We start from the raw sequence: 72,089 nt of genomic DNA, 5'->3' as shown, positions 1-72,089 counted from the left end.
TCCCAACTTCCTGCTTGCCATGAACAATGTTAAAGCGTGCGTGTTTTTAAACAGGTTCTAGCACACAGGATTCAATAAATGTCATATATCATTTGTTTAAACTGGCAGCTATACTTGGAGTTTATATTTTAATCATTGATTGTCGAGTACTTTAGTTAGCTACTGTCTATGTAGCTGCAGTTAGGTTCTAAAGCGATTTAAATGACTGCAAACTGATATTTGAAAAGGTTGTTTTGACTCTGATTACCAGGTGAAGCGCACTACTCTTTACTGGGCCAGCCTTTGCAGTACAAACCCTCCATCAGACCTCCGTTTATCCACACTGCACACATGATGGCCAAACATCAGGTAGTACTGGTTTTCCACTTTTGACTTCTTTTTCCTTGTCCTGCCGCCCACAAGCACACCTACCTTACTGGCATCTTCTGTCTCCTCAGGTTCCTCTGGGGGTTTGGCGTGGCAGTCATGGGAGGAAGGCCGGCAGAAAATCAGTCTCTTCAGATCTCAGTGTAGGTGAAGCAGGTAATAGGAAGACCAGAGGGAGGCTTAAGCTTAGTGAACCTCGAGTTAGCGGCAGGTTCTGACCGAGATTTGACCTCTTCAACACAGAAGAAGCTCCAAATCCTAGTCCAGAATATTATGTAGTGTTTTGGGGTTTTTTTCTTTTCAAATTCAGGCCAGCAGTTTGTAAAAACATGCACGCTGGCTGGAATGTCAGCCTTTAGGTGTTTATCAGAAACTCGTGCTGAGATTCATCACCAGATAAATCCAGCTGCTGTGTAGTCTCTTTGCCAGATTAAGTGGAGTAACATCACCTTTTTTATTCTGTCAAAATCTGCTTGCTGTGCTCCGTATCTGTGGAGAAAGCGTCTGTTTGTGAATGTAAGCAGAAATAATTTCCAGACGGGGCAGAAATCACACCTGGCAGTGGAACCTGCAGTCCTGGCAGTATTAACACTGACACAAATGTGCTGATTATTTCAAATATCACGCTGTATTTTTTTGCAGGTGCTGAGATTTTTTTTTCCCCTTCATTATTCAGGCGCTTTAGTCAACAATCCCACTAGGGGCAATCAACAAGGACTGGGGCTCATACGCAGCTTCTTTTACAGAGGAATTAAGACTGAGAGATGGACCTTTTCTTTTTAAAGAAAATGTAAAAAAAAAAAATCCAGTAAATTATAACCAGACGCATAGATCTGTTTGTCCTTCCAACTCAAAGATTTAAAGCTGACAGCAGCATTTTATTTGAAGCCTCCCGATGGTGCAGGTCTGATGTTGTTGTCGTTTTTTTGTTTGTTTCCCCCCCTCTGCTCACCCATGACAGTTGTTTTATTTATTGGCTCCACTGCTCACAGCGCTGTCTGTCTGTGTGCGTCTGCAGTGAGCAGTCAGATTCTGGACGTGACACATCCTCCGGAGGGGATCAGCTGTACAGACTCCCACCACCTCCTGGCAGAGATGTACAAAGGGGGCGAATCGATCCGCCAGCTGTCGGACCAGCAGCCACGGTTGTGCAACTCGACCCGAGGCGCTCCCGGCAGAGACCTGGCCTCGTCGCGCCCTATCTTTGCCATGCTCCCCTCCAGACACACCACCCCGAGCGCCGTGTTCCGCCCCACAGGCCCCCGAGCCGCCTTTAAACTCAGAACCGGCAGTGGACACAAAGGGGAGCTGTGCGACTCAGACAGGACTGGCTCATAGCTGCTAAGATCTCAGAGCGGCACACATGGAACGCACATCCAACCACCTGCCTCTGCTGCCTCAGTCTGGACTGTCTCCCAGACGCTGTCCAAATCGAAACATCAAATGTCTGAAGAATGAATGTTCATTTTTATTTTGTTTTAGTTTCTTTTAGCTTTTTTCCCTTTTTTTCGGCCAACAGGTCTGTGCAGGGTGGAAACCGAGCACCAGTTTGTAACATTTGTCCGTAGCTGCAGAGCTCCGCTCAGCGCCCCACTTCTATTCTTAAACTCGAGTTTGCTGTTCTGAAGTCAAAGTGTTTGGAGACTTTTGGGGTTTGTTTGCCAGCTATCACATTAGTGTGTCTACTGCGGCTGTTTTAATACCAAATTTTTTTTTTTTCTTGCCACTTTTTGAAAATTAGATGATATAATTATGTTTAAATTGAACTGAATGTGTCACATTGGGTGTTTAAAGGTTCTAGAACGGCACGTAGCAGCATTTGTAGAAGAAACACTGAATCACAGATAAACTACCTGAATTATTTAAAGTCACCATTAAACACCGTGAATGTTGCATTTGCACTGAAGTGATGATCAGAGGTGGAGATTTGACTGGTATCGGACAGAGCCTGGGTTTTTCTTTTATTAACCCTTAATACCTGTTTGTTTGCACTCGACCAGGCCACTTTGTTTTATATATTAAAATGTTTATATGCACAAGAATAATACAATCGAGTTTGTCACTACTTGGCTTAATTTGTTTGGATTTCTGTTTGTGTGACTCATGAGAGGTGTTCTGTGTATGGCGTGGCTTTTCTTCTTCTTTTCTTTCATTTTTTAAAAATTAGATTCTAATAAATGTTTGCACCACAAGTGTTGACTTTTTCCACTAGTTAGCTGCAGTCAGCAATTTCAAGGTCTAATTGAAATGTTTCCTTGGGAGCAAGATGTCGCTTCGGTATGGGAGAGAAGAGCAACAGATGAGGCAACTCTGTGGAAGATGTTGCCATGAGGTTTGTATCTGTGCCTTTTGGGCACTGCGGAGATGTTTGCTCTGCTCTGCAGCCTCATTTCCAGCTGCATGAATGAGCCATTTTGAACGAACGCTCCTCTCAGCCTGGGATGTAGTGAAACAGAGACACCTAGTGGGCAAAGTTCGTTACCGCATTATGAACACTGGAATTAACGAGTGAAAGTGAAACTAACAGAAAACTGGTTTAGTGGTTACATATTAATGACAGGCGTGTTTAGTGTGGCCGAAAAACGCGGGAGTATCTAACCGTTATGTCGACGCTTCAGTGCTAATGTAGCATAACAAAAGGGTAATGGAGACCGACTCCTGGGAGAACAGCAGGACGGTGGTTGTCTCCGGTGTTCCCAATGTGTTGCCCCCCGGCAGGATAACTGATAAGCTGACCATTCACTTCCAAAGCACCCGGAAGAGTGATGGAGGAGACGTCGAAAAGGTCAAATATCCCACCAACATGGACGGAGTTGCGTTTGTCACTTTTGAAAACGAAGAAGGTAAATTAGCAGGTGGTGGCTAAAGGCAGGCTATAGGCTAACATGTCGCTACTGATAGTGTGTAAAGCTGTGCGTCCTTCAATAAATACATTAATTTAATGACAACAAGCAGTTTTTGAGGGTGTCCCCTTCCAACCAACAAAAGCTAATCTGCGTATGAGCAGTTCTTCCAGCGCTCAGTGAGTTAAATGAAGTTGCCCAAAAAGCTGCTCTAAAAAGTTGTCCACTCTAAGCTAATTTAAGCTAAATGTTACTGCAATACTTCAAATTTTGATTTCAGTCCGTTTCCAAGTAAACCCAGGGCCAGTATCGCCGACACTTTCAGCCTATACAGGCTGTATGATGATTTATGAGATGACTCATCAGTTTGTAAACAATGAACACTTTTTAATGACCGCTTACTGTGATTTTTACTTTTCACAATAAGTCACCGCATGTAAATGTGCCTGTCTCTGAAGCACTTTAGATTCGGCCCAACTCTTCAAAAAATAGAAAAAGAAAAGAAAAGCAGTCTGTTTTCTTCAATTTATGATTTTTGTGTTCACAGTTCTAAAATAAAAAACAATGTAGCAAACAACATCTTAAAACTTCATAGTGTTGTGACAACACTCGTGTATACAGATATTTTACTACAATAAAGGCCTAAAAACAACGTACAGTTGAATCTGTATGTACTGTCTTCTATCAAAAATATGAAGTTTATTTCAGTTCAGACACATCATTGCTGCATAACATACAGCCTGTTGTTTAACTCTAAAGCCGGGTGTATTGTTTATTGTACAATGGGATTATTAGAAATTAAAATAGTGCTCCCTGATTGGTGCAGTGTTCCAGTTACCTTAGTCAGACAATACAGTCTGCTTTATGAGTTTGAACATATTCTGTTTTTTTTAAAATAGGAGACTTATTTCCGGAGCTCTGTGAATGTAATAATAAATGACAGACACAAACTAAGGCCACCTTATCCATGTGGAATTGCAAATACCTAAAGGGCTTACACAAACTGTTTCGTCATTGTCAAACATATCTGCTATTTTTCACTATAATTGGTACCCACGGGAACCAATTTCAGTTTCCCCTGAGAACCACTTTTACATTATGCTGAGTGGAAAGGGTAATGTATGAATGAAACATTTGATTTTTGTATGATCTGCAGCTTGGATGTGTGCCTAACTGATGAATGGATTAATCTGATATTATCAAAGTGATGTACTGTTATATAAAAGCTAACATTAGACTGGTAGATAATGAGTCGAGTCATGCTCTGTGCACTCTGAGTGACAAAAAAAGTGTGCTAGCTTTGTGGGTTCATGAGGCATCATTATAACAATGACCTGGGTAGAGACCACAGCAGAACTGTGCTAACTTTTGGCAGATGCAGCGAGGGTGGTGGAAAAGAAGCAGCATATTATGACAGACAGCCAGTTTCCTGAAGACTTCGTCCTCACTGTGTTTCCCTTCAGCACAGATGTAAGTATCAGTGTGATTTTAAAACACCATGCCTACTTAAGTCACTTGCTTTTGATAAGCTTTTGATTGCAAAATAAAAGTTTCTAATTCAAGCACGTTTCTGTGGTGCAGGTGTTTTTCTACGTCCCAAGCGCTACGGTTGATCTTTCTATATTCGGCGGCAATCGGGACTTGGTGATTGAGAGCCTGCGGTCAGCTCACAGATCGCTGCGTTTTCGTCCTGTGCCCCAGGAGAGGAAAGTCTTCATTGAGGGGCCTTTTGCAGCTGTCCAAGCCCTGAGAGGGGACCTCATTCGCAGAGCCGATGAGCTTCAATCTGCAGTCACAGTCCAAACTGCTGGTATTAACCCAAGAGAAACTGGTCATAATACGAGGTTAATATCTCATCACAAGTATGTCGACTCTGTAAGCCACAGCAGCTCTAAGAGGGAACCCGCAAGCAGCTTATCAACATTATCAACACAGAGCCCAGGTAAGGCAAATGAAATCCAAAGACTTCTCTCAAAGACTCAAAATGCCTCCTTGAGGCAAAAAGTTTCCTCTGAGAGTTTGGCTCCAGGGAGGATTTTGAAAGCACGCATCAATGGAAAGGACAAACTGGAAGGTCAGCCAACAGAACAAAGAAAGGCCAACCACATACAAGTGGTCGAGAAGGAAATCAAAGCATCTTCCTTATCGGGCCTTCCTCAACCAGTATATCGCAATATCAACAACAGAGCCTTATAATGACAGTGCCTCACAAAAACATCCCAGAGCAGGCAAGATTTCAGCCACAGAGATTAGAAGAGAGGGTGATTTGGGGTCTCACCAGAGCAGCATGGGCTGTTTGAAGAATCCAAGCAGCTCAGCAGTGAGAAGTAAGCTCCAGACTGAATTTAAAGATGTCTCAAAAACCTCGGAGAGATATACTGAAGGTCCCGCAGTGGCGTGTGGAGTCTCTCCGGAAGGTCAGGATGATATCTGGGTTGACTCTTACATATTCAGATACATCAAAACATTTCACAAGAAGGAGTTGGGCAGATGCTTTGCGGGCACTGACTTATCTGTCAGGTATGTTGTAGAAACTGACCTCATGCAAATATCGTTGACTGAGCAGCAACGTTCCAAGGTGACCTCAGGAGTCCAGAAAGCCATCCAGAAACTGAAAACTTTGTTTGAGTTTTAGCAATCAATCTTAAGAGTTCATAAGATATTTTACCATGAGGTGGGGCTGTCGGATAAATACCTAATAAATCAGATCTGTGGTGTTTTCAGTTTCCAGTTTGAAGATGTTCTTTACATATTTGAGGACTCCTGCATTAAAGCCATCAGCCCCTCAGTCCCTAGTCTGCTGTTCAATAAGAAAATAAAAGAAGGAATAATTAAATTCAAAGACACTCTTGTAAATTTCAGGCAATCTAGTAGGAATCATGAACGGATGTAGTTTAATCACTGACCACAAGGGGAGTAGTTTTCTCTTCGCAAACCCTTCCCAACACTGAAATCTATATTTATCTTGTTATTGTTACAGATGCACTGATTGTTGTTTGATACTGACACTGCGAGTTTTCATTTGAGCAGCTAATGATTAGAACTATAGAAATAAATTATACAGTACTGATGCGATATTTCATCAGTACTGTATAATTTGTGTTTTTGCTTTTTCTCTCTGTTTCTATGGTGAAGCTTCCCCTTTGTTTATGGATGGGTTAATAATTAAGCCTTTAAACAGCAATCCAGACTCTCTTCTCATAGCAGTGGGGATAAGTCTTAGTTACCCCTCTTCACATCTTAATTAAAGACAAAACATAGACAAACATCGACAGATGTCAGCCTGTCTCACATGACCAAATCATTTAGTCACATATTATGTGAAATTAAATTAAAACAAAACTGATTTGTCTGTGTGGATTTTCTTGATGATTATTAAGTTTTTTATTATTAGCATTTTTAAGCATTATTAGTATTTGAGAATTTACTACAGTGACATCTGTTCTACATTTCTTTGTCTTTAGGATTTTACTACTTCGTGTCCATGAACCCTCGTTTTACTGGAATGCAAGGCCTGCATTGGGCAGCAGGGGGCGGTAGAGTACTTTCATCTATACTGTGGGCTGTGTATAAATAGAGACACTGTAGCTGCCATGACTCGCCTCAATAAAGCAATTATGGAGGCTGGGTTTGGCGAGCAGGGTGCAGATTGGCAGGCGAATGATATCAGTTGGATGTCCCATTATACATCATCTCCCGTCCACACACATACAGAGTGTTACAACACAGTGTTGCACCTTTTCCAAGGAAGTACGCATTACATGTTATGTGTAGAAGGTTTTTTGTTTCTTTTTTTGGTTTGCAATTATTCAGACGAGCTTGCTGCACAGCCTCAATAATTGATTCATTATGTAAAAATAAGCCACATCACCGTAATAAACACACACAAACACAATCAGTCATCTCCCAGACGCACTCACTCTTACTTGTTACCATAGAAACGTAGTGGAAGAGGTTGGCAAGCTGCAACGTTGGGCGTCGTTAAGGGAAGCTCTTGAATACAATGAAAACAACCATGCGGGCGAAGGAATTACATTTCCAACAAAAGAACCCTTCATCAAAGACGAGCAGAAGAGAGGCCACCGCCTGGTAACACCCAGACCTCTCTCCTACCCCTCTGATAGCACATCTTGAACAATTAGCCATCATTGGGGTGGGGGCTGGAGTTATTGTGGTAGAACAGAATGAGTCAACAAGCAGACGGCATGAATTATTTTTCCTGAAATGGTTCCGACTCTGGCCTTTCATCACACCCACCCTCCTCATTATGCATAAAGTGTAATTAGGTACCAGCATTTTTGAATATATTAAGCATGTGTGACTTTCATGATGGAGGTCAGAAACAGTAGCAGGCCAAAAAAGGAAGCATTAGTGGAAATCTCAAGGACGTTTGCATCAGGAACGAGGTCTTCTGGGCTTCAAACCTGTAATTGGGCCTCTGAACCCTGTGCCTCTGATGAATGTTATTGTTCACACTTCACATTAGAAAATGACTCAAACCACTACAAACACTGACTGCAAATATATGCAGAATGACCACAAAGCAACCACAAAACAACAACAAACAGACAAAGTGACTATAAAGATAACTTCAAGAACAAACCAAGTGACGGACAAAATTACAAAGACAGTTACTACAAAAAGAACAAATAAACTACAAAAGGTTGGAAATCAATTTTTAAATAAGCATAATGATCAGAAAAACTAAAGGAACAAGCAAAGTTACTGGAAAGATCAAACGAAACAAAATTGTAGAAATGACAAAGGCATTCACATTGACTAAAAACAAGCAAAGAGCAAAAAAAAAAAAAAACACTACAAAGGGCATGCAAAATGGGATCCAAAACAACAGAATAACTAACTCAATTATATACAAAGTTACTACAAAATGAAACAAAACAAATAACCATTCTGATCTAATTATTTGGTTACAAAGAGGCAAAAGATCAGAATATTACAAAAACGTAAAAGTAGCAGAAGACAGAATTATAGAAAACTACAAAGGCTCAAACAACTACAACAAAAGCAAAATTACTGGAAAGAATGGAAAACACAAACACACAAAATGACTTCAAGAGGACCCAAACAACTGCAAATTGATACGAAATGAAACTCGAAATTATGCAAAAAACAAACAAATAAAACAAGTGAAAGTGTCTAAAAAGGGGGGAAAGGTAATAAAACAACAACAAAAACCTACAAATTACAAAATAAAAACAAATTACTACAAAGAGGTACAAAATGACTACAAAACTAAAATAAAACTAGAAAAATTTGCATTTCCTGCGAAAATGCAGTGTGGATGCTTAAAGCTGAAGCTGTATGCAAAAAGTAGCTGAAAAAGCTGAAAAGTTGCAGAAATTGTAAAAACTTTGCAGAAGCAAAAGAAGTTTGCTAAAATGGAATAACTTAGCAGAACTGCAATATCTTAGAGGAAACATAATACTTGGCAGAGATACAATAGCATAGCAGAATTTAGCAGAAATATTGTAACTTACCAGAAACATGATAACTTCTCAAAAATACAAGAATTTAGGAGAAATAGTATAAGATAACAGAAAGAATATATTTAGCCAAAAATACTTAAACATTACAGAAACACTATGATTTAGAAAAATAGTACAACAGAGCAGAAATATTGTGATTTACCAGAGACACTGTGATGAACTATGAATATTGTAATTTTAAATTAAGACTATGTTTTAGCACAAATATTATAATTTGGCAGAAATACTATAATTTAGCAGAAATACTATATTAAGCACAAATCCTATAAAAAGCAGAAATGGTATGATTAAGCATAAATACTACATTTAGTAGAAATACTTTGTTTTAGCACAAATCCCATAAAAAGCAGAAATACTGTACTATGATTTAGTAGAAAAACTATAATTAATCAGAAATACTAAATTTAGCAGAAATACTATATTAAGCACAAATCCTATGAAAAGCAGAAATAATATGATTAAGCATAAATACTACATTTAGCAGAAATACTATATTAAGCACAAATCTTATAAAAAGCAGAAATGCTATATTAAGCACAAATCCTATAAAAGCAGAAATAGTATATTAAGCACAAATCTTATAAAATAGCAGAAATAGTATGATTTAGCACAATAGTAATAAGTTAAACAGAAAAATTGGAAAAGCAAAATGGACAGCTGAAAAAATGCTGAACATGCTGAGGGTCCCTCAAATATACTTGTTAAATGACAAAAATCTGAAAAAAAATTTATGACAGCCACACAATTACAAATATGTACACATGAGGAAACACACATGCACAGAGAGACACACACACAAGATCCAATTCAGTCAACCAGTCTAACTATATTCAATTTAAATCCTACAATGACATGCTGCCAAATAAGGGCAGGGTCCTCTCTCTCCCACTAAACACACACACACACACACACACACACACACACACACACACAGAGGGAGAGAGCTGCCGAATTTAAATCCACCAATCAGAGTGGCTGTTTACGTTTTCCCGCCAAAACAGGTGCATCTTTTTACACACGCAGCACAGAGAGGCACAGGATTATTGCAGCCTATTTCTCATAGTGAGGACTCCCCACAAACAAATGACCATAATTTCCTAACCGTAGGGGCTAGAACGGTCATTCTTAAACCGTTTTGTTCAGAAGAGATGGGGGAATCTTCCAGTGTTAACAATTTATCATTAAAATCTGAATTTTTAGAGATATACGACATGGATGACTTGTTGACTTAGAAGCCACGAATTCCCCAATATGCAAATTTGAATGCCTGAGGCCACATATATGATTGGCTGCCTGGGAAGCCGTGCAGGCCCTGATTTGTGGATTTGAATTCCTCAGCCCTCAGATATGATTGGCTGGCTTAGAAGCCATGAAGGCCCCAATATGCAAATTTGAATGCCTCAGGACACATATATGATTGGCTGGGAAACCGTGCAGGCCCTGATTTGAAAATTTGAATGTCTAAGTCCTCACAGAGGATTGGCTGCCTGGGGACCTGGCAGAAATATATAGAAATACTATGATTAAGCATAAATACTACATTTAGTAGAAATACTATGTTTTAGCACAAATACTATAAAAAGCAGAAATACTATAATTTAGCAGAAATACTATATTAAGCACAAATCCTATAAAAAGCAGAAATAGGATGATTAAGCATAAACACTACATTTAGTAGAAATACTATGTTTGAGCAAAAATCCTATAAAAAGCAGAAATACTATATTAGGCACAAATCCCATAAAAAGCAGAAATAGTATGATTAAGCATAAATACTACATTTAGTAGAAATACTATGTTTTAGCACAAATAGTATAAAAAGCAGAAATACTGTAATTTAGCAGAAATACTATATTAGGCACAAATAGTATAAAAAGCAGAAATACTATATTAGGTACAAATCCTATAAAAAGCAGAAATACTATATTAGGCAAAAATCCTATAAAAAGCAGAAATACTATAATTTAGAACAAATAGTATAAAAAGCAGAAATACTATAATTTAGCAGAAATACTATGTTAGGCACAAATCCGATAAAAAGCAGAAATACTATAATTTAGCAGAAATACTATGTTAGGCACAAATCCTATAAAAAGCAGAAATACTATAATTTAGCAGAAATACTATGTTAGGCACAAATCCTATAAAAAGAAGAAATACTATAATTTAGCAGAAATACTATATTAGGCATAAATCCTATGAAAAGCAGAAATAGTATGATTTAGCAGAAACACTGTATTTAGCACAAGTACCGAAAAGTACCAGAAATACTATGATTTAGCAGAATAGTAATAACTTATTGAAACACAAATGCACAGAGGGACACACAAACACAGGCTCTAATCCAGTCAACCAGTCTAACTATATTCAATTTAAATCCTACAATGACATGCTGCCAAATAAGGGCAGGGTCCTCTCTCTCCCACTAAACACACACACACACACACACACACACACACACACACACACAGACAGACACAGAGGGAGAGAGCTGCCGAATTTAAATCCACCAATCAGAGTGGCTGTTTACGTTTTCCTGCCAAAACAGGTGCATCTTTTTACACACGCAGCACAGAGAGGCACAGGATTATTGCAGCCTATTTCTCATAGTGAGGACTCCCCACAAACAAATGACCATAATTTCCTAACCGTAGGGGCTAGAACGGTCATTCTTAAACCGTTTTGTTCAGAAGAGATGGGGGAATCTTCCAGTGTTAACAATTTATCATTAAAATCTGAATTTTTAGAGATATACGACATGGATGACTTATTGACTTACAAGCCACGAATTCCCCAATATGCAAATTTGAATGCCTGAGGCCACATATATGATTGGCTGCCTGGGAAGCCGTGCAGGCCCTGATTTGTGGATTTGGATTCCTCAGCCCTCAGATATGATTGGCTGGCTTAGAAGCCATGAAGGCCCCAATATGCAAATTTGAATGCCTCAGGACACATATATGATTGGCTGGGAAACCGTGCAGGCCCTGATTTGAAAATTTGAATGTCTAAGTCCTCACAGAGGATTGGCTGCCTGGGGACCTGGCAGAAATATATAGAAATACTATGATTAAGCATAAATACTACATTTAGTAGAAATACTATGTTTTAGCACAAATACTATAAAAAGCAGAAATACTATAATTTAGCAGAAATACTATATTAAGCACAAATCCTATAAAAAGCAGAAATAGGATGATTAAGCATAAACACTACATTTAGTAGAAATACTATGTTTGAGCAAAAATCCTATAAAAAGCAGAAATACTATATTAGGCACAAATCCCATAAAAAGCAGAAATAGTATGATTAAGCATAAATACTACATTTAGTAGAAATACTATGTTTTAGCACAAATAGTATAAAAAGCAGAAATACTGTAATTTAGCAGAAATACTATATTAGGCACAAATCTTATAAAATAGCAGAAATAGTATGATTTAGCACAATAGTAATCAGTTAAGCAGAAAAATTGGAAAAGCAAAATGGACAGCTGAAAAAATGCTGAACATGCTGAGGGTCCCTCAAATATACTTGTTAAATGAAAAAATCAGCAAAAAAATGCACAGGGAGAGAGAAGTAAGTTTCTAGGTCAGCCTGGGAGCTGCTGAATTTGAATCCACCAATCAGAGAGCCTGTGTACTTTTTCCCGCCAAAACATGTGCCTCTTTTTACACACGCAGCACAGAGAGGCACAGGATTATTGCAGCCTATTTCTCATAGTGAGGACTCCCCTCAAACAAATGACCATAATTTCCAAACCGTAGGGGCTAGAGCGGTCATTCTTACACCGTTTTGTTCAGAAGAGATGGGGGAATCTTCCAGTGTTTACAATTTATCATTAAAATATGAATTATTAAAGATATTTGACTTCTAATGCACCATAACTGAGTAGAGCGAAGCAAAAACTGCCTTGACTTGCCCTCAAACAACGCTTTGTAACTCGAAATCTATTTGGAGTATCGATATCATTCTTTCACCGTAAGAGACAGCAGGCTTTGGTGAACAATCATGGAAATTTTCAGGTCTCTGTGGAAATCCAAAAAAAAGTTATGACGAGAGAAAAAAGTGGTTCATTTCCAGAGTTTTAAATCTGAAGAAATCTGAGCGAAGGACGAATTTCCTACCCTCAAACAAGTCCAACTCATTTCAGAACGGTAATAGGTGAGAAAGAAATTCTTGAATTGTGAGCGTCAGGGGTGTCTGAAGATATTCGGGGACAAGCCTCATGTCTTAAAGTCGCTTCGTTAAGGAGATATGACGATTCGAATATGCCTCTCATTACAGAAATCCAGCGATGATTTTGAACAAGCTCTCCATTGACTTTATATGGAGAGTTTTGAGACCTTGTGTTGGTCTGAGGAGATTTGCAAAAATTCTATAAATCCCACAACAATGATAGTGACATTTTCTGAAAGCCAGCAAAAATACCTACGTTTTGATGTATAATTTGTGGAAGTTGAGTGAAAATTGAGCAAGTAGCAAGAAGTTGTTCGGACATGAAGTGAAAATTGCAAAACCTTCAGTGACACACTGGAAGCCAAGAGCATAGCAACCATAACAACGCATGTATTTTGTGAAAAATCACAATTTTGCAACTCAAAACTTTAAGAGGCATAAAAGTAAAACAGTAAAAGATTTCAAAAAGCTGAATCATACCTGAATAGCCCAATAATTTATGAACATTTTAAAGTTTGAATGGTTGTTCTAGGTGAAAATATGAGGAAGTAGTTAAGTTTCAAAAACAAGCAAATTTTAGCAGAATTGCAGAAGTTTCCCATTCATTTCAATGGGACAAATTAAAGGAAAAAAGTGGAATATTTTAAAAAGTAAAATAGTTAAAAATACCAAAAGATATAGCCGGAAAGAGCAAAAATAGCAGAATAGTTTAAAATTTGAATGGTGAAAATCGGCTGAAAATTGTGGAAGTAGTTAAGTGCCAAAAAGTGTACGGAAGCAACTAGAATAAAGTATAAAGAACTAGAAAAATTTGCATTTCCTGCGAAAATGCTGTGTGGATGCCTTAACGTTGAAGATGTCGGCTGATAAAAGCTGAAAAAGTTGAAAAAACAAAAAACATTGCCCTGAGCAGGATTTGAACCTGGCCCTTCTGGTCTAAAGGCAGCGACTCACCTCACTGCACCAAACTCATTCACACAAAGAAGAGGTGGAGAGACTGACAATTCTGGTGAAATTAGCAGAAGCTGCTTAGAATTGTGCTGATAAGAGGTGAAAAGGCTAAACATTTGGCAGAAAAGAGGTGAATCAGAAGAATTTCTGCTGAAAAGAGGTAAGGAAGCAAAAAGATGAGCTGAAAAGAGGTGTAGAAGCAGAAGTGCTTGCTGAAGATGGCTGTATGTGTAATGACACACTGGAGAGTGTCAAGAAAGCAGAGCGCATGCAAGCAGGGAACATGTGTAGCAACTGTCACAGGTAGGATTCGAACCTCTGCCACCGGGTCTCACGGCAGCTGCCCTACCCTCTGAGCCAAATGAGTTCTGGTCACAAGCAAAGATATGATGAGAGGGAAAATGTGCACTGTGGAGCAGAAGCTCAAATTAGCAGAAAAGAGGTGAAGAGGAAGAACTTTGTTGTGAAATGAGGTAAAGAAACTGAAATTTGTGCTTAATACAAGTGAAAAAGCTGAACTCTGAAATCCTGCTAAAACAGCAGAAGAGGCTGATATTTTTCAGCTACTCATTGAGCCAAACTGGTTCTCACATAACTGAAAAAAGGTGGAAAAGCTTAAAATTCTAATGAAAACAGCAGAAGAGGCTGAGATTTGTGCTGATAAGAGGTGAAAATGCTGAACCAATCAGAGGTACTGCTTCTCTCTGCTTCATCAGGCTGTGTACTTGTATGTATTTCTGCCATAGACTGTTAACAAGAATCTGAGGTCCATATTAGAAAAGCTGCTAAAATCATTAAACTTTGCAGAATTGTAATAAATTATCAATATGAATTACCGGTCTGTGATAGTGTATAAATTTGTAGTTAAAAAAAAACATGTGGGCCAAGGTGGAATCGAACCCACGACCTTTGGTCTGAAGAGCCGTGTCATTACCAATCGCGCCACCTCTAAGGGGGCGGGCGCTTTGAAAAAAAGGGTGATGAGGAGTCAGAATTAGATCGCAGTGAGAGGCGGAAAAACGCCGTTTTTTGGAGTTACAAAACGTCGTGTAACTCAAAAACTAGGTGGGATAGAAGCATAATTCTTGCACTGGGTGAATCAGCGGACTTTGGTGTACTTTGACTGCGATTTACATAGCTCTTTGTATCTCTGTCGCGGAGATATGACGAGAGAAGAAACGGCTTGATTTCAATACTATGATTGAGGAGTAATACTTTTAAACATAGGAGAAATATTGATACACAGACACACATACACAGAGAGTAAAGGGAACAGGAGCTGTGGAGAGTCTGGGCTTGGTATATGTAGGTCAGTTAAATTAGCTGCACCTGCTGTAGTCAGCCCTTACACACACAGACACAGAGAGAGGTGTGAGTTTTCTTCAGTGTATTTCTGACATTCAGGATTCCCCTCGAACAAATGGCCATAATTTCCTAACCGTAGAGGCTAGAACGGTCATTCAGACATCGTTTTGTTCAGAAGAGATGGGGGAATCTTCAGGTCTTCATAATTCAGAGATAAAATATAAATTATTAAAGATATATGACTTGTAATACACTGTAACTGAGTAGAGGCGAAGCAAAAACTGCCTTGACTTGCTCTCAAACAACCTTTGGTAACTCAAAATCTATATGGAGCATCAAAATCATTCTTTCACCGTAAGAAACAGCAGGCTTTGGTGAACAGTCATGGAAATTTTCAGGGCTCTGTGGAAATCCATCAAAAAGATATGATGAGAGAAAAAAGTGCCTCATTTCCAGAGTTTGAAATCTGAAGAAATCTGAGCGAAGGACAAATTTCCTACCCTCAAACAAGTCTAACTCATCTCAGAACGGTAATAGGTGAGAAAATAATTCTTGAATTGTGAGCGTCAGGAGTGTCTGAAGATATATCGGGACAAGCCTCATGTCTTAACTTCGCTTCGTTAAGGAGATATGACAATTTGAAAATGCCTCTCATTAGAGAAATCCAGCGGTGATTTTGAACAAACTCTCCATTGAGTTTATATGGAGAGTTTTCACACTTTGTGTTACTCTGAGGAGATTTGCAAAAAATCTATAAGTCCCACAACAATGATAGGGACATTTTCTGAAAGCCAGCAAAAATACCTACGTTTTGATGTATAATTTGTGGAAGTTGAGTGGAAATTGAGCGAGTAGCAAGAAGTTGTTCGGACATGAAGAGAAAATTCACACAGTTTCACTGTCCCCTCTGAGTTAATTGCATAGCAACCATAGCAACGCATGTATTTTCTGAAAAATCACAATTTTGCCACTGAAGACTTAAAGAGAGATAAGATGAAAACGGTAGAAGATCTGAAAAAGCTGAATCACACAGGAATAGCCCAGTCATTTGAGAACGTTTTAAAGTTTGAATGGAGTTTCTACGCGAAAGTATGAGGCAGTAGTTAAGTTTCAAAGACAAGAAAGTTTTAGCAGAATTGTGGAAGTTTCCCATTCATTTCAATGGGACAAATTAAAGGAAAAAAGTGTAATATTTTAAAAAGTATAATAGTAATAAACACCAAAAGTCATAGCCGGCATTAGCAGAAAGAGCAGAACAGTTTAGAGTTTGAACGGTGAAAATAGCACAAAAATTGTGGAAGTAGATCCACGGCGAAAAGTGTACGGAAACACCCGGAATAATAAAGAATAAAGAGAAACAGGAACTCAATAGTGTGGATGCCTTAATAGGCATCCACACAATAAAGAGAAACAGGAACTCAATAGTGTGGATGCTTAAAGCATCCACACAATTATACAAAAGAACTACAAGCACATACCACCAGAGATGGGCAGTAACATGTTAAAGTAATCTGTTACTGTAATCCAATTACTTTAATTCAAGTAACGAGTAAAGTAAGGGATTACTATTGCAAAAAAAGTAATTAGATTACTTAGGGCTGCTCAATTAATCGAATTTTAATCACGATTACGATCTGGGCTTTCAACGATCATTAAAAATGACTGAGCCGATTATTAGCCCCTCCCTCATTTATCCGCGACACCTTAAAGGCCGGTCCATGAAAATATTGTCGGGCATAAACCGGTCCGTGGCGCAAAAAAGGTTGGAGACCGCTGATTAAGAGGACCCGAGGGAAGCTCGGAAAGCTAAGCAGAAGTTATTTGGAGAGGAGAGTGACTGCCGTTGGTTGAAAAGAGAGGTAAAAAAAAAAAACTTCAGTGGTGTTGCACACTATTTTATATTCTTTTTTAAAGTCATTGTTAACCCTTTAAAGCCGGTCAGAGCAGCACGCTCCGTTTTGTGTAACTATTTTTAAATCCCTGTAGAACCTGAACCGTGTAAGCTAGCGCAATAATTTGTTTTGCATACAAAACCGGAGGAGTTGTACTTACATCTGATGCCATCAGCTTGTCCTCGGTCACGGTTTCCTTCCACATATAGCTTTGCAAAAATTGCATAAAAAGCGCTTGCAGGAACAAAAACATAATATTCCAGAAACACGCTTTGCCGATCCGATTAGCTGTTCGTAACACTTCCCACAGTGAAACAGACGTCAGCGCGAACTATCGCATGTCCGCCATTTCCTGCCCGAAACCAGAAGTGACGTCATTTTCGCGGAAATGTAGTTTTTTACTTGTAGGCCTTAAAAGCCTATACTGGTCATGTTTGACTTTTCTGAATAGTTTCTGGGATGCTTAGAACTCGAATTGCACTGCTGGAAATAGTTTATTTTGATGCACCTGCTGTTTTCTTTGCAAATTTGCATCATAGGATTGTTTTTTTTTTTTTTTTTTCCTGCAGTATATAAAAATTGGTGTATCTCCAAAATAAAACTATGAAGACACTCAAAATAAGTTTCCTGTTGTTGTAAACTATTTTTTTGCAACTTTTTTGTATTTAAAGTTTTGAGGGATAACCTCTTAAATTTCTCCAAGTAGAAATATATGTAAAAAAAACAAACAAAAACGATTTTCAATTTTTTTTTGTAGTTTATTGCACTTTTTTGCAATTAATGTACTTACTATGGACTTAATGCATACATATTATTAAAATATGGGCTATAACAGTTGTATAGCAACTTGAAATGCTCCCATAAATGGCACTACAACATGTAAAAAAATAATATAAGCTCTGGCGGACTTGGTTCTATAGTAGGTCTTAAAGGGTTAAATAAATATCGTCAAATAATCGAGATCTCAATTTCAGTGAAAATAATCGTGATTATCATTTTTGCCATAATCGAGCAGCCCTAAGATTACTGTTACTTTCCCGTAAGCACACTGCATTACAGTGTTACTAAACCGTCGTGATTTTGTTTGTGAGTGTCTCATGACAATGACGTACGAGTGTGCGACGCCCGTGGAGGCAACAGATGTGTGCAGATCAACAATGGATAAAACGAACTGTGGGAGCGAGTACGACCATGCAGCATTTAAAGCATGGACGTACTGACATTACTGAGTTTGATTACATAAAAAGTGACAAAAACATTACCGTTCACTTTACACTCTGCGTGGGAAGAAAACTTCTTTGTACGACGAAAAATGAAACTTTAAATCTGAGCAAGCACCGAGCTCGCTGCCACAGGAATGTGAAATTCACAGAAAAAAACCCCGGATCCTCCCACTGACATGACCTGTTATGTTATAGTATTACTACTAAGTCATAGTATTTCTGCGTTGTTATAGTATTTGTGCTAAAACATAGTATCTCTGCCAAGTCATAGAATTACTGCAATTTCATAGTTTTTTTAGGAAATCTGTTATGTTATAGTATTACTACTAAGTCATAGTATTTCTGCCAAATCATAGTATTTGTGTGAATTTGTATACTGTAATATCACTGTATTATGTAGTAGCTAAGTAGGGGGCTGACTGTTTACTAAGTGCATCAGTGTAAATAGGTCATCTCTTGTGTTGGAGTGCCCTCTTGTGGCGCCTTTTGGGTAGTGCCTTAGTAAACGTGAACCCTGTAAGAAGTGGTATCATATGAGAACCGGTTTGGCGCAGTGAGATGAGTATGAGATGAAATTCTGCTGATTTACCTCTTTTCTGCCCAAATTCTGCTGATTCACCTCCTTTCTGCAACATTTTCAGCCTTTCCACCTCTTATCAGCACAATTCTCAGCAGCTTCCGCTCATTTCAGCACAATTGTCAGTCTCTCCACCTCTTCCTTGTGAGAAAATGTTTGGCTCAGTGAGCTAAATAACCGCCCTTAGACCAGAAGGGCCAGGTTCGAATCTTGCTCAGGGCAATGTTTTTTTTTTTTTGTTTTTTTGTTTCAACTTTTTCAGCTTTTTTCTGCAGACATCTTCAGCGTTAAGGCATCCACACAGCATTTTCGCAGGAAATGCAAATTCTTCTAGTTCTTTATTATTCTAGTTGCTTCCGTACGTTTTTTGGACCGCTACTCCCACAGCTTTTGTGCTATTTTCACCGTTCAAATCTTAAAAAATTCTGCTCTTTCTGCTAATGGGTGCTATATCTTTTGGTGCTCATAACTTCTATACTTTTTGAGATATTGATTTTTCTTTTCAATATTTTTTGCCCTTTTTTGCATATTATCAGTGGCCTCACTGATTTTCCTTGCCGGCTTGACCTGTGTTTTAGCTCAGTGAGATGAGCGTCCGTTCTCAGACTGGGAGGCCCGGGTTCAAATCCCGCTTATGGCAACATTTCTTTCAGTCAACAGTTAAACTTTTTTTTAACTCTTTTCACCACAAATTTAAGCTTTTTCAGCCCTTTTCAGCACAATTTTCAGTTTTTTCACCACTTTTCAGCACAAATACCAGCTTTTTCAGCTGTTTTCAGCAAAAACCTCTTTTCAGCAGAATACTGCTCATTCAACTCTTTTCAGCAGAAATTCTGCTGATTGAACTCTTTTCAGCAGAATTTTCACCTCTTTTATGCCCAAATTCTGCTTATTCATCTCTTCTGAAAAACTTTCAGCCTTTTCACCTCTTATTAGCACAAATCTCAGCTGTTTTCAGAAAAAACTCTTTTGAGCAGAAATTCTGCTGATTCATCTCTTTGCAGCTTATCTTTTTGCTTCCTTACCTCTTTTCTGCAAAGTTTTTAGCCTTTTCACCTCTTATCAGCACAATTCTAAGCAGCTTCTGCTAATTTCACCAGAATTGTCAGTCTATCCACCTCTATTTGTTAGAAGGAGATTGGCGCACTGAGGTGAGATGCTGCCTTTAGATCAGAAGGGCCAGGTTCGAATCCTGCTCAGGGCAATGTTTTTTTGTTTTTGTTTTTTCAACTTTTTCAGCTTTTTTCAGCCGACATCTTCAGCGTTAAGGCATCCACACAGCATTTTCGCAGGAAATGCAAATTTTTCTAGTTTGATTTAGTTTTTGCTGTTTTACTTGCATCTGTTTGAAAGAGTGAGTGTAAACACACAAAGCTTTGTTTTATTTTATATGCTGGAATATACAGAAAATAGGTTTAAATGTTAAACAAATTTCTTCCAGTCAGACACTGTTGCATATAATTATATTTTTGCTTAATTCAATGTGCATAAAGTTAAAAGATTAAAACTAATAAAACACGTTTTTTTAAAAGAGACTTTTTCATTTGATTCAATTTTATATGATGGATTATGCAGAAAAAATTGAATTGGGCTTAAAGGTCTGTTGCTTTGTTCAGGTTGTATATCATGTTTTTAAAAAGTAACTAATTGCTTTTGAAAATAAGTAATTAGTAAAGTGAAAGGATTACCTTCTTGGAGGAGTAATTAGTAAATAATTACTATTTTCAAGTAACTTGACCAACACTGCATACCACAACTACAAAGATACAAATCAAATACAATAAATAAATAAACAAATAACAACAACAACAAAAGAAACAGCCTAAAAGGGTAAATTACTACAGAGATACCAAAATAGCGCAAACAGAAAAAATGACAAATGAACTACAGAAAATAGCAAAATGCTACAAAACCTGTTTAAAGAGACTCAAAACAGCTACAAGAAAATGCAAAATTACTTTAAAAAAAACAAAACAAGGCCCCAAAAATCCAGAGAACATTTCAACTATGGGTAAAGTATCGCAAGAGAAGAGTAAGAGCCTTTGTCTGTTCTCAGAGTTCTCCAAATCCTCTGTGGATCGGATGTTACCTATCAGCACACGACTATTCGCTGTTTTAATTTAAAGTGTGTATTTTTGTGCGGTTGTGCTCAGGCGCACACATCATGGAGGTCAAAGGTCAGAGAGAGAAGCAGCAGGCCTCTACATCATTCCTTTTCCACAGTTTGGAATAGAGCTTCAGGTGATGGATAGCATTCTTCAGGCAATGTGTGTGTGTGCACGTCACAGTCACAAATTACGTCTTAATGACTCTCTTTACAGATCATCACCCTGCCCGGGAGAAGGGAAGCAGGCGGGGATATGAGTCGCCCCCCCCCTGCTGCTCTGCCTAAATGCAGTAGTGCATGGGTATTAGCAAGCTGTGATGGAAGAGCCTTGTAGGAGAAATTGGGGGCAGCAGACCAGGAAAATGGTTTGTGTGTTATCCGTGGAGAAAAGGACAAATGGTGTTTAATTGGTCTGACAACATATGACCCACAATGTAAGCATAGTGAATCACCGTGGAATTTTGCAGTTGGTACGCAAGTGTGACTGACAGTCAATGTTTAACATGCATCTCCTCCATTGCATTCATTATGGTGTTATTAACCGTCTCGTATATCTTTATTTCAGTTATTTACTTCTTTTCAATATTTGGGAGCCATACTTTAAGAATAAAAATATTAACATCACTTTCAAAGAGTAAGAAGTTGATAGCATTAGGACTATCACTACATCACATTTGTACTACACATAGAGCCCAAAAGAATTCACAGACATTTCAAATATCATTGCAGGATTGAAACAGAAGTTGGAAACAATAACACCACCAGTCTTTTTTTATATTTATTGTGTGTTCTCTTTTTCCTTTTTGGCAAATAAATTATACTCACACGTGTGCAGGGAGTTCAAGAATGAATCTAACCAACCGCTTTTTGTAGTTTTGCCTCTGTACAGCACTACACTAAATTTTAAATCAGACAACCAAGAGGAGATTAAAGTATGAATTGTTGGAATCGACTGTAGGGGTCTTTAGAGGAAAAACTACAAAACATGTGCAATTGTCCAAATTCCTGTCTGTTGCTAATTATGTCATTTTTTCTTTTCATTTTATGGCAAGTAACAACAAGCCTAAATATGCTAAATCCTACTTTATTGGACTTTACTTTCTTAACATTATTCTAAAGAGATGTAGAAATTACTTTTATGTTCATTACACAAAAGCATAAGAGCGCTTTGGTGATATGCAGACTGTGTCCAGGACACAAGCAACTGCATTATGTTGCTAACACAACTTTGACTCTTTGCAAACATCTGAATAGATGTTAGGGCAAAGCTAGCCAAGGACCCAGAGTCACATTAAAGCTGAGTCTATCCTGACCCCAGCCCAGCAGCCAGACCCTGATGTTCATCAGGTAACAAAGGCAGCCTCCATTTCTACCTGTACATGATGATCTCCGATCCTTGAGCTAATTTTCACCGTTATTTTGTGTTGTCGGCTTTATGTTCATACACTGAAGCTTGTGTCAAATGTTAAGTTTAAGATCTAATGTGTATCTAGAGCCATAATGGCTGTGACTCCTGCTTCCATTCTTGACGCTAAGCTAATGATTGTTCGAACAGTAATTAACACTCAGACACGAGCATTGTACCAGTCTTCTCAGCTAACTGTCAGCAAGAAAGTTCATGTTGCAAACTAGAAAAATATAAATAACCTTATCTGAAAATATGTCATATGTGTTAGTTTCCAGGGTTCATCACTAAACTTTCATGTTCTGTGTTTTCAAGGTGCTGACTCCCTGTAGTCACAATAATCCTGTTGGATGCTGCCGTCACTAAAAAACAGAAACAAAAAAAAACTACTCAGAATTCGAAACATTCACCATATTTTCTGGACTTACTGCAAACTGTGAGCAAATCAGTTTTCAGGTCACTTGGGTGCCTTAGGCCAGACACCCTCAGAGGAGACTGATCTTTTCATACACCGATGATTTCATTATACTTTAGCATAATTCAGTTTCATTCAGTCTGTGTCTGAGTCATTAAGAACACAGTCATTCATTGTTTTTCCATAAAAACTAGCGTCCATGCCTCACCCCTGTGTTAAACTTACTAAAAATGAACTAAAACAGAAAACCTGGTATTAACTGAGCATCACACACCACTACCTTGTCTAAAGTATTACTTGATGCGACTTCTTAAACCTGAACCTTTCAGACACTTTACTTTCAGTTTTACTTCTAAATATTACTGATTTATTTGCAACATGTCCAACCATAGCTGTTATGGCAATTTTGCTGTTTATTTTCACCACTTTCTTTTAGCACCGTGTTACAAACCTGTGAAAATCAGACTGTTGCACTAAATCAGAATTGTCCTCTGACTACAACACATCATCTGCTCTGTCTTCTTCCTTCCTCACATCTCGACTCCCCAGCTGTTCGCCCTCACTTACGAGCCGATCCAGGAAGAGTGAGTGTAATTATCAGCCTCTCCTCTGACCATTTCAAAAGCTCGCAGTTAGTCGGGTGTGAAGAAGAAATGTGATTGCCTGTTAAATTTTGACACCGCAGGCTGCAAACGCTCAACACACGGATGCCACATGTGGACCTTTCTCAATTTAGAATGACAACTTTTCACTTATTCGAAGATGGAGGACAATCGAGGCTGAAGCTGACATGTCTTTGGCAGGTCCGTCAAAGAAATGCAAAAACGAATAAAAGCTGCTCTGTAAATGTTTTATTTCATGCCCTGCTTTGATGGTGATTAGATAGAATTAACTATCAGGTGAAATTTAGTATGAGCTGTTTATTTTTCTCCTGTATTCCGATGAGTTAACCTTTGTCTCCTTTCCAAGATGGCAATACTCAGTTCATTCAAAGAAACTTGACCAAAAGCAGGCAATAATAGCTTTTTTGTATAATTCATGCTGGAGTGTAAACATTTTTTTTTTATTACAAATGAGATTTTTAGTTCCCAAACATCACTTTTTAGCTACACAGAGACCAAGACCTTTGATATTTTGAAAAAGTATTTTTGTCCTCAGAATTATTATTTTTTATTCATTTATTTATTTATTTTAAAAACAGACTTGACAGTACTTGAATAGGAGGGTTATTAGTTTTTAGTTAATGCTAGCAAATGTGGTTAGCAAGTTGCATCAATATGCAAAACAAAGACTTAATTACTTAGTCCTACATAACAGGCTAATAAAATACTCAGAAAATTCTTGAATGGCCAAATTAGCCTACTTTCTACTCAAATCTTTTATATACCAGGGTATAAACATGCTAGTTTCAAAGCTAAAGTTGGTCATTTTAGCATGGGAGTCTGTGGGGTTGACCTGCTTTTGGAGAGAGCCTCGTGTGGCCAATGGAGGAACTGCAGTTTTCGGCACTTTTTCATGTTGGGTTCATTTTTTTGATTTTACATCCCCAAAGGTTGTGGCTGGGTCCTAACTAGAGATGGCACGATACCACTTTTTTATGTCCGATACCGATACCGATATCATAAATTTGGATATCTGCCGATACCGATATGAATCCGATATAGTGTTTTTTAATCAACAAAACTGTTTTTTAAATATCTTGCTGCATTTTGTATAAGTTCATACTCAAGTTTAAAACAACAACTACACTAAAGCTATTCTGTTATACCTGTATGCAAAAAAAAATATTTCATAGTTCAGCAATACTGATCAATCTAATAAACTTACAGTTTTTTACAGACGCTAGGACACATTTCCCAATACTTAGGTCACTTTTGCAAAACTCTTCACACAATCCTCCTAACTGACCGTCAGCTTGGCAAAGCAGTTCATTTCACATTCAAAATGCACTACAACTACCAAAACACTTCATTCAGGTCTCAAATAAACTCATTCTTCCAGAACACTAGCAAAGGTTGACACACTTTGTCACCCACAAAACAATGACCTAAAAAACACTAACAACATGTAGCATTACACAGTGTTTTCTTGTGTAAAACAAGGACACATCTCTGTTTATAATTTCAATATATGTTACTGGAATGAATCAGACATCATGCAGAATTCGTTAATATTTGTTTATGTATTTTTATTTTTTTGCACTAAGTAATCCCAAAATACAAGAATTTGTATACACACCATCCACTGATACACATACAATAGTAATGCTAATCTACTCGGTCTTCTCCATTTGGCCACAGGTTCTCATCCACATCACATCTCATGTCATCTAGGGCAATACACCTAGGAAAGAATCTTCTGGCATGCCAGAATTGAAGGAGTTGAAAAATTGAAGGAGTAACACCTGTGTAGATGTTCATCTACAATGAGAATAAGCTGTGGCTGGTTAAACTGCATTTTTAGATTTAAAATATGTTTCAATAAAATATTGCTGTTGGATTTTGCTGTCTTTTCAAGTTTTGCATTGTGTTATTGTTTTGGCCATAAGTTTAACAGTTTTGAAAACAGTATGTAAGCACATGCAAAATGTCCTGTACGTACAAAGATTTTTGGCAGTTGTTGTGTCTGAGTGAGAAGATGATTCATGAAATTTGAGAGATGTAGTCATTGAATGCATTTTGTGCCAAAACAATGATAACTGGTCCTCAGTTTAGCCCACATAGACTTCTGTTGTGCTCACTGTGTGAGGAGTTTTGCAAACGTGACCTAAGTATTGAGAAATGTGTCCTAGCGTCTGTAAAAAACTGTAAACCTGCACCATCCTCCCTATTCTGGTATTTTAAAGAGTACTTAGCGTAAATATTAAGCAACCTAACTAATAGGGTTCCAACTCCCAGCAACAAAAATAAATAAATAAAAAATGGGGAACCACCCCTCACACTCCACCTCATGATGCTTAATCGACGTAATCAACCTTAATTTGATGCAGTGTGAAAAAAATGCACAGAAATCAATTATTTTTCAAGAAATATTAAATAGATTCAACATCTTTCTTCAACAAAATTGCAGACTGCACAGATGGTACCTTCCCAAAGGAAAAAGTACTATAGCTTACTAGGGTATATATATTATACTTAATAGTTACTATATACAGTAATGGACTTCTATTCATTTTGCATCAAATTAAAACTTTGGGTGTCAGATAATTATTTATTAAAAGCTAGACATTTTAAATGAGAATAAGAAAGAAAAGTATGTCTTTGTGCCCCCTTTTCCCTGTTAACGCCCTATCGGCCCCCCTGGCTAAACTTTGCTAGATCCGCCCCTGCACAGTTACAGCCGTCAGCTACGTAGAAAAAGATCCTGGAGTAGAAAGTAATATTAAATACATTCTAACAACAGCTGATCAAGCTTAAACGTGCTGCTGTTGTTCAGCCGCTGGTTTCCTCTTTCTGGTGCGAAGTGGGCCAAAAGCAAACTAGAGACACGGACTCCCGACAGAAAAGCCGATCAGCTGATCATTAAGCAGTTTCATGATTGAAGTAGCAGCAAGAAGAGGCAGTCGCTCCATATATCGCTTGTTAAGCTTAACGCAGGAATGCTTTACAAACATTCAGAGATGGACTTACACACTTGCTTTACTTCTCTCGGGATAACTTTGTCGGAGATGAAATGCCGGGTTGCTAGCGAAGCTCCAAATGCTATCCAGACCACCACAGGTCCCGCATGCCACAGCCGCTCTATCACGTGATGCATACTGCTCCGACGTGCTAACGTTCTGAGGTGAGTTACGGCGTGTGGCAAATTTTGTGAGGTGCTTTCGTGATATTTAATGGATCGGATTACATTTTTTATTTTTCTCCGATATCCGATCCAGTAATTTAGGTCAGTATCGGACCGATACCGATACGTAATATCGGATCGGTCCATCTCTAGTCCTAACCACCTGAATTTTATTTGAATAGAACTTTAATGAGCTTACCTAGCAAGTTACCAATTTATCTTTTACATAATGCTTTGTTAAATGACACGATGTAAAAATACTTGTTAGTTGGAAACTCAGCAAAGCTGCCAAGTCACCAAAATGAATTTGACATTTTAAAACAGACAACATGTTAGTTTGTCTCTTTGGAGACAGAAATCATATTCTGATCATATAATGATTGTGACGAAAACTGGCCCATTTAATGGGTTAAACAGTTCACTTTCTGCAGTCATCATCTGCAGCTGCTCCAAAATGATTGCTTGTGCTACCATGTGGGAGATCTCAGTTAGATGCCTCATCTCTCAGCTCCATTAACAGACAAAAGGTACCAGGCATCAGAGGGAAGCGTATTTCTCAGGTGGCACAACATGGCATCGTGTGATTTGTGGGTCTATAGATTAGTGGGGGCACTCTGTCTTGTTTTAAAGTGTATGTGGCTGTGCCCCGGAGGTCACGATTTTTCAGAAACAGGTCTGATAGTTCACATTTATGTGAAAGCCCCTGTATGGTTTAATGGCCTGGACATTTTTAAAATTGATCCCACCACAGAAAAGGCATCAGTTAGGTCCAACCCTTCCAATACAGATGCTGCACAGACCATGATAGGCTCCAAGGGTGGTAATAAAATTTGTGGCATTGTGAAGAGCCAGACCGTGTAATCGCTTTTAATTACAGTGTAGAAAGAACTGCAATGAACTGGACCCCAAAAATGAGAACATTTCACTGTCTATGCCACCCGAAATGAAAATCCAAGAGGTCTCCTTTGATAATTTAAAGATTTACATAACTAGACAGACAGCAGATTATGTAAAATGAATCCATGTATAATTAATTAATGTCCATTGCCCTGATTCTTTCTACCCACACCAGAGCTATCAAACAGTTTTGGGTTCCTCTGTATTAGAAAGACAATGAATAAATGGATAAGAGAGAGGTGACACCTTATGAGAAAAGGCTGTGGATACATCAGGAGCCTGAAGCAGTAGGAGATGTCAGCATGGGCGTGTTTGCTCCCGCAGGTGTGTGCGAGACAGAGAGAGATGAGAGCATTTGTATTCAGCAGGCATCAGAGATCAGTGGGGAAGATATATGGCACTTGCACATGCGAAATGTAAAGCTTAGACAAAGGACCAAGATTTATCGAAAGTCCACCTCAAGAGAAAACAAATCAGATAAACTAATATGACAGTGAGGTGAAATGTGGTCATAACAACAGGAGAGATGACAGCTAAATATACCAAGATATAAGCTTTTTATATTATTTGATCCTAAAATTCATGGCTTTTTAAAAAAAAATCACCATCACAATAATAATTTTGCAGGAGTTTTCTTACTTGTAATGAAAGCCAATGATTCCCACAGTTAATTGGTTGTGTATTTTACACTAATATTGTCTATCAATCAAATTCAGTTCAATTCAGTTTTATTTCTACAGCACCAAATCACGACAATCGTCATCTCAAGACCCAACAATAATAGAGAGATGACCCCAACAATTAGACAACCACTATGTGCAAGCACTGGAGACAGTGGGAAGGAAAAACTACTGTTTAACAGGAAGAAACCAGCAGCAGAGCCAGGGTCAGGGAGCCACCATTTGCAGTGAATGGTAGGGGGTGAGGGGAGGGAGATAGGAGAAAAAACAGTCTGTGGAAGAGAAACAGAGATTAATAATAACTAATGATTAAATGCAGACTGGTATGTAAACGCAAACAAAAAAACTAAACAAAATGTCAAGAAGAACGCTGCAAAGCATTATGGGAAGCTCCCAGCAGCCTAGGTCTTTTGCAGCCTAACTAAACGAGCGTTCAGGGTCACCAGATCCAGCCCTAACTTTATAAATAGGAACATTTTAAACCTAATCTTAAAAGTAAAGAGTAGGTCTGTCTCCTGAATCCAAACTGGGAGCTGGTTCCTACAAAGAGGGGCACGAAAGCTGAAGGCTCTGCTTTAAAATATCCAAAGAGCCGCAAATAAATGTGGTTTACTTGTGATACGGTGCTACGGGGTCTTTAAAATAAAATGAGGCTGATTATTCAAGATCTTGTTTGTGAGGGGAAGACTTTTAAATTCAATTCTGGATTTAACAGTAAGCCAGTATGTGAGAAATATGGTCTCAGTACTCTGACAAGAGCATTTTGGAACAACTGAATGTTTTCGGGGAGTTTTGTTATCTATCATGCACAAAAACTGGTTTCTCATTATCATTAAACTCAGGTACTTCATCATTATTTGCAGAGCTGCCATCATCTAAAGCTTCCAATATCAAGAGAAATGCTGTTCTACACGAAAACTGACAGCCAGCTGCTGCACCATCATGTTACTGTGACAATACCTTAATTAAAAACAAGACTTCAGTATTATGCCTAAAATCAAATGGCAAAACCCCCCAGCATAACCCACTGGCATCTAGCATTCTGCTGTACAGTATACCTTTTTCAGATCGCACTTGGACTCCAATGTATATAAAAAATATTCCAACTCCTAAGAAGCTGACCCTGTCCACGCTGCCTAACCTCAAAAGGGGAGAAAGCACACTGGTTTGATTAGCCTCACTCAAGTCTTTAAAGTCCCCTGGAAATGTCAGCAAAATCATCAAAAGCTCTCGTCTCCTTCATAAAGCCTTGATCAAAGGCATTCTCGACATACTGCGCCCTCTATGTTGTTAGCTCACGGGCAAAATGTCTACATCTGCACAACATTATTGGTTTTATGGGAGTTTTATAAGTGGAGACAAACCAAAACCAGGAGAGACAAGTGACATTTCCCCCTCTTAGCTGCACCCTCAGCCCACCAACTCTCTGCTGCATTCACAGATTTGTCACATGTACTCTGTGTGATATCACCCTTGTTTTACAAGGAATTCCACTCTTAGCTCCAGTTGCCTCCCACATATTACATTACATTACTTGTTGAGCATTTTGGCTTGTAGGGTTGTGTATCCCCCCCCCCCCCCCCCCTTTCCTGATTTCTTAGGGTTTCTTTTGCATATTTGTCACATATGTTTCAGATCATTGAACAAATTGTAATATTAGCCTAAAGTAAGTAGAATTGATTAAAAATACAGTTTTTAAAGGATAATTATATTTATTAAGGGAAAAAAGTTATTCACACCTACCTAATAACTGCAATCAAGTGTTTGCATTGACTGGCAATGAGACTTTTACGTCGCTGATGGGCAGACATTCTCTGTCATGATTTAATGGTAGAGAGCAGAATTCATGGTGCCATAAATTACAGTGTGTCGTCCAGGTCCTGACGCAGGAAAGCAGCCCAGACCATCACGCTACCACCACCATGTTTGACTGTTGGTATGATGCTCTTTTTATTACATGCTGTTTAGCTTTATGTCAGATGTAACGGGACTCAAACCTTCCAAAAAGTCCAAACAATATTTTCCCAAAAGTCTTGGGGATGATCAAGACCTTTTTTGGTAAATGTGAAACAAGTCTTCGTTTGTGTTGGTCAGTGGTTTTCACCTTGGAACTCTTTCACGGATGCCATTTTTGCCCAGTCTCTTTCTTATTGTTGACAACTGAGCTTAAGTGAGGCAAGTGAGGTCTGCAGTTCTTTAGATGTTGCTCTGGGTTCTTTTGTGACCTCCTGGATGAGTCGTCGATGCTCTCTTGGAGGGATTTTAGTAGGCTGGCCACTCCTTTGGAGGTTCATCCTTGTTCCAAGTTTTCTCCATTTATGGATCATGGTTCTAACCATAGTTCACTGAAGACCCAAAGCCTTAGGAATGTTTTTGTAACCCTTTCCAGACTGACAGGCATCAAATACTTTGTTGACTTTAGTGGCTTCTTTAGATATGCTGTGTGAAATCTTTTAGTCTTTTAGGTCTGTCAGGAATAAGGTGCTGCTAGTGAAACTAAACTCAACCCCCCCCCACACACACACACACAAAAAAAAAAAAGCACTGGGGTTAACACAGTTAATTCATGATTTCACAAGGGGGCAATTACCTTTATACAAAGGGCCAGGTATGTTTGGAAAGCTTTCTCCCTTAATAAATGAAATCATCATTTACAAACTGCAGTTTGTATTTACTAATTTGGTTGCTGATCTGCAACATGTAAGGCATGTGAAGACTAAGAAATCAAGTAAGGAGGCAGATACTTTTTTCATAACGCCATAGATGACCAAAACACTTAGTCTAACATGAATGATGTGCAGTAATTGTAGGGAATTATGTAGGGAATCCAGTGCATGAATCAAAATGAATATATACCTGCACATCATACACAAACCATTATCATAATGCATGTATGCAAATCAATGACGGATTTCTCTTGTATTTGGGTTTTTCAAAATATTTTATTTATACCAAGCTTGACTTTTTTCCCCAAATCAAACTGCATTTCTTTATAATTAAACTTCATTCATCCTACATTTTCGTGCTGCTTCACACACATGCAAAAACTGTTACCGGTATTCTTTCTTATGGGCATACTTGCATCACAACCTTTTCTTATAATTCTTGTCACATGATGCCAACCTTCGGCCTCACATGTGATGGTCTATGTCAGGCGGTGTTGGTGAGAATAAGACAAAAGTGTGATTTATGAATTAAATTACCTCCCATACACACAATCTCATTGAAGTGACGTAATGCCGTGTGCTTTGGTGTCTTCACGTGTAACCTCAGTTTTATATTTCGACTGACACACAGACACACACTTCAACCCCACGTGCTTACCCCTCAGCTCCACCCACCCCGCTCATGGCAGCCTGCACACACCTCAGGCCATCACCAAATCAAAGAAATGTTGCTGTCAACACCCGCTTCCTCAAAATCCCACCAACAGCACCACGGTAACACAAAATAACCCCAAAATAAAGTTCTTTTTAACTCTATATCAGCAAGCCTCTCCCCAGCATGCATGAAGACTTTTCAATATTTGTGCAGATAAATGCACACTCACAGATGCTGACACAATCACACCTCCTCCTTCTGTACCCATCCCCCTCATGGGCCCACCTCTCATAGATGTGGGCAGTGTTACCATTTGGCTCACCATGCTGCAGCCTCATCATGTCTGCTGCTGTTTTCCAAACCACAGCACAGAGGAATAACAGTAGGGAGGTAAGCTGTGGAGGAGCTCCAGAGATCACATAAAGATTCCCCACAGTGATGCCAACAAAGAGAAAGAAAACTCCGACCTGTAATGCTCTTATCACTGTGCGGCACACTGCAGTAAGATAAGAGCATTTTCAGACGCTGTAGTGGAAAATCGATTGTCATCAGGGTGCTTGAGTGAAATTTGAAAGCATTTATTTCCGATATGCTTTGACTCTGATCATACTATTTACCCATTACATCACATCCCAAAACCACACCTAAGCAGATGCGAGAAGAAGCAGAGAGTGGTGGTCGGTTTTTTGGTCAAGCTTAAAAATGAAAGAATCAAACAGTAGGTTCCAGATTATTGTGATGTTAATGAAAATTAATGAGAATAATACAGATGAGGAAAGAATAATTAGATCTGCTATGAATTTTAAAAATAAATTTCCAGGGGCTTTTCCTATCGTCCTAGTTTTATTTTGGAGGCTTACATTATTTTTACTTTGCATGCAAAAATAAAATAATTTCTCAAAAAACAAAAGTACCAGGTCAAAATGATTAGCCCCCAGATGCTTAAAGTCAGCTGGGTACCCTTTTGCTGGATATCAGCCTGCAGTGTCCCGAGAAATCCCAGTCCATTCTTCTAGGACGAATCTTTCAAGCTCCCACAGATTCGATGGTTTTCTGACATGAACCTTGTCAGTGAGATTGAGGTCTGTGCTCTGTGCAGACCGGTCAATAGCAACGTAAGTTTCGGGTTGTTGTCATACTGGAAGCATTACCAGTTTGGTGGTGGGTCAGTGATGGTGATGGTGCCTAAATGATAGGCAATGGCACTCTAACTTGCACTACATGCTGGTGCTGTGGGTCTTGGGTTTGTCCTAGTGCACAACAATGGTTGGCCTGATACAGCGAGAGTATGTAGGCAGTTCATAAAAGATGAAGATCGATACCTTTCACTGACTGACTGCCTTAAATCCAACAGAACACCTCTAGGACATTGTGTTTTGTTCCATCCAATGCCGGCAGGTTACACCACAGATGGTCCAGGAGTTTGGTGATGCTCTGGTCCAGATCTGGGAGGAGACAGATCTGGTCAGTTGTCAGGCATGCATACAAACACGTGGGAACCTCACAAATTACTGAGTACCATTTTCAGTTTGTGCAATGAAATTCTGGCAAAATATTCTTTTCACTTTTGGTTTTTTGGGTGTCTTGGAATTCATCTCTCTGTAGGCTCTTCATTTCCATTAAACAATATGGCATCCTTTTATTCCTACACATTCTAAATCAGCAGAGATATCCATCATGATTTTTCCCCACTGAGATATGTGACACAGTGTATTTAGACTTGTTTCTTTATGCTGTATGTTAAAGACAAACATTTTCACAGTTTTCTAGGGCAAATAATTATTTATAATCACTTCATGAAATGCATAAAAATGGCCACTAAAAGTAGAAAATAATTATGTCGAGCGATAGCTCAAAAGAGTTCAGCATTCTCTAATTTTATCATTTACACTATTTTATTTTATTTGCAGTACCTGCTTTTAAACAAATAGGGCAAAACAATGAGTATACACTGTGTAGGTAAATAGATCTTCCCATATTCAAAGTGTGTCTAGTGTGGTTTTGACATTAAGTAGAGAGTGTACTTTAGAATATCGCTGCCCTGTGGAGGCTCTCAAACCAGCTGGCAGCATGTTTGGCATTTTCATATAGGACTGCTGGAGAGTTAGAACATATATGGGCCAGAGAGATGGCCTGGTTGTTAGCTATATATAGCCAGTTGAAAAAAATGACGTGAAGGCCTTTTGTGGAGTTGCAGGCAAATTTTCATTCAAAGATGCTGCCCAATTTGTCACTGTTACATTGTGTTAACTCTCTAAATCAAATGCGTCAGAAAAAAGGATGATCTTACAAGCTAACTAAAGGTTAAAGAGACAGAAAGCACAGTAAAGGAATATCTGCTTCCCCTACACACCTTAGTAAGAAGTCATTCAGGATCAGATTTCATGCATCTTTTTTCAGCTGGGGCATTGCATACAAACTAAGTTTATCAAACCTTTGTGCAGTTAAACTTTAGCTAGCTGCATCCACACACAGTTTCAGGTTGGAGTTGTGACTAAGCAATTTATTTACAGTACAACCAAACTACACGCATTTCAATAAAAATACGCATATATAGATATTAAAAAGAGTCAAGGAAATTTAATTGAAGCCTTAATAAAATAGAAAAGTAATCGCACTTTAGCATGTCAACAATTTTATATACCACTTTAATGCTAACTTAAAACTAGCTTTAAAAACCTAAGCAAGTAGACTTTTTGTAACTGATTCAAATACAGCATATTCTTCTGAACATCCAGATAGCTGTAGCAAAGTCACTAGACAGGGTCACAGAGGTCAGATGATTATAGACAAAATTAAAACCTTATTTTATTCGTTAGTTAGTATTTTGCTAGTTGTAGTAAAGACTTCTAAAACCATTCAGAGAAAACAATAGTTCAATAAGTCAGACAGAATAAAATTATATATTATGTGGGACCTCTAAATAGTAAAATCCTAATATATTTAAATTGACTGTCTTTGTGCTGAGATTTCAATCTGTGCTGCTTTGGAATATAAGATGATGCCTCGGGTCATACATTTGAAATTGCAATCAACTGCTGTCTGTACTTAACAGCTGAGGACCTCCCAAACAGCAGCCCGAGGGCACAGTATGTTACCTCAAAGCCTTGTAAAAGCATATCAAAAACCCCACTCATCATTAAATCAATGGTGGTTATTTAACATTTAATGTGACAATTATCTTTGTCATATTATCTTTCTCATGTATTTGAAAGAGGAAATTGAAATCCTGACATTAAAGTTATTGCCGCACATATGGAGCTTCTCATTTATCATTCCCGTTAAAGCTGGATGACACCGGCGGCTGTTTCCTAGCTGTCGCCCTCATCTTCACCTCACACATCATACGCACACGCACCCAAACACATGCCACCTCAGCTCTGTATTGGGCCTGTGATGTGATTTGAGTCATCAGAGTGGCTGCGGTGGGTCTTGCCTGATTAAAATAAAAAAAGCCACATCCGTGCAGAGCAGCCACACATTTCCAGGGATCATGAGGAATTACAGCAGGCGCTGGTTTGGAAGCCCTACTGGCTGCAACATACAGTGAGAACTTGTCATTGGTGAAAACAGTTTGTTACTGTTACTGTTTTTCAAAGACTAGAACTAAATAGAGAAAAAATGACATCAAAAATACTGGATTTTGGAGTCACTCCCCCAGTTTTTGTTAAAATTGACAATGATAATTGATTAAAAATGTAAGAAAATGGACAATGACAATGACTCAGTTGTAGTTGAGTGCCCTACATGGGCTGCAGACAGTACTGAGGATTGTAAACAATGAAGTCTTTCTCCCAGAAAAAGTTCTCCATTAACTCATCAGCTCACAGTATTTAAGAACCAGCTTGAGCTGCCCCTCTCCACCAGACAGTTGCCATTGTTATGGTGGTAATTAGGCCTCCCATGTCTCTAACTAGTTCCTATGTTTTCCACTCAATCACCCTGCAGTTACCTGCCTGAAGTTTGAGTGACTGCCTTTTTCCCTTGAATTCCTGTCGCCTTGAGGAGTTTAACAGACACTTAGACACAGACACATAGTTTCTTCCACTTCCACTACCACCTAAACCTTCCAGTCAGTCGCTGAACCTGTGTAGGAAAATACTTGCCTTTTACCCGCCTGCCTGCCCACTCTCTCTGAAATCCCGTCTGCCTGCCAGCTGCCTATCTGAATCACCTCTTCAAGATACAAACAAGTAAGATGAGTAAATTCTCAGAATCAAATCATAAGTACTGCAAGATCTTGTGAAACTCACCCTGATCACTTTGAGTTTTATGTGGTTAAGCATGATGACACCTATCATATCTCTGCACAGTGTGATGTGTTCTCAAAACACTGGACAAGTTGAGGCCAAAAAAGACGTGACAGGTGTATCTACAGTGGACGAACAGTATCCAAGAAATAGGATAGAATCCAGCAAAGAGCTGGCACAGGACCTGAGGGATGCATCTGGACCTTCAGCTGATCCATCGACTGATGAAAGAATGACTATCAAGAAGCCATTCTTAAGGAAGGGAGAAAGGAGAACAGTCTAAAGTTTGCCAGAATACACAAGAACTGGACTAAACATCAGTAGTAGCATGTAGGGAGGAGGTTTAGGAGATGGGGTGGATGTGTTAGACAGATAACAACCCTTTAAATTCAATGGTTATTATAAATTCCATGTACAAATTTACAGTCCGTACAGTCAATTCAATTCAATTTTATTTATACAGCGCCAAATCACAACAACAGTCACCTCAAGGAGCTTTATATTGTAAGGTAGATCCTACAATAATACACACAGGGAAAAACCCAACAATCATATGACCCCCTGTGAGCAAGCACTTTGGCGACAGTGGGAAGGAAAAACTCCCTTTTAACAGGAAGAAACCTCTGACAAAACCAGGCTCAGGGAGGGGCGGCCATCTGCTGCGACCGGTTGGAGTGAGAGAAGGAAGACAGGATAAAGACATGCTGTGGAAGAGAGACAGAGATTAATAACAGATATGATTTGATGCAGAGAGTCTATTATCACATGTTGAGTGAGGGTTTGAAAAGGTTTGTTGGCTTTTCCCCAGTATGACGTTATTTCTTCTACCATCTTTATTAGTGTTTAATTCTTGCATACATTTCATTTATGGTTTCTGAGTTATCTCTTTGTCTCTTATAACATCTCTGCTCAAACACAAATCTTCTTCTTTGTGGCTACTAAAATAGAGTTAACAAATGTGCATTGGGTAAGCATATTAATCATAAAAGTTCACTTTAAATCAGGTAACGTGCACTGAAAAAAATGCAATAGGGTGGTTGTTGAATCTGCATAGAATTACTTCATATATCCAGCATGACTAATTTAAATTTCACATCTAAACATATTTTTGTCTTTTAATTTTCACATATTCTTTAAGAACAAATCATGTTGAAAAGAAACAAGTTAGTCGTGTTTTACCCTCAAGCTCCGCCCCCTGGAAAGGAAAAATCGGCTGCACTGTCCGCCATTTTTGTCTCTCGCTTTGGAAAATCTACCATCTGGAGTTTTACACTTGAAGGTAAATAAGATTTTAAAGCTAACACACCAGTGAGAAAGAGTGTAGACCCTTTATATATGTGGACTTTTACTGGGGTATTGTTATTTTACAGGTATGTGGGCTATTTATCGAAAACCATGAAAGGCCAATGTTAGGCTCCAGTTAGCTAATGGTAACCGAAATTATGCGATAAGCAAATTAGTAATTAACATATATAATGTGAGTTAATATTGTTTGTATATTCTTTCATTCTAAATTAACAGACTATTACAAACTTGCATCGGTGTCTGTAGTAAGTGGTGGTACCTGCAGTGTCTTAACCATTAAACAAGCTAATGTAGGGCCGGGATATGACTAGTTTGTTGAAACATGTCTGCTGCCAATGTGACTGCTCACACACGGTAACATTACCAGCACATAGCCACAGCCGCTATAAACATGCTGAAAGGTCAATCTAGCTTCTGTAGTCAGCAGCTGGAAGACTCAACACAGACCCAAGATTCAGTGTAACGGTTATCTAAATGTTGTGTGTCCTGTTTGTAAGCCCAGAAAAAGAAATTAAATAAAATGACGACCTTGAGCTTCAAGCTAATGTAAGCGTAATGCTATAGCATAAAGCGACTAATGCAATGATGAGGTTGTTAAATTAGTAAAAATACAGTAAATATATCCAACATGAATCATTTATATTTTTGGTCTAAACATAATTAAGTCTCACGCCTTTCACTTGTTTTAGAAGGATGTTCAGTCTTTTTAAACCAGTCATATCAAAATAACAGAAAATACTTATGTTTTCTGTTGGAACCCCCCCCCCCCGGGTGTGTTCTGCGAGGGAAAATTCACTGTGGCAGTCCGCCATTTTTTGTCTTTGCTTCGTTTACGTTTGGTGCTGAGCTTTACTTTGTCGAGGTAAACTGAAAACTACATGTTTGAGAGGAAACGAAGAGAACATCCATTAGATGGGGAAGTTTTTCTCATGAATTGCTGTTGAGCAACATAATGGAAAAAAACAAGTAATTCCTTAAGTTAACTAACGATAATGCTAGCTTAAGCTGCGGGACAATATTATGTGCATTAGCTTTTTTTCAGTGTGTCCCCAGTCACATTCGCTTGTTTTTTCTCAGTGAATACAGACTAACAAACTTGTGTCCATTTAGTTAACTGGTTGTACCTAAAATGTTTTAGTTAAACAGTTAAATAAGCTAGTTTGCCATGGGGTGGGCTCTGTGTGTGTGGGTGGGGGTGGGGGGGGTGAAGATTTGCATATGTTATGTCACATTCTGTAAGGTAAATTTTCTGGAAAGGTCAAATTAACTAATTTAACTAAGTATTAATGAAAGACCTTGATGTGTATATGACAATAATAGATGTAGTTTCTGGGTCATTTGGCAGAACTGCAAAATGGCCAGAAGGAGGCAACTGCTGTGGTTGCAAACAGGCTTTGGGTGGTATGGAAGTAAGGGCAACTATGGAGCTGCTCAGCAACATGGGACCCATAGCTAATAAATAGTAATATGACAAAAAATAACAACTTTGTGTGGATGTAACCTTGTGAGATTTGAGATTTTGACAGCATTTTTATGTGACAACTTCTCTTTTTAGATAAATGCAGAGTTTAAGTGCATTACCACCATGCCACTGCAGTCCAGATTACTCTCGCAGATAGATGTGCTATCTGACAAACTAATAAAGGTCTTCAAACGGCGAGGAGGACAAATAGAAGGAAGACTGCAGAACATTCTGGAGCCCATGGCCCAGGTAAGAAAAAAATTAATTTGTGTATACACTTTAGGGAAAATAATAATTTTAACAAAATGCTGCTTGTCACTCTATGCCAGGAGTATGTTGAAAATCACCTGGGATTTTCACAATTTAACATGGGTGCGTTTTTGTTTTGTTTTTTCTTTTACCTGCATTAGAACTATGTGTGGAGTTCATAGTTGAACACCTCTCTATGCTCTGACAGTATTCTGCTTCTTTGCATGGAGATTTCACTTCATGCATTACCTTTTTAAGCATTCTGAGGACTCAAATCACATGCTGTAATGAATCCATTTTTGTTCACCTAATGTGTTAATGTTAACATTTTTTGGAATAGTGACACAGATTAAAATAAGATTTGGTATAATGTTCTTTGACCAGTGTTCTGTTTAATTAAATTTTGGAATTCTGCATTTTCTAGGCCACAGATGAAGCCATTATCCAACGATCTAATAAGGAAACAACCATGAGAATTTACATCATAAAGTCAAGAGATGCCAATGGCAGCCCTGAGGACATCGGGATAGTCCTTGAAGGCCAGAGAGTCTGGCAGGATTTGGATAACTATACCCTAGCAGCTACAATGCTGTTTGGACTAATGTACACTTTGAACCTCACCTACCCACTGGAAAAGTATACCTTCGAGGTATTATAGAAACTGGTTATGGAGCTCAAAAGGAACAGCCTTTCAAAGAAGGCCCAGGTTTTCAGGACCAGACTGTACGATTGAACAGTTTTCCAGTTATGATGTGGGAACAACATGTTTACCTCTTCGAATATGTACCATCCTTTCTTTTAAGCCAGCACTGGTAAAGTTGCAGTACATAGTGAAACTTATTTTTCTGGCACTTTTCAACTTGGGGCCTTTATTACTGCAGTTTTCACTTTTCAAGCCATGGCTCTTTTAAAAAAAAAATTCTAACTTTGAATTTCCATTTTTCTCAATGGAAATGGTGCCTTGCACCAATTTCACCAGTTTGCAATTTTTTTCCCAAGGTGCACCACTACAAACAGATTGCATCGTCTAGTATTAGTGATTGTGATGTTTAGTGATAGAAGCAAGCCAATACTAATTTAGGTCTCTTGGTTTTGTGCTTGTGGGTTATAATGTTATTTTAAGTCTCTTCTTTGTGTCTTTTTAATAATTACACCCCTGTTGCTATATTACCTTATGGCTCTTACATTTAAAAAACTATTTTTTACATAAGCGCGATGTCATAAGGCCCCACAATGTTGAATTCAGGTTACAGCAGATAACTTTGTGGAATGTTTTTCAAGAGATGCATTGTACAAATATGACTCATGTATATTTTGGAAGCCTGAATTGAAAGTCCATTGTTACAACTGTCATTGTTCAAAAATGTTTTGCTTATTTCTTTGATTGAGAGAAAGTGTACAGTACATACAGTAAGATCAGCCTTAATTTAGTTTTATTTATTGAACACTCAATTATATATTAGATTATATATTATATATTAGAAATTTGTTATAAAATAAAATAAGTTTACCATAAAATAATCTTGTCAATATAACACATAGTAGTCCAATACAATTAACACAAAAAGTTTATGTCTGATAAACAAGTGGTTTCTATAAATATTTGACCGGAATGAAAAACATAACACCAACATAAAAAAGTCATGTTTGTGTTACCAGAAAAATGTGTGCAGGTATAACATAAAAAAACAATGGTTAACCAAACATAACTTAATTTCGTGCAACCGCTTACAATAATTTTTTCATGTTTATCCCACTGATTATTTTTTTCAGTGTGGGATTAAAAAAGTAAATGTAGCATTTTAATGACTTTTTTACTGTCATCATAATGAGTACTCGCAGACTTCCTTTGTTCTTGTCATGTAGCTGACAGATATGATTATTTTTCCATCATGAGCTTTATGCTAATAAAGACATCATTTTATGCGCCATTAACCTCCACACACGCATATATTCAGCCACACACATGCTCAAACTTCCCTGAAAAACCAGGTCATCCTAGAAACGATTCATCCTTCTGTCAGTTAAACACACACACAGACACAGAGAGTGCACACGCTGCCTCGTGGCAAGTGTGCGTATCCATGCCTGAACAGACCTAATGACTGATGGGAGACAGTTGACAGAGTTCCTGTACTCGGTCTAACATATTACTGCCATAGTGTGTATGCCGTGCCCTCTTTGCCCTACAGTACATTCATCAGAAGATATTAAGCTAATGGTTTACTAACAGAAAATGTCATGTGTTAGTAAGCCAAGCAGGGAGGAAAGGGAGACGACGCTTGTTAGGATTCATTAGGGGTTCCAAGTTACCACCGTTTCATGCACCAGAAACCCCAGAATGTAAGGCTGGCTCTATTTTTTGTCATTTGTTGGATTTTGCATGTAGTGTTAGTCTGGCCTGCTGGCAGTTTACCTTTAGCTCTAGGTCCTCCTTACTAATGTTTTATAACAGTAAGAGATGGCAGGTGACTCACAGTATGTGGTAAAACTGTACACTCCGTTCAAAGGCTTAAAAACAGACTGAGCCCACATAAGTTACTCACAACTACTGGTACAGGAGATTAAAGGATCTCCAACAGTAGAGTAACAGGTAAAACAACTTGTTCATTCCTCCTTAATGGACAGAGTGAACTCTGAAGGTTCCTGGAAACAGGGGGGGAAAATTTCTCAAGAGATTTTTTATACTAAAAGGAATTTTGGAAATCTTCCCAGAAGTGTTCGGTGAATGTCTCCATTCTTCTAAGCAATACATGAAGTAATGTAGAGTACAGTGATATCATCAATGTTCTTGATACAGCAATATACATATTTGACTGATGAATTAGAAGTGGCACTGACGTCACAGAAACAACAGCAACATTATGGAAAACCCGCAGCTAGAAAGAGTCACGAGAGTGGTTCTCAAACTCCATGAATCCATACATTCAATCACATTGATCCCTCTTTTGCTACTTGCTACATAAATAATATTCATGTTGGTTTCACTCCATTTTATGTTCACTACTTTTCTAGCTAGCTAGCTGACAGAACTGGTCTCTCTCAGAATACACATGAGGAACCTGCGCTGTGGTTTTTAATATGAAATTATCTCTGTTATTACTGTAAACTACAATGTTGTAAGTTGACACCCAAAGCAACAGTATGTAAACTTCAGCTTAGTGAAAGATAAAGGTAAATAATGACACCACTAAGGCGGAATTACAGTAACTCCAGTGATTACAAGGGATGATTATTGCTTTAAGCATTTGCTTTTTTCACAGGATTTGCAAAAAAGAAAAGAAATCTGTGTTCACACAAACACATAGACACACGTCGCATGTTGGGTCACTCACAAGCTCGGCTAGTGTGAAATAACATCTGTCCTGGTCCTAAAAATGGAGCCCTTTTAGGCTGTGACCGCCTGCTGTGAGCCTGAGATCAAGGCTGAGAATCTATCGTCTCGTGTTCAACAAATTGTATTTTATCTTTTCCGAGACCCTTTGAAGCAGGTGATTTAAAGGTTATGTCAAATTTATGTTCGTTTTTGTCTAAGAATGTATGTGATTAAACCTCTGACTGCTAGCAGTAAGAATGTCCTCTTTATGGATACCGTGACCCACGATGCATGCACGTTTTTTTTTCCAATAAAGGAGAAATAAAGTCTATCGCTATTTCTCCCTGAGTTGTTCTGAATCTGCCCTTAATTCCCCAGTCACAATGACTAACCATCGAGGAAACCCCTCTCAAGCTGAAACAACCAAGCGTACGCTGCCGCTGCCCTAGCAGTAAATGTCAGCGGCCCCGCTGATTGAATGCACGTCGACAGAGATAACTGTGGGGCAGAGGGGGAAGAGACCCAGTGACCTAGACTACTCACACACCTCTAGCACTGCTGGCCTGCCAGCTAAAACCAAGTCATTTCAGACCTGGATCCAATTCTATTCTGTTACTCACTGTTGATCTGTTAATTTGCAACCTGTTTTTATCAAGCGGTTCCCTGCGATTGCTCAACATTTCTGGAAGTCATTGCAGCCTTTTGGGAAATTCCTCTTATTCAGGGTTCTGAGAAGTTTTTCCCAGCAGTGATATCCAGCACTGGTGTGTGACCCAGACCTAAACTGTGCTGGATATCACCAATAGTGATGGCTTCTTGGTGGAAATGGGTTTAATCAGTGGAAAATACAGTTTTGGTGCTCTGAGGTATTTTCTCTATGAAGGTAAACATGTTCTGACCTAGTTATGCAGTGAATGAAGGTCAGGTATCTAAAACATTAAGCACTCATGTGTATTAATTATAATAATTCTCATCATTATTTGCAATAAAAAACCCTATTTAGCCAGTATTCAGACGTAATACATCACAGCTACAGCTGCTGCATACAGCACATTCACAGAAATCCGTTTTCTGTAAAACGTTTTATCCTAATGTTACAGCCAGTGCAGATACTTAAGTAGCACAGATATTCCCAAAGGAAAAACAGAAGGCAGTGTCTGAGCTTATTAATAGAGGATGCCTCGACCTCATCACTGAGGCACATCATGCTCATCATGCTAAGCTACCAGTGTTGTTTAATTATGGATTTTCTTTTTTCTGTTATGATTAAAAATGTAAATGAAAGTTTAAACATGGAAAGGTTGTGGAAAATTAGCTGTGAGCAGCCCCTGTGGAAATACACGAGATCCGCTTGATGCTGACAGCACCATGTGACCAGAAACAGGTGGTACCCTCATTTCTATTCTGAGAAGCATGTACAGTATTTAGGCAACTGTACTTGTCTACCAGCCCAGTTTGCTGCACTGCGTGCATGCTTCGGGTCTGTATCGTCATTTACGTCCAGCCAGCCAGTGTCATGTTTAGTGTTATTCACAGAGAATGACTCGAAACGAAACATGTTGAGTTTCTCGACCATGGTATGACTCTTTCCATTACCTGGAAGCGCTCGGGCACTTTTATTCTCCATCTCTGCGGTGTGTTGTGGCACTACTGTACAGGAAATGTAGGACAATACAAAGAGATTTTAAAATGATCACAGCAGCCCCTGAAGGCATCCACTGTTACAGGCTGATGCTGTCTCGTATATCAGTTTACCTTTAAGATGTTTCTGCATGATGTCACCCTGCACGGCCTCACTTTAGCCCAAATGTGTGGCTGCACCCAAGTGAGACTGGCAAAGCTTCAGGCTGCAGCAGAGAGCAGCGCACACAAGCACAGACGAGACAGCCTCGCTAAAGCTGGAGAAGGGCACCAGGGCGCAGTGTGTAAACAACTCAGTTAATGTGGTTTTGCTCGCCATCTCCTCTGACGCGTCTCCACTGCAATCTCTAAAAGGCTGGGTTTATTTACTGATGTAGAGCTGATAAAGCTCAGATGAGGGGAAAGTGACGAGGTAGGGAGTCACCACAGAAACAACGGTGTTTTTTGCAACCTAGGCAGGTAAAGCCTCCATTATCTTCAAATTCTGACAGAATTTGAATGAGGTCAAATGCATATGGTACACAGATAGCAGCCAAGCAGCCCCCACCCTGCCAATCCCCCCACCCAGTCCATTCTCTCCTGGCAGTGTTGTGTCCTGGAGGCAGAGCTCCCACACAACAGACGGGACTCCCACTGCACAGCCTGCAGGGTGGAGCTGTCCCACTGTAAAAACGCTGCCAGCAACTCGCAGTCCATTCACTCTGTGGCAGAGGGGAGAGCTGCTGTAGAACGCCGCTGTTCCCCTCATTTTTGTGAAAATTAGCAGTGACACTGTGCTAGGGAACAAGTAGCCTGAAGGCACAGAGAGGAGGCCTTTAAACCAGAAGGGTTCCTGTTCTGAAAAAGACACAAGAAAATGTGGTTCTGACACATTATTGATCCCATCGGGAAATTGAGTTTCCACTTCTTCTAATAAATGTCTGGAAGACAGCTGATATATTTTGTGTGGCTGTGCATTTTACTGTAAATATATGTATTACTCACAGATAATGAGGGGAATCCTCCATGGAAACGACTAATGCTGTGCATTGGAAATAAGCTGCATGTGCTACTGGGTTCACTGGGTTTATTGTTTTGGTCATGTGGCAGAGAAATGAAAATCCTTCTGTGAAAGGGCTGAGTGAAATGTGTATGAAACAAAGGACCGTAATAAGTTGTGCTGCTGTGAGTAACAAAAGGCTCGATTAGAGTGCGCCGACCATTTGAAACGGAATCACACACTGTTTAAAATGTGAGGGGCGGTGAATTCATTATTTAATAAATCATTCCTAACACTTCATGATAAACAGCACGGAGTTTTAATGCTTAAAATGCAGCAGCAGTTTTACAGACGAATCAAAAAAGTTATTATTTTGGTGCTCATTGAGCGTAATTAGAAATTGTTTTCCAGCTCAGTTTATTGATTAATTTTAGCTAGATCTTTCTAAAGATGAAACTCGAGAACTGGCATAGTTTTGGAAAATGTGAAGAAAGGTATAAATTTTTGACTTTTTTTTTTTTTTTACATTTTTTGACTTTTACCTGTATTTTGTAAAAACGTTTCTACTGATAAAAACCTCTGGGATCATTCATGAAGACAGAAATGACTTAATATCAGACCTTTTCTATTTACTACAGAAATGTTTACTTTATCGTGCAGAAAAACTGAGACATGCTGTTGAATTAGCACTTATTTTTTCTTTTATTAAGATAACTGAGGGATTCAGCGCGTGGTTAAACTTCTTTACACTGAAAGGCGAGTGTCACTGGTATGCCCCACTTAAGGCCAAAGTGGCCCACGTTGTACAATGAGCTTCACATCCCTGCTCTGCACCTTTAAACCTTTTTTATGTGGTTTCCTCCACACTGATCTTGTAGCAAACACTATAACAACAGGGTGTTTTAAGAAAACTCAACTAAAACAGCAATGCTGGGCTCAAATTGCACATTATATTTTGTCTGTTAGAATAGTCACTGTGTCATATTAGACAATTATAGAATCATAAATGTTTATTACCCTTTGCCTTTTAGTCACTCATGCTAAAGAAAGTAAACAGACAGTGTGTGTATGAAGCGCCTTGAGGCGACTTATGTTGTGATTTGGCGCTATATAAATAAAATTGAATTGAATTGAATTGAATTGTATATCATAAAATGACTGTGACGTGTTCCTTAACTCCAGGGTCAAAGGTTGTGTTTTATTACACAGATGTTATTGATATTAATCTGTCTTCTTCTTCTACTCTTGTTCTTTTCTTCTTTGTTGAAGCTTAAATGGAAGCCCAGCTGTTCATGACAGTAACTCCATTATCATTTGTGCTAGCGACAAAAAGCCTGTATGAGACTTGGATGATAAAGGGTTAATTCCACCTAGTTACAGCAGCAGCAAGGTTATTTTGATTTTTGCTTGCCCGTGTTTAGTTACAAGGATAACTGAGTGGTAACTCTAAGCACACCTATCTTCATGACTGCCCTACAAGCACTGATCATTTCTTGATTTGGGCTACATTTACTTGCTTGACTCCATAGTCACAGCTGAAGGACTTAACGGCTGAACTGTGGCTATAAAAATAATAAATATCTATATTTTATAGATGCATTGATGTGCTGGGTAAGTATCAGCACAGGCCTTGTTGACTTATATTTGGTATATTGGCAAATAAATAGCAAATAAAATGTTTGCATGTATCTGCTGTATTCCATCAATTTTAAAACTTTAATACAGTTTTATGCTGTTATGTTGCAGATTTCCTATTTCATAGTTTCAAGACAGGCCAGTCACTATTTTATAAAATCATGTTATAGTATATAAAGGAAAGGCAACATAAATAGTTTGAATTGCCTTATACTGGCGCTGTTCTTCTTGTAAGTCTAAATTTTGCGCACAATTCACTCTAAAAAACTGGCAAATGGAAACTATAATCTGATTTACTTTACTGATTAAAAAAATATCTTAGTTTGTGTTTTATTGTTTTGATGTTGAAGCTGAGGTTTGTGTGTAGTCCAAACGGGGGCGCCATCACGGTGCCTGGCCCGGCGTGCGTCTGTGTGGAGGCTCGCTGGACGAAGGGAGGGACGTGCCTCATCCCGACGGACGGAGAGCTGCTGCCATTGGCTCCTGCGACGTTATAAATGTAGGCAAATGGAATTTACCGGCTCAGAGCAGGCGGAGACACCGGGGGAGGAGAGCAGGCGCGCAGGCTTGGACGCACCGAGACCAGCTGCTTCTCGACGGTTCACACACACCCACCCACCCAGGATTGGACTCATTTTTAAAAACGATTCAAATCAATGAAGGAGAGACGCTCGTGTCAGAAGTTATCTCTGAAATCCAGCATGGATCCCAGTCAGAGTGTGAAGTGTAAGATAGTGGTGGTGGGGGACAGCCAGTGCGGGAAGACTGCGCTGCTTCACGTGTTCGCCAAAGACTGCTTCCCTGAGGTGAGACCCTGCAGCCTGCTGGACATGATGCATGTTAATAACACACACTGATACCACGACCAGCGCATCTCATTGTTCTTCTGAACCTGGCTGTGTCACGTGGATTGTTCCAGTAGTGATGAAGGACATTCATGTTGTAGTGCTTGATACGTGTTGGGATCTGAAACCTAAACGTAGTAGTACCAACACCTTTGTAGTACACGATCGTGGTAATAGGGTAATAAATCTAACGTTGCTCAGTTTCTTCAGAGTTTAAAACCTGGCAGGCTTCCTCCCTGACCTCCCCTCTTCTAAATGTTTCCTGCAGAGCTACGTCCCCACTGTGTTTGAAAACTACACAGCCAGCTTTGAAATCGACACGCAGAGGATCGAGCTCAGTTTGTGGGACACCTCAGGTAATCCTCACTTCCAACAACCTCTCTGTCTGACTCATGCTCCAAGTGTCACCTTGTGTCAGTTGTGGCGGTGGTGTGGACATGTTCTAACATGCATCTCTGTGATCAGTCACTCAGTTGCTGATTTGAATGATATGGAGCTAGTTTATTATTAACTTTGTGGGGTAGAATTCACCCATGTTTGACTGCGTCATAAATAAATAACAGGTTTTAGCCCAGAATGTCCAAATCAGGAGACAGGAGAGTCCCAGGGCAGCTTTGTTTTTTCTCAAATAATGAAATTAATCTCTGACCCATTTTAATCAATGTAGCACAGTTAATCCTTTCCCATAGTCTGGAGTCGCTGTTCCTCGAAACCACACGTTTCCCCTCAGATTAGATTGGGGCTTACCTTTTACCTACATGGAAACGTTCAGCCTCGTAGTTCAGTTCGAGCGCAGGAACGCCTCAGTGGAATGGATCTGATTTATGAATTCCTCCCAGCTGAGCAAAGCTTAAGTGGAAACAGGAAAGGAAACATAATGATAGGCTGAACGAAGCTCATATTCATACATCTGGTGAACACACTTTGAAATTCATCCTGCTTCCTGTGCTTTTCGGGAAGGTTGAGCAACATTGGCTCAGCAGCTTTTTTTCTTTTTAATCTCCTGCGGGTTAGACTTTGTGTTTGGGCTCTGAAAACCAGCATCGTGTGTGTGCGTGTGCGTAAACAAACCCATTTTCCCATCGATCATTGCCTGAGCACTGAATAGCACAGCAGCGAGGTGTATGTTTCATGTGTGTGAGCATGTGGTGTTTGTGTGGGAATGAGAGGAAAATCCCTGGCCTGGAATTCCTGAGTGACGTTTGGGTAACTTGAAGACCGAGGTCAGCTTGAGATCTTTCTTTCTTTCTGAAACGTCAGACCGGAAAATCCAACAGCAGCTTCTTAAAATCCAGATTTCTGAGCTGTTTTATACTTCAGAGCAAATGAAAGTAAAAGCATCTGCAGAGTGGCGCTCCTTTGCCGCCTCAGTAACTCTACAAGAAAGTGAAACAAGGACATCAAATTGAAAATTCCTTCATCCCTCCAGTTTTGTGTGTAAATGTGGAAAGGCGAAGAAATGAAAACTGGCCCGAGTGAGAATTTTCTTTTATTGAATTGTGTTGGCTGCCTGCCTGGAGCCATTTTTCTTTTTCTCTCTGTTTCATAAAAGGAGGGTTGGGGGTGGTTTCCTATTAGATCATTGGATTTTAGAAGGTGCCAGATACCCCTATACCAACCCACCCCTACCTTCACTCCAAACCCACACCCAGCACACGAACACACACACACAGTGACCAATTGATGCAGCTTTCAGCTTGACTGGTCCCTTTTTTTTTTCTCCTTTTTTTTTTTTTTGAAACCCCCATCTGCCACAGCCAATCCAACTGATCCCTTATTTCCTGAGGTGTGTGTGTGTGTGTGAGACCCAGGCCTGCACTCTGACAAAGACCAACACGGAGGGAGGAAGACAAACATTGTGGACTGCCACCCGCTCTTCCCCTCCCTCTCAAACACACACCTCCACACACACACCGAGGTGGTCTTTGTTCTGCAGTGATGAGTGGCCTAATGAGCAGCCTGCTGTTTATGTGTTTGTGTTTAAAGGGGATGGTGAAGGGAGTAATTCGGCCCATTAAGGTAAATTCCTGCCAGTTATACAGCCTTCCATTTGCCCCCCTCTCCCCAACCTACTTGTCTGCTCTAGCATTGCCACCCCAGTCTCAGGGTGAGGTCCGCCGGGGCCAAGGCGCGAGCCTTTGATGCTTCTTTCACCAACAGGGGAAGTGGTTTACGTTGTCTGCCTGTCTGCCTCCGTGTCTGAATGAGCAGGAAAAGTGCTTGTTTGAGAGTCAAACAGGAGGATAGGAAAACCGTGTGGGTAAACAGAGCAACCCCCGTGGCTCAGCACCTGCATGCCTTAGGTCTTTTCTCGTTTTACAGAGTGGAAATGAGCATGGATTATTTTTTTCAAATCAGAAAATCCACCAACCCCACAAAACATAAAAAAAACAACCCAATTCAAGCATCAAATTCTTAGATTTGGAAAGCAACCACCAAGTAGGAGTTACCCTTTTTACAAATGATGGCTCCGACTTTTTTCCCTTATTCAGTGGGTTTCATTTTTAACTCCTTGGTGTTGGAACAACAAGCAAAAAAACGAAACATTCACAGAGCTTTGGTTTAGGTGACCCATTTCTACATACATTATATTCGCTCTCTGTTTTGGTCTCCATCAGCTCCTGCTGTGACCACCAGCTGCTAGCCAATCTGCTCTGCTGTGGCATTTGTTGTTTTTAAAAATGTATCCTTTCTCTGAAAACAGCTGCTCGTTGCACCTGGAAACAGTCATTAAGAAAGACCAAGACTGTAAAGCTATGAGCAGTTAGACCAAAACAACAAGCTGAAAGATGCTAAAAGGCCAAGTAGTAGAGCTAAAGGAGACCGGAGACTTTCTTTGGTCATATGACCTCTTTGTTTATATTAAAATGTCGATGAAAGCAACTTCAAAACTGCTGTCGTTTCTAATCGTTTCTGTACTAATCCGAGGCTCACAGAAGATTGCTTTAAACTGATTTTGCACTTTTCACAGTTGAAATAGTCATAATATACTTACGCTGGAACTGAACTGCAGGAAACGGCTTAGTATTTTCATACTTCCGAAATTGGTCTTGCACAGTTGTTCCAACTGTTAGGCAATTTCCCAAAGCTACAACAAATACGTTTTCGAGCTTAACAGGAAAAATAAAAGAACTAGAGGAGTTCAGACTTTTCCAGTTCTAGAAATCCCAATGGGAAACATCAGACCCAGTGGATCTCATTTGACAATATTTATCACAGGGAATATATATATATGGGGAAAATTAGTTGTTTTTTTTTTGTTTACTGCGCACATTCAAAGTTGACCCACTTTGCAAAATGGGAAGAAAGACAGATAAAGGAGTTGTAATGGAAGATGCATAATAGCAGAGCTTGGTCAGAGCAGACAGATCATCTTGCCCTTCTATAGTTACTAGAGCATATCACATGTCCTGTTTCCCATGTAGTGCAGGACAGCTTAACTATGGGACTTTTGCATGCACTCAGTAAGCTCCTCTGCTACTCTCTCTGTGACACACACACACACACACACACTCCCCCCCCCGATTCTTCAGTCTGTAACCATTGTTGGATTGGATCACATTTCTGGGTTCAGCGAATTGGAGCCGCATGTCTGGCATTCCTCAGACTAAAGGTTTCTACTTCCTCCACTACAAAGACCCCCTTTGTACCCAGCAGGCCCAGATCCTCAGCCAGTGAAAGAGAAGTGGTGTGGATCACTAAAGCCTTACCTCGTTTCCAGAGGGGAGAAATCGAATCACGGTAGAATTTGCTGACCGACAATGGGATGGTGATGGTGAAGCAGTGTATGAACTGAAGGGCAGTGGGATCCTGGTAGAGATTAATGGACTTCCTGTCTGCTAATGTCATGGAAGGACTTTTTTTTTTTTTTTTTTTAAACACCTGACATTAAAATCCATGTCCGGCCTTCACACTGAGCACTTTGCATTCTTGGCTCCCCGTGCATGTGTCCTGCCAGCCCATCACTGAGAAACATCTGACTGTCCTAAATGCTTCACCAGCATCCTGTTTGGCCCAACTCTTGACTCTTACCCAATTTGTACTTTGTTATTGTGGCCAAAGTAACCTCTCGAAAGCTTGTATAAGTAAAGTTTATCATATCTCAATGTCTTTTCAGGAAGTTTCTTTCAGCTGGATTACACAATTTGAGAAGGGAAATAGATTTCCTGTTTTCAGCCCTTCTGGTGGACTTTCTTCAGTTACTGATTTCGAGACTTTATCATGGCTCATGGAGTGCCATAAGATAGTATTGTATCTTAAACAAATTTAGCTACACTGCAATCGATCCTAGTGTAACGTAATGTGCCGTGATGTACTGAAACGGTACAGTATAGTGTAAAGTACCAAGCAGTAATCTTGAGCCACCTCTAGCTTCTTTATATTTATTGAAACATGAAGAAATATAAATCCAATATACGGAAGAAAACAATCAGTTTTTACAATTTCATTGGAAATTGGCAACATTTGCTGAAGTATTTGGGAAGTTTTTTTTGTCTTTCAATTAAGTAGTCTTCAGGAATAGTTCTCCAGGCTTCTTGAAGTATTATGTATGTATTATGACACATGACACACATTTATAATGCTAAATCTTAATGGTTGCTCACCTATTATATGTTGCATAACTTTCAATAATATACTTTTTAAGGTATTAGAGCATGTTGTAGTGCATCATAGTGAACTTTAACATAACACACATGCACAACAGGGGCGACAGTGGCTCAGGTTGCCCCCTACACATCCAGTGTGAGTGTGATAAAAGTGCTAGGCTATGGGACTCGTAGTAGAAAGTGCTTTGAGTGCTCAAACTGAGTATAAATGTGCTCCATAAGTACCAGTACATCCAGTTACCACTTACATGTGTTAACACAACATGTTACAATGGTATTGCTATATTAGATTTGGCTATTTAACACAGTACACACTGAATTATTAAATTGCGTCCAAAGATATCTTTTGTTAACCTGCTATATTTGAGCATATTTTGTGATACCAAAGGTTACTTTATTAATCCTTCATGTCCAGATTTTAGATTTACACAAACAAATATCATGGTAACCACAGCAACTACAGCAGATAGTCATAAGTGTATAAGTGCAAATTGTAGTGCGTGTGCTTGGCAGGCGAGCCGTATAAACTTGATAGTGCTGTATTTCTAGACGTGCCTGTCAACATCTGTTGTTTCCACAGGTGTCCCCCAAAGGCCTAATGCCTCTTTTTATGTATTTATGCACACACAAGCTCACCGCCCAGCAGCTCCGTTCTGCTCAGCTATGTTAGCTATGCAGTAAACCAGCAGGCCTGCAGATCTGTTGCTATACATCCAGACTGTAGACTGTCAGCCACAGCTGGCTTACCTCAGGTCTGCATGTGCTTGTGTGAGATAAAGCAAAAGCTGTTATTGTGTGAAGTTGTATGTCTTTAACATTATGGAATATTTTGAGATTGCGTGAATAGACCAGAATGTGTTTTCCACATTATTTCATGTAGATTCATTGCATTAATTGCATTGCATTTATTTATTTCTTGATCACAACAACAGTGAGCATTTAGTGGCATTCTACAGTTTCCGCTTATGTCATTGTGCCCAACAGCAAGACACAAGACAGGCTATGGTTAATAGGAGGCGAGAGAGGATGGAGGACATATCGAAAGGACAGAATAAGGGAGGACAGGGTGTGTGTCTTTCTTCCAGATTTAGAGATCCTGTGGGAGAACAATGACAGGAGCTAATTAGATGACAGTTACCAGGTCTTTGTGTGTGTGTTAGCTGTGGGATTTCCTCTTATCTTTCCATTTGGCAGGAAGATGACCTTAAAGCAGAGGCTGGTCTCAGATGCAGAGCTAACGCAGTAACGACTCTAAACAGCTAACAAAGAAGGAAACATCTGCTATTAAAAGTTATTAGCAAAACGCTTCCATAGAGGGTCGAATTTTAAATGCACCATGTTGAAATTGCAGTGGATTTACGTTGGATTTATTGCTATAAATGCACCAACGTGCAGGTAAATTCACAGAAATATGTGCAGACATAATAACACAGCAACTTCACACTGCAGCTCAGATACGCATTTCCTCTCATTAGGTTAATAAAAACAGTCTATTCATTGTGAAATGTCAACCGATTCTACAGCATGCCCTTTTAGTCGCAAGGTTTTATTTTTCCACTGATTTGTTCCAGGCTACGAGCTCTGGAATAAAAACAATCGAACAGCCCATTGTGGTCATGATCGATTGCGAGACGGTCATGAAAGAAATAAATTCTTGTGGTCTTGTGGGGGATACCACCTTCCTCCTCGCCTTGTATTTGCTGTGCTCCCTTGATAACAGTTCAGCATCTGGCCTTTTGTTTAGGCGGTATCACCTATCGGGCTGCTTTCCAAAACACTCAGAGTTCCCATCCAAACTACACTGTTTAGATCAAGACATCAAAATAATTTATTCAGTTCATTCCAACACTAGATTTTAGGAGCAGGTACAGATTAATAGGGAGCAAAAAAATTCAGGTTATATGCATCAATGCAGACACGTCTTTGATAGGCCAAGATCATAATCATAATCCTTTTTGAGCCAATATATCAGACTGTATAAGTTAGCTCGTGAAGTTGAACTTTTGTAATGGTGATACTGTGGATTTTACTGTTAAGACTGGAAATACTTCATTTGTCCCATGTTTGGGAAAGGCGACCGCCTTCTTGGGAAGTCCACCACAACTGTTAAGGAGTTGAACGGATACACACAATATACCGATGAGGGTGATAAATCTACTGCAAAAAAAACCTATCCTGAAAACACATGTGGCTACCTCGACATGACACTGGATGCGACAAGAAAGGTGGCTCTGACTGAGAAACCACATGCTTATTGGCTAACGACTTGTGATTGACAACTACCAATTGACCCAAAACAAGTGACTGAACCCATGATCTCACCGGGAGTGTCCACAAAGGTCAAGACAGGTCCCAGACTTGTTAACCCTCTACTGCATAGCGTTGCCCTGAGGCAACAAACCACATTTTCATGCCTTACACTGGCCCTTCAAAAAAGAAAAACTTTTTTTTTCGGAAATAATGCTACCAGGCACATCTCTTTCCAATAAAACGATGAGTTGAAGGTGGTGTGACTTTCATTTGGGGGGGGCAGGACCCCTTTCTGCAAGCTGCAGTACATGAGAGACCTCTCCATTAGGAGGCAAGATAAAGATCACTATTTTACATGTTTATAGTGAAATAAATGTATATTAAAAATACTTGTATGTGCATGAATATGTTAAGAAGCATATTTGTTTGTTCTACTTTTTTCAATTTATTTATACAGTAAAACTTAATTTTCATTCGTTGCCTCAAGGCAACACTGCGCAGTAAGCCTGATATTTTTTCTTTTTTGTTTCAGGCAATATAATGCATTTGCATATGTGTGTAGAGATGTGTTTGTGTGCATTTATATATGATAATAGTCAATGTTTTTTTTTACTTTACAATCTACTCATAGTTAGAGGACATGGATGTAAATACCTTTTATGGAAGGAAACCAAGGGAATGTGCACTTTCTGTCCTCAGAAATGAGGAGTGGATCCCTGAATGAGGTTTGAGGGACACTTAGGAGCTCAGGGGTCAGTTGGTAAAGTAACTGTGTCTGTGTGTGTGTTAGTGCCCACACATCAAGCAGGTCTGGCCAGGATCTGGTATCAAGTCGGCACTGCTGGCTGACTTCTGACATGATAAGACGTATGTCATCCAGGCCTGGCATAGATGGCACTGTCTATGTGATGGCATGCCATTTCTGGCTTGATTGTGGCTTGGTTTATGTGGCCCAGGCCTACAGAAAACAGGTCTGGCCCAGATCTAGAATCAAGCTGGCACTTCGGACTGACTGGTGTTTTGGCAGAGTGTATATCAACCAGATGTGTGCCAGGTCTGGCAATGACGCCACTGTTTATGCAATGGCATGCCATATCTCAGGTGGTAGAGCAGGTTACAAACTGATCGGAAGGTTAGTGGTTCGATCCCTGGCTCCTCCAGTCTGCATGTCAAGAGTGAGAATGTGTATGAATGATTTGAAGCGTTCAGTTAAGCGAAAGTGGGTGAATGTGGCATGTTGTATAGAGCACTTTGAGTAAACTGGGAGAGTAGAAAAGCGCTATATAAAAATCAGTCCATTCACTGTCTGAACAGAGTTTCGGCATGTTACTTTTGCACTGTTTTGCATGTTCTGGCACATGTTGTCATTGCATGGCTTGATTAAGGTACACATTAGGCTGACATCTGGGGCCAGAGCTGAAACTGTTCTGGGCCAGCAGTGTGTCTACAACTGGCCTGTGGCTGCACATCACCTACAGATGGCCCACATACTGCAATGAATGACGGCCCTTTGGTGGCCCAGATAACTTGCTTATGAATATTTCAACTGTGAAAACTTGCTATTCATAAAGCAAATTAGCAAGAACTGCTAGCAATTCTTGCTAACAATTGAAAGGAATTAAAACATTTAGCAGTTGTTAATGACTGACAGCTAATGACAGAAAATGCAAAATAATGAAGTGCAATGTCTCAGCAGCTTTTCTCCTCAGTCTGTAAAATTATTGCGTTAGTTTACACTTTAATGTAATTTTTAGTGTAATAAAATGTGTATATGTTGGCTAAGATCATTTTTTTGTAAACATTGCTAAATGAAAAGCAGTTCTGCCATTAGCAAAGCTTAATGTGCAATTTTTCATGCCAAGTGTTGAATTACATGCAATATTAATTCTTGTGTAGTTCTATATAATAACTGGGATCTCCTGCATATACATGGAGTGGAACATTATGGACATGGATATTTGAGATGTCTGTACACACACTTTAGTCGTGCTTTGTTGTGTGGGGCCCAGGCCTGGAAGCATTGTTTAAAACGATGTCATCTCCCATCCAGACTGTTTAGATTAGGAACACCAGCACTGTGTGTGTGTGTGTGTGTGTGTGTGTGTGTGTGTGTGTGTGTGTGTGTGAACCAGTGCATTCCAGAATTTTCTCTGCAGCCGTGTTTATAAAAGACTTCCCAAGGGAACCTAAAGTTACCAAAAACAAAATTCCCCAGATTCTTGGCAGCTGCTTGTGTGTGTGGTCACTTCTTGCTTGCCATGTGATCTTGACTCACCTTGACATGACGGCAAGCTCCCCTCCCCCCATGTGCAAGGGCGTCGCCCTTGCACATGGTTTCAATTTGAGGAGGGAGTCATTTCCTCGCTCTGAAGTTCTATTCCTTCAGAGAGATTTTCTGTTTCAGTAAACGATCTTGTTGTAGTCAGCACATTTTTTCTACTGATGCGGCACTATTTGTTTTTCTCGCCTAGTTGCCATGGATTATGGCTGAGCTGCAATCATGACGTATGAGAATAACTATCTGTAGTGCTCAAGTGATAATTTGGTCTTCCTTGTGCTTTCTTGAAACAGACTTTGATCCTGCCCCTCACTCGAATACTGTTATTTCATTTGTTTAAGCAAAAGCCTTCAATGCTAGACATATTTCAGGTCTTCCAATAAAAAATGAAATCTATAAAGTTTTAAATAAGAACACCTCAAGTTTCTTCTGATGTCCCTTGAGCTGGATCCCTGCGAAGATTATCCAATAATAGCAAAACTGCAAATTAAATCAGGAACATTTCTTAGCCTGAGCTGGCCACGTGTTTCTTTGCTGTCTGTTGGAACAAAAGAGGGTGCTCGCACAGTTATGCATACAGCAGTTTTGTCCTTGCGCAACAGTGTGTGAATACAGTTCAAGTTTCTTGTTTTCCTTTGTTTTAGGATCTCCATACTATGACAACGTGAGGCCCCTGTCCTATCCCGACTCCGATGCTGTGCTCATCTGTTTCGACATCAGCCGCCCAGAAACGCTCGACAGCGTAATGAAAAAGGTTTGTTGCTCCTCTCGGGCAAATCCATGCAGGAAACACGTCTTTAAGCTCTATTTTTAAACATTCCACTCAAGTACTTTGATTTTTGTCTGAACTGGTGACAGAGGCCTGGATCAAAGGTCTGCAGTCATTTCTTTTTTCTGTGATCTCAGTCATGTGAAGTCGTATAGCTGTAATGTGACTTCAGTGTCAGGTCAAAACCCTGCAGTGGCTGGACGTGTCACTGGCTGATTCTCACATGTCCAAACGTGTGCTGTACATCAAGCAACACAGGTGGTGTCAGTCATCTGACTGGTGGAGAAACTACAAAATGTAAAAGTCATTATCTTCCCACATTAAAACACACCTGGCATGTGCTCCTATTTTTGCAAGGCATTTCCTGTTTTTGCGCTGCTTTCTGCCGACCTGGAATGTTTTTTCAAAGCAACTCACGTTTACCAGAATTAGCGGTCGAGACAGAAACAGTTTTGTCTTGCTCATTAGGAACAGAGATGACCTCAGATGCACTGAGATTTTTTGTCCCTTTCAGTCTGCCGCTTTGATGGGTAACATTAGTTATCTAACCATTTGTTGTCTTGTGTTGCACACTGTAATTGAACCTGTCGTGAGTAATTGGGAACACGTCATATACAGCTAATTGCTAAGCTTGAACTGAAGTTTAAAGTGCTTAAAGCTGTGCTAGTCGAAGAATGCATTTCAGACGATGAACGTCTACATGAGACTTAACCTCGGTTTAGGCTTTTAGGTTGTTCAGACACATTTTACAAACAAACTTCCTCCTCAGATGTCAATGAACTTGATCCCCTGGCCAGACAGCCAGCCCTGAGGCACATTAGCCTCAGATTAAAGCCCCAAGAGAAATGCCATTGATCACAGAGCGTTTATTGTTGTCAGGGAGGAAACATGGAGATTACTTCTAGTTCCTTTCTAGGGTTCAAAGAAATGAGGGGCTTCAGGAAGTGGCAGCTTTAACCTTTGTACTTAAAGGGCAGGTGAGGGGGGGATTTCATCAAATTCTTTATTACAGCAACAAACATTTGAACACACTCACAAGAAAAACATTGTTTTAAAACACAAAATTTACTTTATTTTTATGTCAGAACTCCTGAATGATTGAGGCTATTTTGTCTTTCTTCACAGTGGAAAGGTGAGATCCAGGAGTTTTGTCCCAACACCAAGATGCTGTTAGTCGGTTGCAAGTCGGACCTGCGCACCGATCTGAGCACACTTGTGGAGCTTTCCAACCATCGACAAGCGCCAGTTTCTTACGACCAGGTTTGTAGATTAAAAGAACATTTTGAAATGGTAGATGGTTCCAATTTCCTGACTCTAATCAGGTCATTGCCATGTTTAATTGACCCCTGTGAAAGTGTGCAAATCCTTTCGTTATTGACGCAAGCTCTTTACAAAAAACAGAATCTCAGTAAGCCTGAACGTTTTCCTTCTTAGGGTTCCAGCATGGCCAAGCAGATCTCGGCGCCCTACATCGAGTGCTCGGCCCAGCAGTCAGAAAACAGCGTCAGAGACATTTTCCATGTGGCCACGCTGGCCTGCATCAACAAAAACAACAAAAACGTCAAACGCAGCAAGACCGCCCGTGCTAGCAAGAGGATTTCACACATGCCTGGTAGACCTGACCTGGCGGCCGTGGCCTCGGACCTCCGGAAGGACAAAGCCAAAAGTTGCTCGGTCATGTGATTGCACCGACCAAATCAGATCAGACTGAGGAGAATGAGGACAGAGCACAGTGCAAGCAGGAAGTTATGGGGCAATGCTCCCTCCTGCATGCTAAAGACCCCTTATTTGTCTGGAAAGGGGTTCTATAAGCTTAATTCATGTACATGTTACTGGAATACTCTGCACCAATGAAAACTCAATGCATAGTAAGCATCCCACTCAACGCGGCCCCCACCCCTGCCCCACCAAAAGAGGAAGCTATCTATCACCTGCCTGGGGATGTGACCTGCTTCCTCTGGGAGGACAAAGCGGATGCAGTCAAGGCTTTCCATGCTAACAGGAAATGAGCAGGGGGAATGATGTCATTAGGAAATGCTCATTTATAAAAAGATGCGTAGGAACATGTGGTCTCCTGAATAAGAGCGAGAGCCGGCAATGGGGTGGTAGGTAGGGGGGTGCTGCCTCAGGGGGAGGAAATAAAGAGGAACTGCTGTTGTTTGTGCTGGATCAAAGACTTCTTCCTCGGAGGGCTTATACAAGAACTCGTCACTGTGGTTTGAAACTGATTCACTCCCACCTCTACTCCTGTAACTGTTAGTCTGTGTGCAGAACAGATTAGAAGAATTTCTTAATTTCTTTCAATGGAAACATGAAGCTGAGTGTCCCCTGTCTCTGATATGTTGTCGGTGTAATGTGAAGTCATTGGTGTATAACTGTGTCATTGCTTTATTTTCATCCTGATGAGATTGACCCAATACTACATTCTCTTACATCAGCAACTATGGATAGACTCATGAAAACAAATGCACACTGCAACAGTGCAGGTTAGCCTTTTATTTTCTCCAAAAACAGAAATGGTGTACTTTAACCCTTTTGCTGGGCCCTAAATGGGTCCAGTGAGCTTTAGCTTAACAAAAATTAGCAACCAAAAATAGAACACTGTATATGAAATATGGACATAGCCACTGTGACTTATCCACAACCCTAATGCTAGCCACAACCATGTTGGGTTTTTTTGAACGAAAAGTTACATTTTGGACAAGAAGATGAAGTTGTGACTTAATGCTAACGAGCTTTGTTAGCTAGCTCCATTTGAATATAATACACAAATGTCAATTGACTGATAAAATACTAGAATTTTGCTCCCAGATCTGAGCTGGATGAAGATATATTCGCATCCAGATACGTAACTTGGATTAACAGAAGCAAACCACAGATAAAAGATAGATGTAGCAAGTGTGATTTCACCTACTGATTAGTAAGCTAGTCGGCTGCCATCTTGGTGATTTGAAATTAGATTTGAAGCGCAAGAGGCAGATATGACTGAGATACCAATGGAGACCATGGAGACTGTATAATTTACAGGTTGTTAGCTAGTGAACTAGCTAACAGTTGTAGTTAGCTATATCCTTCATTCTATAATGAGGATCATTACAATTCTTTCTCATTATGAACCAATTCTAGCAATTGAGCATATAAAATCAGAAGGTCGTCACAGAACAAAGGAGCTGAGAGCCGTTTCACCTTAGACCTACAACCAGTGTGTTTTTGCAGCCAGAGAAGTTTTTCCTTTGCTGGCTACTAAGAAGAATGCAGGTGGACGAGTTATAAAAACTGTTAAGAGGTGTCATCAAGGTTCAAACTGTTTCCTGTACCAGCCTGCAGATATTATTATTTTTTTGTTTAATAAATGCTGTAAATATAGGCATTTTAATATAGGAGTCTCTGGGGATGGACTTGCTTTTGGAGCTAGCCCCAAGTGACATTAGAAAAACTGGAGTTTTTGGTATTTGGCTTACTTTCTCATCTTCTGGAGGATCCCCTCGATTTTAACAGGCTGGAATCTTTGCGTCACGAATCACAGCACATTAAAAGAGGATTCAAACAGAAGAAGATCAACAATAACTTACCCTAAATGTCCAAATTGGAGGAAGCTGTGGTCGATTAGCTAGACTACGAAAACCTCTGCAGGAATGAACCATCCCATGACAGGAACAGTTTTTGTCTCATACGGTAAATATCTGCAAACTGGATTACTGTATTGGTCACTGAATAAACGAGCGAGACAACCAAAGGATGAAGAACTTTGCTGATATGTGGTAAACTTGCTAAAGCTCAATTTAGACTTACATGCTGAGTCTACCATGTAGCCTATGCTAGTGACAGATGGTATTGCCACCATTTGTACCTGTGTGGGCTATGTTGACTCAATGTGTAGGTTACATTTTTAGTACATTTCTGCACTTCAGTTTATCACGTAGGGCTTTAGAAGAGTTACATCATACTTATGGCGCAGATTTAATGCAGAAACATACATTCACTGTAATTAGAAGGACTTTGCCCTCTTCAGTATTAAAAGAAGAGATTATCAGATATTTGGAATACCATAAATGCCACAATACAGATTACATGTTTTTTTTTTTTTTTTAACTAGTCCACTTAGCAGTTAGCTTGCTAGCCCTCACTGCACTGCACGTTTCGCAAACCTCTGGAGATGAATTTTGCTGTTCGACTTTAAGCTGTGACCAGACTAGGGCTGCCACGATTTGTCGACTAGTCACGATTACGTCGACTATCAAAATCGTCGACGACTGATTTAATAGTCGACGCGTCGTTTGAAGCTTTGTAAGATCCCAAAAGACGCAGGAATAAGTAGCAGGATTTAAGAGTGTAATAACGGACTGAAACAGAAGATGGCAGCACTGCATGTACAAGGATGCCAGCTGCCGTTAAACCCCGAAGAAGAAGAAGAAGAAGAAGCAGCTGTGTCCCAGAATTCATAGCGCGGCCCAGCTCAGTTTCCAACAATGGCGGCAGCTAGTTAGTTTTAATATTACTCTTATTATTCTTTCTGGGTCACAAAATAAACGTTTAACATATTTTCAGCCGAGAATGTAGCTGTGTAAACCTCAAATATCGGCTCAGTTTATCAGGACACCGCATATTTTCAAAAGCGCTCCGACGTTTTCGGAGACGTCTGTTACCCACTAGCTCGATAGCTAGCCGGGGGCTAGGTCACTAGCGCGGTGAGAACACCGGACTCCCGGCAAATTGTTTTCAAACCCACCGCCGTCTTTCGCTACTCAGGTTAAATATATATGAGTCACTTAGATAAATTAAAAATGTTGTTGTTTGGCTTTTTTTTTTTTTTTTTTTTTTTTTAGTATTTTATTTGTTCCTGAGTAAATCGGTTTGTCTGAGATTAAAGTTATAGTTTTTACACAGCTGAATAAACGTCAAGCAGACAGCTGATTATCAGAAGTGTGAGATGCTGGAGAATATACTCCGGTGTCCTGTTATATTTTAGATAGCAAGGAGTTTATTAAACTTCACCGAAACAATCTGCAAATTTCATTAAAATTGAATAAACTATCATCTTGTCTTTATTTTTAGTTAGCACCTTAAAAGCTTAAAGCTGTAAGCTAATGATAGTTATATAAGAGCAGATGCTGCTGGTGCAATAAGCTGTAGTTTTACGTCCAGTGGATGATGACCTGATTAGTCGACTAATCGCATAAATAATCGGTGACTAGTCGACTATCAAAATAATCGTTTGTGGCAGCCCTAGACCAGACCTTAACTCGGAAAGGATGATTGTATTTTTTTTTCTTCCTTGGGTCATTTCAGTGTTTGAGTATCATGACCTCCGCAGTAATGTCACATAATGTAAGAGATTTGTGTCAATTTCAAAATTAGTCTTGAGAAACAAGTGTTTTTGAACTAGTGTTTTTTCCTTCCTCTCAAACAACAGTGCAATGACGCAGCTGTTTAAATATCAACGGTATTGATGCACTTTTAATGTGACCATCAGTTTCTCAATTAGCTTGTTCAAATGCCAGTGCTGTCACATTTGTCAGCTCAGCGCCCGTGTCCCTATTTTCTTTTCCCAATCCTTTCTTTCCGGTGTATACACACGTTTTCTTGAATGTTGATGTCACCTTCAAAATGTCTTTGTCAATGTTGTTGCCATAATATTTATTGAATTCTATATTTTTCCCTTTAGAATAAATGCCAATAAAACTGAAGAGAAGTGTGTTTGTGTTCATTAAGGGAAGAAAGAGATCTCAGTTCATAAGTTCAGTATGTAGTTTGATTATCCTTCATGGATGGTCACGTACTGTTAAATTATGCCATGCAGACATTATAAGATTTATTGTGCTTTGAGTTCACAAAGGGAAGCTCTGATTTAGATCCTCTTTTGCTTTAGATTTCCAGCAGACTAGATGCCTCATGGCTACACTGACAATTCCAATAGAAACAACATCTACAAACTCCAATGCATCTATGGGACAACCTCATTTATGCTTCTGTAAGAGAGCAATGTGCTTCGAGGCATGAAGTGTGCTAGAAATCCATTCAAAGAACCTAAAAAGGTGGCTTCAGCTATTGTGCTTGTTAAGAGAGATTCTGTACAGTCATTTATTTACTCTCCCATCAAAAATCCAAATCTCATACATTAAAGATAACCAGCTTATTGTTCTGCAACCAGACTGTTACGATCCCCCCATACTCCAACCCTTCCCAAAATGCATGTGAAAGTATGACCAATGTGGCAGAAACTTGACCCCATTTCAAGGGATTAGTCAGCAGGGGACAAATTCTAATCAGAATCAGGTTTTCTGTAAATAGTTTTAGAGTTTTCTGGTACACAGTTGCTTGATTGCTGTTTCTTAAACATTTATTCCTAGATACAGCAGCTTCACTGTGATGCCCATGCAATCATTCTCATTTTCACATACTCAGACACACTGTTTTGACAGTAAACCAAAGATGTTATGCAAGCAGAGGGGAATCTGGCATAGTAAAAACACACTTTATGCGGACACCTATGGAGGCCCCCCTCCATAGGTGTCCCTTCATTCCAGCTCCATCTGAGTGTTTATATGTAAACAGATACCACAGCTATCTGAAGGAGCATGAAATGACTGTACCTGTTCACAAATCATATGTTTATCTCTTCTATTGATATATTCAATCATTTTGTACTTTAAAAAGTCAATAAATCTCAAAATTTGGAATTGAATCTATAATAATTTTAATTATTAAGCTATTAGACATTGTAATGTATGCGACTTTACAAAGTTTACATTTGTGGTTGGTAGCATTTGTTTTTGGGTTTGTTTTCCTTTTTCTATGTGATGACCCACGTTTACTCACCTGGGGCATTTTCATCCTGAAAATGGTGCGCACTTTTTCCTGCTGTCTGGGTTGATTGGCAATCTTCCTTGAGAACAAAACAGCAACAGGCTTTTTACTTTTGTCTCTTTCGGTAGGTGCGTCGGGAGTGGCGTGTAAATATTTGACAAGGCACTGCACACAGACGACAAGCTTCCATATCTTGTGTATTATAAGAGTGGTCTTTAATGTACCGCCATTTCCGTACAAATAAATGTTTTGCTACATTATTTCAGGCCTGGACAAAAGGCACACCTGTGATCGGTTGTCTTGTTTGTACAGGTGCAGCTTGTGTAAGGCCTGCTCATTTCCTCCACTCGGAGCGTTGCAGCTGAAATGTGAAGGTGGCTTTAAGCTTTTGTTTGCTGTCTCTCATATGTGAAACGTACAGAAAGACTGGGATTCAAATCTCTTGGAAAGTATAAATATACATCCTTTCTTCTGGGGATTTATGAGTGCTTACTGTTAAACTTTACTCTGCCCTCTATTCAGGTTGTTTAGGGAGAAGAGTAATCTTTAATCAAAAGGAAATTAAATGACAGAGAGGTCTGAGGTAACTTTGGGTGGAGAACCTGCACCACCTCAATCCTTTTCTTTCTACAGAGAAAACTGATGCAGCTCAATTTGAATATTTAGACAGAGCTGTTGAAATTATCAAAAAGTCCACAAACCTGGCCGTAGTCTCAGCATGTAATGGATTATTTATATCTTATATACAAATAAAGTAAGGAAATCCCTGTAGACCTCCAACCCTGCCCCCTAAAAAAAATAAAAAAATCATTTGGTCAGATAAACGGGGGATGTGTAGATTTTCATTCAAATAAGTCACTTGTCCTATAGTCTAGCCCTCATTCACATGGATGCATTGGGTGCAGCACAGGACTCAGTATCTTGTCCAAGGACACTTCGAGATGGGATAGAGCCACCGACCACTTGAGCCGCCATCTTTGCTTTACAGCAAGCTCACGAGGAAACACTTGATACATTTTGTGCTGCTGCTGCAATATTGCGCTCTGGCTTTTGTACTTATCTTTGTTACATAGACAAACAGCAAAACGTTAGCGCCACCTTTAAGTTCATAGATACAACAAATTGCCATTTTGGAAACCTTTTCTTCTGACACCTCTTTGTCAAACATCTATGAGGTATTATGCTCACCAGGCAAGAAAAGCACATTGGCTCTTTTTCTCTCTGATTAAGCAGGTCACGAGACATGATGCCCTGTGCATGTAGCTAACAGCTTCTCTACACTACATTGTAGCGTGTTATATTTACTGATGACATTCCAAACAGGACTAAAAAAAGAATAATGGATCATTTCTATACAGCCTGTGTTGATTGAGTAATTCACTCTTCTGAAAATTTGTTGTGTTTTGTAATCTCATCTAATTTTTGGAATTTCTGTTAAAATTCCTTAGGTGCACAATGATGTAGCATTACAATGCTTTCTTTTTATCCATGATAGACTGTTATATGATTGCCAACTATAATTTAATCTCAGTATCCACTGGTATTCGAGACAACTTGATGCAATATGAGATAATCGAGGGAGTTAAAGGGGGCGATCGTGGCTCAAGAGTTGGCAGTTCGTCTTGTAATTGGAAGGTTGCCAGTTTGAGCCCCGGCTCCGACAGTCTCGGTCGTTGTGTCCTTGGGCAAGACACTTCATCCGTTGCCTACTGGTGGTGGTCAGAGGGCCCGGTGGAGCCAGTGTCCAGCAGCCTCGCCTCTGTCAGTGCGCCCTGGCCCTGGGGCGGCTGTCACCATTCACACACTGCCATCACCAGTGTGTGAATGGGTGGATGACTGAATGTAGTGTAAAACGCTTTGGGGTCCTTAGGAACTAAGTAAAGCGCTATACAAATACAGGCCTTTTACCATTTAATCAAATACCCTAGCTACTAATCTACACTCAGAAAGGCCCCTCCTTTGTGACAAAGCTCTCAACATGAGGCTTTATAATATGACATTCCTAACCAGTGGATGATGTTGTGGTTATGTCCATCTTTTTACTGTCTGTGTTGTTTAATTCAACTCAATTACATTTTATTTGTATACCACCCAGGTAAGATAAAGAACCTGCAAGACCCTACTCTACTCCTAGAGAGAAGGCTTAGGGGTTAACCTGCTCTGGCTCTCATTCTACCTTTGAAAACTCTTGGAACCACAAGTAAGCTTGCAGACTAAGAGCAAAGTGGTCCAGTCTATAAGTTATAAATGAATAAAAAACTCGTTTTTCAGCATGACTCTTATACAGGATATTTCCAATTTTAGAAATAGTGTTTTATGTATCATCTGACTTCATGGATAAATAAAGCTGCGTGTCATCTGCATAGAAATTAAAATGCATGCAGTGTTTTCTAATAATATTACTCAATTTACCAGTCGATCTACGTCCCTACCCTCACCTATGGTCACGAGCTGTGGGTAGTGTAAGCCATACAGCTAGTTATACAATAAGGGAATACTAAGAACACTAAGAATATCATCTGCAGCCAATTCAAGAGAAAGTGTACATGATAAAGCATGTGCTTGTTACAGCATAAAATAAGTCGTATGTAAACGGTTGGAACTGAACTACACAGTTTAAGCTACAACACCAAGTTAGCTTGGTGGTGGCAGTTAGCACTGTTGCCTCACAGGAAGAAAGTCCTGAGTTTATCCCCACCATCTGGCCGGGGCATTTCTGTGTGGAGTTTGCATGTTGTCCCTGTGTTTGTGTGGGTTCACACATAAACAAGTCAGTTCTCCATCAGCATATAAAATAAGTAAAAAGACAAAAACAATTTAGAATAGTTCAGTATTTACTCATAAGTGTTAACATAAATCTCTTTCAATTTGACAACAGTCTTGGTTCAGAAAAATAACTTTGACTTGAGTCCTTGACTGTCTTGACACTCCTGTGAAAGCGGGTTTTTGTAACAGTAAGAAACAAAAACGTCTCTGTGAGTCAGACTGCACTGACTCGTCTGCTTGAAAAGCTAATGTATTACTGGAAGCAGGCAGCCATGTAGGGCCCGTGGTAAATTCCCAGAGACCGTCAAGCATGCAAACTGCTTTTCCTCACATAGCAAGCCTATATATCATGCAGTGACTTCATCATATGCATGAGGACTAAGATGTATTAGTTTGTCAGTGACAGGAAAACGGGCTTGTCAGGTGAGAAATAAATGCCAGAGATGAAAGACACACAACTGTGCTCCTGATGGCTGCTTTGATGAAAGATCTTTCCAAGTAAGATGCATTGATGTGAGATTTAAACCTTCTTGGCAACGTTTTAAGAGGGGACCGACGTACTGCTAAGGTTATAAAAAATGTTGATTTGACCTCTGTGTTAACATTCATTCTGTTTGATGATACATTACAGGAAATTAATTTATCTGATGTTTTTTGCTGACAAATAAAATCTAAATGAAGTCTGTACAGTGAATAAAAAGCAGGAAGATGAGCTTAGCTCTGTTCCCAAATCTCATTGTTAAATGGTCTTAACTGGTGAGCTTGACAGATGTAGGTGGGCAGATTTTAAAAACAGCAAAGCTTTTTATTCCTGTGTAGTCATTATGCCAAATTTATAATGCTAACTGATAGTTTATTTATCCTGTTTGTTCTATTTATCTCTAATGGAAATGAGAACAGGAGTCTTTCCAAAAATTATTCATCTTTAGTGATGATTATTACTATTAGCATTATTTCACTGAGCTATGGTGTTTCTGATTATCCATCAAAAATGTAATATGCTACCCACTGGTGTGGAATACTCTACTGAAGCCTCGGTTTGAGGAGGTGGAGAGAGTTTGTATACACAGAGAAAACAAACAAACAAACAAATACAATTATTAAAAAAACACAATTATTTCTGATGTTATGTATTATATTAATAACATAGTAAAATAATTAATAAGAACATGATATTATCCTTTCCTAGTGCTGTAACATTGCAGTGCCCCTCTGCATCTGCAAATCTCTCTGTGCTTTCAATGGGCCGTCCACTGCGCTCTGTAATCATCATTATTTCTGCTGTAATGAACTTTAGAAACTACAAACTGGTTACGTGATGCCAACATTTCTTCTGCTTATAATTTGATAAACTGCAACATTATAAATTGGTGACATGACAGCCTTGCCCCAGGGTTAAAATAACAAGATAACCATGCAGAGACTTTTCTTCAGCCCTGCAGTAATGTTAAATAACTGCATAGATACAATGTATTTTACTAAAGTAACCATAAAGTTATATCAAAGTCAGTGTAATGGTATTATATTACACTATCTGGCGTAATGTTTTTAGAATTTAAATGTCATTTGTTTTTATATGTTGCTATCCGGTCTTTAAGTCCGACGTCAGTAGCTGTGTCTGGACCCAAACTCCGCTTCAGGTCCCAAAATCAAACGATGGCTGCGGCATCATTGAGAGTTGAAAAACTGTCCATATTATTTTATCTTTAGTAAAACAATCAGTGTGGCTGCTCTACCAGGTGCAACAATTAAGTTTAACATCCAGGCATCCATGAAAACAGAATGAAATGAAATTCATTGACCTCATAAGGGAGTAGTCTATAGAGTCCAGTCTAAATAAATGAGAATGCAGTGCATGTAGAGCAAGGGCGTAGGTTTGGTTGCAACTTGGCAGAGACACATAGAAACCTTTACATGGTCTCCATGCATGTTTTATGTGATTGAAATAAATGTAATAATAATAAAGATCTTACTGTAAATGTTGTAAATACTTTGACCTCACAGGTTTTCCCCCCTTTTTAACATTGCATGAGACACAAGAGAAGTGCTCTACTTGGGACCTAACAAATGCCAGGAATGCACTGTGGGTAGAGGGAGGCAGGGTGGGAGAAAAAGCAAACCGCAAACTGAATTTCAACACTTTATCACCAAAGTAACTCCTGCAACATATTGCATTAAGAATGGGTGTGTTTCCCTCTAAATGCAAAGTACAGAGACAGCTACAGGCAGAGCATTCCTCACGCTAACATGTCCGACGTGCAGCTGTTTAAACCACGAAACACTATAATAGAAACACAGACTGACACAGACCCTTACAACGAATACATTTAACCTTAATTCTGCAGCTGGGTCCTGATGATAATTCTGTTTAGCCTCACCCAGACTGTGTAATAAGAAAGGAATCCCACTAAAGCAGAGCGCCTGGGCGGAGCTCTGGTTAGACAACACTATGTGGAATTAGCTGGCAGAAAATCAGGCTCTGCAGTCCACCCTGTCCTGCACTGTATGCTTTCCTCAACGCTTCATTTTACACAGGCATGTCCCAGACATATGGAAGGTAAAGTGAACTAATCCACTCATTGCACACGTTATGCAAGTGATTTCCACTCTTATCCCAAGGTTGTGCTCTTATGATTTGCAGCTGGTTTTGTATGTTTTTTTTGTGCCCATCACTTTGGTCCAGAATTTTAAAAATAAACATTAAATTCCAAGTTTTTATATGAGCTGTGATGAAATTTCATACCTATATTTTTGGTCCTCATTGAGTAATTGGTTCTGATGATAGACTGATTGTACTCGTGGTTTCCAGAGGATAGCTCCTTACAACTTTGTCATCGCCTGAATTTTAATCTTTGTATCAGCTTTCATTGTTGATGATCATGGTTCCCATGTGATGAGTTGCACTAACGAGTTACCGTTTAGTCGTCCTTGGACTTTTCCTTTCCTCCCACCCTACTGTAGCATTAAAATGTTTAGCTAGTCTGTCGTCATGTCTTAATCCAGACTTTTAATCAAAAGTCACCACCAACTCAAAGTTCACTTGTCCATAAAAATCAATAAAAATTCATGATCAGAACATTTCCTGCAGAGATGCATGCTTTCGGATGATGAACCATATCATTATTTTGGTTATCCATAAACTTCTCCTCTGGTGCCACCCTGGGGTTAACATTTTTAACTTTTAATGAAATGTCCCAACAACCTTGAGACTGCACAGTCAGGTCAAAGCTCACTTGGTTAATTAATATATGAATGCATCTTATTATAGGGTCTGTAGCTTATAATATAAAGCTCCTTGAGGCAACTGTTGTAATATAAATAAAATAAAATTGAATTCAAATGTCTTGTCATTTAATCTGTTCACACCCATTTATTTTTCAGCCACCGTTTCTCTTTAGAGCTGATGATTCTTCCTGGCCTTGTGAATCAGCTGACTTTCCCTCTGGCACAGACACAACTCACATATACATTCAGCAGCTGTATGAGAAATGTGACAACGCTTCTCCTGTTTGGCACGTGAAAAAGAGGAGCTGCATTGTAGCCTTTAGCAAGCCAGCCCCGAAAGGCAGAAGAAAAGAGATTAGTGAATCTTGTCTGAATTTTCCTTTGTTTACACCTGCCTCCCCCTCCATTACACTGACAGCTGACAAACTGGGTGCTTGGAAACATCGCTGGAAGGGGTTAGACCTTTCACACAAAGCCACTCTTCGGACATTTTTCTTACTTTCACAGCACAAAAGCTCGAGTTTTAGTCATTTTTATTGCTTATTTGATTTTGAACTGAAGAGCCTTTTAAACCATCACTCTGGGTTTCCCGTATATATGGTTTTGATATATTGTTTTAATATTAAGCCAAAGAACCTTTTCCCACTCTCCAGTGCAAAACAGAATAAATTACGTAATCCGTCAGCAGTAACAGGCTTAGCAAGAGAAGGACACTATTTATCACCATCTTTGTAGGGCTCAAGAAGCTCCTTTTTTCATCTTGATTAGGAGATGAAATTGCCTAGACGAACTGTTCTGGTGAAGCAACAGCTTTATTGAGCACGAGTAATAATCGATCAGCCACATATTGGTTTTTCACCACTGTCTTGTCTAGTATGGAACCCATATGGAAGCTCAGCCGAAAGTAAGCTGTTACGTTTCATATGTTTGAATTTTCTCACACTCTCTGAGTTCACTGAATTTAAATCTGCTGGCTTCCTCAAGTTTTTCATGTAGGCCATATGTGAGGACCCCTACCAACCCCCACTCCACACAGTTTCCCTATTTTCCTGCAGTACCAGCTGGGACGGACACAGACTGGAAGCGTGTAGATCAATAGATCTAAACTGGTGGTGCATTGTTTCCCCCCAGTCCTCCTGCCTGAGACAATCAGTCATGCACAGCTGTAATGTTGAGAAAGGCTGAAAGCAAAACAATAAGGGGATTTTTTTTTTTTCAGAAAAATGCTGGACCCAGGCTGAAGGTCTTGAGAAAAGAGGATGAAGAGAAGAACGTGTTCCCTGTGGCTCTGAGGCGTGCAGACGGCTTGGGCTTAATGACAAGCCTTTAGTTCATTATGAATGAACTGGTGGCAAACATGGGGCTTAATCTAAAATGCTGACACAACTAGGCAAAGTAGCAGCGCTGAAGCAACGCGTGAGTGGTTATACTCAGATATTGCTTCAGCTAAATTTTATGAAGAAATAATCACAGTAAGGCCTGAAATGTGCTCAGTGTTAAAAATGTGTGCAAGCTCAAATGAGAGCTGTAGATCAAAAAACACCTTATGTAGCACTCCTTTTCTGGGACAATTTAAATTTAAGAGTTCTTGAGAAACAGCTTCATTCCAGAAGCTGTGAGACTTCTCAATGCATAAATGGACAAGAAGTGATATTGTAGCACCTTAATCACTACTGACACTCACTGACACCGTCACTTTATCAATGCTGGTCGTCGTGCCCTTTTGCTGCTAAAGTATTTATACCTGCATTCTATATCCATACTTCATACTGGTACTCAGGTTGTTGCACTCAATTTACTGTATTATTCCATTACTTGTTATTCTGTTTTGTTTTAAAAAAATAAAACCCAAAATTATTTATTTATTACTTTTTAAAAATTCCGTTTCTTCGTCCTTCTGTTTCTTTTCGCTCCGGGACCGTGTGTACATGTAAATATGTGGTGCGAATGACAATAAAGCTCCTTGAATCCTTTAAATTCAATGATGCAATGATTTAGGTGCATCCAGGAGGAGGATTGGTAGTCTATCTCAGTTAATGATCTAATGACACTGTTTTTATCTCCAGTTTTTTAGATAATAATTAAGCAAAATTTGGATGTCAATGGACAGATGCACTATTCCCCATAAACTGTAAATAAATGATGGACACAGCCATGTGACCTTTTGGTTTGTGAACTCATTTGAAGCATTAGCGTTAGCATTTTGGCTCGAAAATTTGATCCCTACAATAAACAGACTCGAGTACATGCTAAC

At 39.5% G+C, this 72,089-nt stretch overlaps 3 protein-coding genes across 3 annotated transcripts in view; all 3 read left to right on the top strand.

The window, feature by feature from the left end:
* Nucleotides 1–2,549, top strand: part of LOC146608600 (R3H domain-containing protein 1-like) — a 52,668-nt gene extending 50,119 nt beyond the window's left edge. The window contains exons 25-27 of the mRNA XM_085347737.1: nt 251–348; nt 438–522; nt 1,385–2,549. Coding sequence (XP_085203863.1) covers nt 251–348; nt 438–522; nt 1,385–1,704 — 503 coding nt within the window. The 3' untranslated portion in view covers nt 1,705–2,549. The remainder of the gene's footprint in view (nt 1–250; nt 349–437; nt 523–1,384) is intronic.
* Nucleotides 2,550–2,945: 396 nt separating this feature from the next.
* LOC146608599 (RNA-binding protein 43-like) lies at nt 2,946–5,541 on the top strand. Its single transcript, XM_085348598.1, has 3 exons — nt 2,946–3,209; nt 4,585–4,679; nt 4,791–5,541. The coding sequence occupies exons 1-3, from the start codon at nt 3,011–3,013 to the stop codon at nt 5,403–5,405; spliced, it is 909 nt and encodes a 302-aa protein (XP_085204724.1). The 5' UTR covers nt 2,946–3,010; the 3' UTR covers nt 5,406–5,541.
* Nucleotides 5,542–46,902: 41,361 nt separating this feature from the next.
* rnd3a (Rho family GTPase 3a) lies at nt 46,903–62,039 on the top strand. Its single transcript, XM_085348952.1, has 5 exons — nt 46,903–47,094; nt 47,402–47,489; nt 56,913–57,022; nt 58,163–58,297; nt 58,472–62,039. Exons 1-5 carry the CDS (start codon nt 46,945–46,947, stop codon nt 58,718–58,720), a joined length of 732 nt encoding a protein of 243 aa, XP_085205078.1. The 5' UTR covers nt 46,903–46,944; the 3' UTR covers nt 58,721–62,039.
* The last annotated feature ends 10,050 nt before the right edge of the window (nt 62,040–72,089 follow it).

This window comes from Diplotaxodon limnothrissa, linkage group LG23 (genome assembly GCF_057381915.1).
Source record: "Diplotaxodon limnothrissa isolate DT_005_m linkage group LG23, D_limnothrissa_male_GT1.1, whole genome shotgun sequence".
Classification (NCBI taxonomy): Eukaryota; Metazoa; Chordata; class Actinopteri; order Cichliformes; family Cichlidae; genus Diplotaxodon; species Diplotaxodon limnothrissa.
The sequence above is the reverse complement of the archived record's forward strand: the minus strand, read 5'-3'. Positions and strand labels throughout refer to the sequence as shown.

Bases quoted from the DNA above. Each gene is read 5' to 3' on its own strand.
- LOC146608599 (XM_085348598.1), top strand. From the start codon at position 3,011: ATGGAGACCGACTCCTGGGAGAACAGCAGGACGGTGGTTGTCTCCGGT. The intron at 3,210-4,584 runs GTAAATTAGCAG...AACTTTTGGCAG, and splicing joins CACTTTTGAAAACGAAGAAG to ATGCAGCGAGGGTGGTGGAA. The intron at 4,680-4,790 runs GTAAGTATCAGT...TCTGTGGTGCAG, and splicing joins TGTTTCCCTTCAGCACAGAT to GTGTTTTTCTACGTCCCAAG.
- rnd3a (XM_085348952.1), top strand. From the start codon at position 46,945: ATGAAGGAGAGACGCTCGTGTCAGAAGTTATCTCTGAAATCCAGCATG. The intron at 47,095-47,401 runs GTGAGACCCTGC...TGTTTCCTGCAG, and splicing joins CCAAAGACTGCTTCCCTGAG to AGCTACGTCCCCACTGTGTT. The intron at 57,023-58,162 runs GTTTGTTGCTCC...CTTTCTTCACAG, and splicing joins TCGACAGCGTAATGAAAAAG to TGGAAAGGTGAGATCCAGGA.